General features: G+C 40.8%; 2 non-coding genes across 2 annotated transcripts; both read right to left on the bottom strand.

The window, feature by feature from the left end:
• Positions 1–32,435: 32,435 nt before the first annotated feature.
• On the bottom strand, positions 32,436–32,539 carry LOC112746773 (small nucleolar RNA R71). Its single transcript, XR_003174637.1, has one exon. It is a non-coding gene; the product is annotated as a small nucleolar RNA R71 (small nucleolar RNA).
• Positions 32,540–43,610: 11,071 nt separating this feature from the next.
• LOC112746417 (small nucleolar RNA R71) lies at positions 43,611–43,714 on the bottom strand. The gene has a single exon (XR_003174303.1). It is a non-coding gene; the product is annotated as a small nucleolar RNA R71 (small nucleolar RNA).
• Between the last annotated feature and the right edge of the window lie 28,375 nt (positions 43,715–72,089).

The following is a 72,089-nucleotide window of genomic DNA, read 5'->3' as shown; positions in this document are numbered from 1 at the left end:
ATTAGAAATGCACCAGGGAGCATTTCCACGTTTAAGCTCCAGTTTAACCTTAAACTGGAGCTTAAACGTGTTCGACTATTTTTTCTCCTCCAGGGTTGTTTTCTCATTTCCACGTTTAAGCTTCAGTTTAACCTTAAACTGAAGCTTAAACGTGCTCGAACTTGTGCCTCCAGGGAGTGCCAGCGTTTAAGCTCCAGTTTAAGCTTAAACTGGAGCTTAAACGTGTTATATGGAACAGCTTGACCATGTCTTCTTCAAACATAAATAACTTGAGCTACAAAACTCCAAATGAGGTGATTTAAAATGCATTGGAAAGAAGACATCTAGAGCTTTCCAAGCATATATGGCATGCATGGTGGATACTAAAAATTGAGGGAGAAAACAGCCCCGTAATGTGCATAGAAGAGCATAGTACCAACATGCAATCAGGCCAGCTGACCTCTTCACCTTCCATGGAGTATAACTCGAGTTGTAGAACTCCAAATGATGCGCTTCCAGTTGCATTGGAAAGTAGACATCCAGAGCTTTCCAACGATGTATAGAAGTATGGGGTGGACAATGCAACTGAGCTCCCAAAATTGGCATTTTCGAGCACGTTTAAGTGACTTAAACGTTGGCTTAAACGCTGTCAAACCAACCAGCAACCTTGTCACCTTCAATCAAGCATAACTTGAGCTATAGAGATCCAATTGAGGTGCTTCCAGTTGCGTTAGAAAGCTGACATCCATAGCTTTCCAACGAGGTATAATAGTCTATATTTGGCATCAAATTGGCAAGGTTGACAAGAGAACAAAGTGACGACTCAAGAAAGGGGGGTGCAACGGTTGAGTGTAGTTTAATGGATCATTATCCTTTTTGGATCAATTATGTCACTCTACCCTTCAAGCAAGCAAGGCCCATCAACAACACCAAATCAAGGCCACAAGAATCATCTAGAATAGTTTATTTTCATTTGATTGTAATTTGCTTTGAATTTCATTTTCATTTTGTAATTTAGGGAGCCTATTTAAAGGCCTTAGTTTCTGCATTTGATAAACGGGGGATTGAAGGGGAATCCAGCCCCTGAGGGAGAAGTTTTTACACACGGAAACTTTGGATCATTTCTTTTAGTTTTGTAATTGAATTCAGAGCTATGACTCACTAAACCCCCTTTCATTGGGTTAGGGAGCTCTATTGTAATTCAATGAATCAATAATAGTTTTATCTTCTTCTTCAATCTTTTCTCTTGAATTTTGTTAGAAAGCTTCTCGATCTAATTCCATTGGGTAGTTGTCTTGGGAAAGAAACTACCCATAATTGGAATCCTTCGGAACCTTGGGAAAGGAATGGAGGATTCATGCTAGAGAAGCTTTCTCACAGTGAATTGGATTGGGGTTTGGATGGATATTGTGACATGTAATCCTACCAAATTGTGGTTCATGAAACTGTGTGGTATAATCAGTGATCGAGCATCATCTCTTCTTATGAACATTTAAGCCAAGGGATTGGAAATTTGTTTGTTTTTAGAGAGAATTGGTGAGCCAAGGGATTGGGATCCAATCATATAAGATTGCCAAGCAAAAATTCAATGAACGCATTGGTTGAGGAAGAGATAAAAATGTTTTGATTCGGAGATCTCAATATCTCCTAAAACCCAATGAATTCCCCATCTCCGATTTCCACTTTCTCTTTACATTCTACAATTCAATTCATGCAATCACCCCTATTCCCTTTTAATTTCAGCAATTTAGCTTCTCGCTCTTTAATTCATGCAATTTAAGATTCCGCAATTTCAATTTCTTGCCATTTACGTTTCCCGCCAATTTTACATTCCGCAACTCTCATCTAATTCTTGATTCCACTCAACTAGACACACTTCTAATACGAATTGCTCATTCAACCAATCCTTGTGGGATTCGACCTCACTCTATTGTGAGTTTTTACTTGACGATAACCGGTGCACTTGCCGGAAGGAATTTTGCCGACTGTGCAATTTCCTAAATCCTAGCATAACTAGTTTATGTGCATCAGTTACCTGAAACTGTAAGTCGATCTCGGACGAGATCTTCTGTGTTGATCGGAGATGACGTGTCCAGCTTTGAGTGGAGGCCAGAGCTATCGTATCTGACTTGTTGGGCTTGGCTGCACTGCTGATCCTTCGTCATCGGAGGGTGGGGGGTACCTGCAAGGGGCTCCGATGCTTAAGTTAGCAAGGGTATTAAGCAGGTTTTTAGTAGAATCAGAGTATGAGTTATACCTGGGTGCTCCATTATATTTATAGTAGTGTGGGCTAACCTTTCTGATAAGATAAGTTAGTTATCTTATCTTATCTTATCTTATTTTGGGTGAAGTCAGCTTATCTTCAAGGGAACCACCTTTATCTCTATAGGCTTGGATTGCCTTTTGATTTGGGTCGTGTTCCTCTATTTGGGCCCTTTATTGGGCTTTCCTGTTGATTTGGCCAATCTCTTTAAGAAGAGATCGGATAGTCGGACCTGAAGAGGTCGGTCGCCATGTCGCTAAACATCCCAGGTCGGACAGCTCGACCCAAGGTATGAACACCAACTTTACAAAGAGAAGCGACAGAGTTTGTCAACACATGTCCACCATGTCAGAAGCATGCTAACTTCCACATTGCTCCACCAGAAGAGCTCATCAGTGTAATATCACCTTGGCCATTTGCAAAGTGGGGGCTAGACCTCCTCGGACCCTTTTCCCAATGATTGGGACAAGTCAAGTTCCTCATTGTAGGGGTAGACTATTTCACAAAATGGATTGAGGCAGAACCCCTAGCTAATGACACCACTCAAAGAAGTCAGAAATTCCTATATAGGAACATTATTACAAGGTTTGGGGTCCCATATTCCATCACCACGGATAATGGCACTCAGTTTACTAATACAGGTTTCAGAAACTTGGTGACTGACATGAAAATAAAGTACCAATTCACATCCGTAGAACACCCACAAGCTAACGGATAGGCAGAAGCTGCCAACAAAGTCATACTAGCCAGGTTAAAACAGAGACTACATGGTACAAAGGGAGCCTGGGCTGAAGAGCTCCCCCAAGTCCTATCGGCATATCGGACAACTCCACACTCCACCACAGGAGAATCGCCCTTCCGACTTGCTTAGAGAATGGATGCAATGATCCCAGTAGAGATAGAGGAAGGATCCCCCAGAAGGATCCTCTACAATGAATAGGCCAATGCCCAAAATCAACAGATAGTACTTGACTTACTTCAGGAAGTCCGAGAAAGAGCTCGGATTAGAGAGGAAGCGTTAAAGCGTCAAATGACTTCAAGGTACAATCAAAGGGTAATCCAGCGAAGCTTCGCCAACAACGATCTCATCCTAATTCGAAACGACATAGGAGCAGGTCGGTCAGGAGAAGGGAAGCTAGCAGCCAACTAGAAAGGTCCTTACCGAGTCGTAGAGGTACTGGAAAAAAGCTACTACAAGGTGTCCGACCTCGAGGGACAAGAGCTACCAAGGTCATGGCACGCTTGTAATCTAAGAAGGTACTATAGTTAGAAAATAATAAAGATATTAGGTCAAGGCGCACTCTTTTTCCTAAAAAGGTTTTTTAATGAGGCGCCAGCCAAGATCTATAGGATTGCCCGACTTAGAAGGGTAAACACTTATATGTATATATTTCTGTGTACATGCCTATTTTTCGACCTGAATAAATTTTTTCAGATTCTAAAATTCCCTATCAAGACGCATTAATCTGAGCACAAAAATTCACTAACTGATCACGACAAGGTCGGCGGGGTGAAAACTAAATTCACCGCCCGATCACGATAAAAGTCGGCAAAGAGTGAAAGCAGAATTCATCGGCCGATTTCGACAAAGTCGGCAAAGATGAAAGCGATAAAAACAGATTAATGCAAGAAGTTACAAAAAGTAATCCATAAAAAGTGGCCTGACGAGGCCTGACTAAAAATGGAATACTAAAATAACTTAGCTACAGCTCCGGCTGACAAGAGAAGTCGGATAACTAAAGCTATGGCTTGGACCGACAAGTAAAGTCGGACCCACAAAAAAAACGTGCACTAAAAAGGACATAGTTTAGCCTAGAAAGCTACGGCTCCACAAGGCTATCAAAATTGTCCAGACTAACTAAAAAAGGGTTCAACCAGAACACTAAAAAGTTATCAGACAAAGTTAGCCTCCAAAGGTCATCTCACCCCGAACAAAGGACGGACTAAACAAAGATCTAATCAAAAGAGATCGGACAACCAAGTACTAACGCTCCATAAAGATCTACAGAAGATATGGACAGTATAGAAATGTATGCTTCAAAATAAAAACATTTAAAAGACTCAAAAAGCCACCTGAAAGGCAAGCCTTAAGAGTTTAAAAGTGTTTTGTTAAAGTTGCACAGAAGCAACCAAAGGTTAAAGCTGTCTACCGTTACAAAAAACAGAGTTCAAAAAAGCCCACAAATCAGGCTGTACAAGATAAAAAACCAACAATGTCATAGAGGGTTCAAAGATTCTCCAGTCATAGCATTAGTAGCCGAAGGAGGAGGAATGATATTCACGGGGATAGCGTCCACGGTGCCATCCTCACGATTAAGAATCTCACAATCCGGATCAAGCTAAAAATGGTCGACCTCAGCAGAAAGATTTTAAGAAGTTGTGGCTGCAGAAGCCTTGGCTGGTGGTGTAGAAGGGGGAGGCTCATCATCCTCATCATCTGGGGTGGGCACCATTTTACCATCTTCTACTACATTGTCCAGACTAAAAAGCGTCAGGTCGAGTTCAGGAGCAAGAACTTGGACCTGAGCCTTTAAGTTCTCGTAAGTACCTGTCACAGTATCCACAAGATGACCCTGGAGATCGGCGTAACTCGCAAGAGCCGATTCAAGCCTCTCCCTCAGCTCCAACACCTCGGCATAAGTACGAGTATAGCTCTCTTTGTAGTTTTTCGCCGATTCCCCAGCCAAGTTGGCAGCAGCCTCAGCAGCCGTAGCCCGCGACTTCTCCTTCTCCAAGTCCAGCTCTAATTTAATGACCCTAGCATCCAACTCGTCCTTCAAACCTTTGATCCTGCTGAACTCCGACTTGGTATCCTTGATAAACCACTATTTTATGGTTTATATTGTGTTTATTTATGTGGTTTTATCATGATCTTTACCTACTTATTCGTTAAATAAGCATGCATTCATAATTCCTTCCTAAAGTTATTGCATGATTGAAAACTTGCTTCCTAGAGACTTTTAATTATGTATTTTATTTCTCCTTTATTCCATTCGATGCCGTGATCTGTGTGTTAAGTGTTTCAGGCTTTATAGGGCATGAATGAGTTGGACATTAGAGAGGAAGCTTGCAAAAATGAAAGGAACACAAGGAATTGAGGAGATGACCAGCGAGAAGTGACGCGGCCGCATGGATGACGCGACCGCACGAAAGAAAGGAAATCGCAGTGACGCGGCCGCATAGATGACACGACCGCGTGGCATGGAATAGCATGAGTGACGCGGCCGCATGGATGACGCGACCGCGTGGCAAAGCAGAAAGCCGAATGACGTGGCCGCATGGATGACGCGAGAGCGTGACATGCGCGATCTGCATAATATGCAGAATCGCTGGGGGCGATTTCGGGCCCTATTTTGACCCAGTTTTCGGCCCAGAAAAGAAGACTAGAGCCAGAGAACATGCAGAAACCAAAAACAACATTCATTCCGCATAGTTTTAGTTTTTAGATCTAGTTTTCCTCTCCTCTAGGTTTTTCTCTCTACACATTCATAGTTTTTAGGATTTGTTATGTTTATTGTTTTGCATTGGGATATTGAGAAGAGTTATTGCCTCATCAAGACTTCGACATTCTAGTTCGTTCTCTTTACTTGTCTCTTACTCTTCCATATTCCTTAATTTACTTAATTTTACCATTGGATTATTTTAGCATTTATCAATACAAGAAATACTTTTATTTTTAATTAATCTTTTGATCATTATTTATCATGTCTTTCTTTAATTCCCTTTCTTATGTTATGAATTCTTCATTTACAATGAGCGAGTAGTTCCCTAACTTGATGGGGAGTTGATTGAAAGAAACCCTTGAGTTGGGATGCTCAAGAGAAAGATTGTAATTGGGTTTATTGTTGGATTGCTCTCTAGTCACTAACACCAATCCTCCCAAGAGCGGAATGGAACTTGTGGATAGAGATAGCATTCCAGCTTGTTTAACTTTCCCTTACTTAGTGAGGGACAACTAAATAGAATAATCCCCAATTATCAATTAGTCTTGAGAGTACTGCAACAAGAATAGGGCTTCCAACTAATCAACTCCCAGTCAAGGCTTTTATTTAAATTTATATAAATTCTCTAATTTAATTTTCTGCCATTCAACTCAAACCTGTTTGAAAACATCTGATTAATAAAATAGCACACTTTTCTACAACTCGTTGGGAGACGACCTGGGATTTATACTCCCAGTATTTTCATTTTAATTTCTGTGACACCCTTCTAAATTGATGAGCGAATTTCTGGTTGGTTGAGAACTATACTTGCAACGCATATTTTATAATCATTCTTAACTTGCCAATTTCCGCTTGCATCAATTTTTGGTGCCGTTGCCGGGGAGTTGCAATAGAGTGCTAAAGTTATTAATTTGAATTTATTTATTTGCATTTTATTTTATTTTGCTACTATGAGCTGCTTTTTTCTTTCGTTAGATGACACGTTCGCTTCCTGATCCAAGCTTGCTAATATTCGATCCTGAGATTGAAAGAACTATTTCACGAATAAGGCAAGCTCGGCGTTGGTTAGTCCTCTCTGAGGGCGGATCTGAAACATCATTCGAGAAAGAAACCATCTCCCGTTCTATTGATTTGGTTGTTTTACGTACAGGTAACATGGCAGCAGCCAGGAGAGTTACTATCCAGGAGGCTGGAGCCCCAGATTTTACAATGCAACCATTTCAAGTGCATCACCCAGCGGTGGCTACAGAGTTTGAAATAAGGACCGCACTGCTCAATTTGATGCCCAAGTTTCACGGCTTACCTGCTCAAGAGCCTATCAAGCACTTGAGAGATTTTCAGGCAGTCTGTTCTACTGTCAAGCGTGAGGGTGCAGATGAAACTTCAATTTTGCTGAAAGCTTTCCCGTTTTCTCTTGAGGGAAAGGCAAAAGAGTGGTACTACACTCAACCAGCAGCAATTGTATCCAACTGGGATACACTGAGAAGAGAATTCTTGGAAAAGTTCTTTCCAGCTGAAGTTACTGATAAACTGAGGAAAGACATTTCCATGATTGTTCAGGATGACTCTGAAACTCTTTATGAGTACTGGGAGCGCTTCAATAATCTTCTGGAAGCTTACCCCCACCATATGATTGACAAGATAGTGTTACTCGGTTATGTCACACAGGGAATGAGGCCCCAAGATAAGACCACATTGGAAAGAGCTAGCAATGGGTCTATGAAAAAGTACAAGACCACTGATGAGGCATGGCAATTGATCAGTGACTTAGCGGAATCTACTAGGAATCACAAGTAGAAACAAGGCCATGCAAAAGCTGTTGCAGAAGTATCCTCTAGCAGAGAGACTACTGCTTTAACTCAGAGTATCTGTGAAATGACCAACTTGCTGAAGCAAATGCAATTGAATCAACAACAAGTTCAGCATGCTCAACCTTCTCCAGCACAGCAAAACCAACACTTAGTCCCACAGAGAGTTTGCAGAATCTGTACTGATTATAGCCATTATACTGATGAATGTCCGCAGCTCCAGCAGGAAGACAACACCGTGGTAGCCACACATAACTTCTATGACCGCCCCAACCAAGGGTACAATCAAGGTGGCAATTACAACCACGGATGGCAAGACAATTCTAACCAGAATTGGAGGGACAACAATAACAGAGGAGGTAGAGATAATCAAGGAAATCAGAGGTGGAATAACAACAATAACAGGCAGTAGAATCAGAATCAGCCTTACAGAGCACCTCACCTAAGGCAATCCCAAGGACCACAAAATACCCAACAGCAGACCTCTCAATTTACCCATTCTTCTTCATCTGCCAATGATGACTTACTACAATCTATTGATCGGAGATAGCAGACCATGAAAAATAACATTAATGCCACTCTGAATAGTCTGAATGCCACTTTGCAAGCTCTTGTCTTCCAGATAGAATCAATGAATAACTCCAATAATCAACCTTTGAGCTCCAGTGGTATTCCCTCTCAACCATTACCCAATCCCAAGGGTGGTATTAATGCCATCACCCTGAGGTCCGGAACCACATTGCAGGAGAGGAACCAGAAGGAGCCAAAACCACCAGAACACGCCTCAGCTGAAGAGGTAGTAGAAATAGAAGATGTTGAAGAGGAAGAGGACATATACAGGACATGGCTGAAGAAGAAGAAGTGCAACCACGAGAGGAAGCACTAAAAGGCGCAGACACTGCAGAAGACACCATTCCCATCCCATTTCCACAACTTGCAAGGAAGCCCAGGAAGCAGCTGGAACTTGATCCAAAAATGGTAGAGTTATTCAAAAAGGTTGAGGTAACTGTTCCCCTTTTTGATGTTATTCAACAGGTACCTAAATATGCAAAGTTTCTAAAAGATTTTTGTATACATAAAGACAAAATTAATGAATTAGAAACTATTCCTTTAGGAAGTTCCATATCTGTTTTAATGGGAGGTTTACCTGAAAAGTGTAGTGACCCAGGTCCTTGTATAGTTAATTGTACTATTGGTGGTGTAATAATTTTTGAATGCATGTGTGATTTAGGAGCATGTGTAAGTATAATGCCTTTGTCTATATATGATGTTTTGAGGCTCCCTCCCTTAAAAAGGTCGGCAGCTCATTTTGTGTTAGTAGATAAAAGCATTATTACAGTGGTTGGAGTTGCTGAAGATGTACTAGTAGGCATTAAGGGACTCACATTCCCCACTGATTTTTATATCCTGGAAATGCCCCAAAATGACTCAGACAAGCCATCATCAATCCTACTCGGAAGACCGTTCCTGAAGACCTCAAAGTTTAAATTATATGCTTTTTCAGGAACATACTCTTTTGAAATAGATGGCCGAGTAGTGATCTTCAATCTGAATGGAGTTATGAAGCATCCTCCAGAGGATCACTCTATCCTCAAGTGTGACATTATAGATGAAACCGTGGTTGAAGTTCACCGGGAGGAATTTAAAGAGAAGCACACAGGACAAGGTCCAAGTGTGGGGACACTCTCAGAGGACAATGACAATGCCTTACCACTGTTACCAGCTCCAGACAACCCAGAGCCTAAACATGATCAGAAGTTAGAATTAAAATCCCTTCCTCCACACCTCAAATATGCTTACCTTGAAGACGGGCAGAGGTTTCCGGTTATCATTGCAAGGGAACTCACTTCTCAACAGGAAGAGCAGCTACTTGGTGTGCTGAGGAGGCACAAGAGGGCAATTGGTTGGAGTTTGGCAGACATAGCAGGCATAAACCCTCAAGTCTGTGAGCATAGAATATTTTTAGAAGAGGGAACAAGACCTGTCCGTCAACCCCCAGAGAAGACTGAACCCCACTATCCTAGAGGTTGTCAAAAAGGAAGTGACCAGACTACTAGAGGCAGATATCATCTATCCCATCTCAGGTAGTGAATGGGTAAGCCCAGTACAAGTGGTGCCAAAGAAGTCTGGAGTCACTGCAGTGAAGAATGAGCATGGAGAGCTCCTCAACCAAGCAACCCGTAAGGATCACTATCCTCTTCCATTCATTGATCAAATGCTGGATCGCCTGTCAGGTAAATCGTATTATTGTTTTCTAGATGGTTACACAGGTTATTTCCAGATTCATATAGCTCCTGAGGATCAGGAAAAGACTTTTACATGTCCTTTTAGGACTTATGCTTACAAGATAATGCCCTTTGGCTTGTGCAATGCCCTAGCTACTTCCCAGAGGTGCATGATGAGTCTTTTCTCTGATCTATTGAGGACTGTATGGAAGTTTTTATGGATGATTCTAGTGTTTATGGCAATTCATTTAGCCTTTGCTTAGATGGATTATCTAGAGTATTAGATAGATGTGTCAGTACAAACCTGGTATTAAATTTTGAAAAATGTCACTTTATGGTTAAACAAGGGATTGTACTAGGACATGTTGTGTCTAATACTGGCATTTCTGTAGATCCAACAAAGGTGGATGTTATTTCTAGTTTACCTTACCCCTCTTCTGTGAGAGAGGTCCATTCTTTCCTTGGCCATGCAGGTTTTTACAGGAGGTTCATTAAGGACTTCAGTAAGGTAGCACTTCCCTTATCTAGATTACTGCAGAAAGATATTAAGTTCGAGTTCAGTGAAAATTGCAAACAAGCATTTGATAAGCTGAAGGCCGCACTGACTCAAGCCCCAATTGTAAGAGGACCAGATTGGAGCCAACCATTTTAGATAATGTGTGATGCTTCCATCCATGCAGTAGGAGCAGCACTGGCTCAGCGTGAAGGTAAGGATCCTTTTGTTATTGCTTACGCGTCTAAAACTTTAGATGTCGCTTAGTCGAATTACACTACTACTGAGAAAGAGCTTCTTGCTATTGTTTTTGCTCTGGATAAATTCCGAGCCTATTTACTTGGTACTAAAGTAGTAGTGTATTCAAACCACGCAGCTCTAAAGTATTTATTATCTAAAAAGGAGTCCAAACCAAGGCTTATACGTTGGATACTGCTATTACAAGAATTTGATTTAGAAATTAAGGATAGGAGTGGTAACTAGAATTTAGTGGCAGACCACTTGAGTCGTCTTGAACATATTACAGATGATTCCACTCCTATATCTGATAATTTCCCATTTGATAACCTGCAAGCAGTATCTGAGATAGTCCCTTGGTATGCACCTGTAGCTAATTATCTAGTTAGTCGCACCTTTCCTCCAAACTTTTCTAAGCATCAAAGAGACAAGCTGAAAAGTGAGTCTAAATATTATATATGGGATGACCCATATTTATGGAGATGTGGCGCTGACCAGGTAATTAGACGGTGTGTGCCTCAATCAGAATTCCAGTCCATCTTAGAGGCTTGTCACTCATCTGAGAGTGGAGGACATTTTGGCCCTCAAAGAACTGCTAGAAAAATCTTAGACTGTGGATTCTGGTGGCCTACTCTTTTTAGGGACGCCGCTGAATTTTGTAAATCTTGTTTCCCATGCCAGAAATTCGGTAATATATCCAGGAGGGATGAGATGCCTCAACAGATTATGCTTTTTTGTGAAATTTTTGATGTTTGGGGCATTGACTTCATGGGTCCATTTCCAAATTCTAATGGTTATTTTTATATTTTGTTAGCTGTGGATTACGTTTCCAAATGGGTGGAAGAAATTCCTACCCGCAATGATGATGCTAACACTGTTGTTTCCTTTATGAGAAACCATATTATTTGTCGCTTTGGATCACCACGAGCAATCGTGAGTGATCAAGGCACCCATTTTTGTAACAGGAGACTAACAGGATTAATGAAGAAGCATGGGATAATTCATAAAGTTGCAACAGCCTACCATCCTCAGACTAATGGGCAAGCCGAGGTGTCAAATAGAGAGATAAAGCGTATCTTTCAAAAGATAGTCAAACCTCATAGAAGAGACTAGAGCACCAGGTTACAAGATGTACTCTGGGCATACAGAACAGCATACAAAACACCCATTGGGATGAGTCCTTTCCGCTTAGTTTATGGAAAATCTTGTCATCTCCCTGTTGAAATAAAGCATAAAGCCTTTTGGGCAGTAAAGAAATGCAACATGGGAATTGGAAAAGCCGAAGCTGAAAGAAAGTTGCAACTACAGAAACTGGAAAGCCTTCGCCTAGAAGCTTATGAGAACTCAAGACTATACAAGGAGAAGATGAAGGCTGTACATGATCAGCACATCAAGAGGAAAGAGTTCCAACCTGGGGACTTAGTCCTCCTTTACAAATCTCGATTGAGGCTCATGCCAGGCAAGTTGAGATCAAGATGGGAAGGTCCATACAGAGTAGAAAAGGCCGAACCGTACGGAGTCTATCACCTAAGCGATCCTTCAAGCTCTGAACCTATCAAAGTTAATGGACATCGTTTAAAGCTGTACCATGGCAAGAAGCTGAAGAAGAACAAGGAGCTCGAGATCTTCCTCTTGGAAGATCCCCACATAGCCGAAGACTGAGCTAGTGGAGCGTCCAACTTACGGACGTTAAAGCAAAGTGCTAGGTGGGAGACAACCCACCATGGTATGATCGTTATTCTCTTTATTTTTAGTTTTCTTTTTCAATAACTCTTCTCTTCATTAGTACATTTCGTGCATCTGCATTTGCATACTTTTATTTAAAAAAAATCACACGACGCGATCGCCTCATTGATGCGTCCGTGTCGCAGGGAGCTGGGAGACAATAATAATATGAACAGAGAGTTACGCAGGAGTAGGGATGGAGGTGTGCCAATCGCACAAATCGTCCCACGCGACCGCGTCGCTGATGCGACCGTGTCATATAGAAATAATGGCCTCCCACGCGACCGCGTGCCCCACGCGGCCGCGTGACCTGGATTTCGACGTAACAAGGGTGCACAGCCAAAAGTTGTGCTAGAATGGTGCTGGACTGGCGCTAGACGCGCAGTCCCTCTCACGCGATCGCGTGCCCCACGCGACCACGTCATATCCTTCTGAAAGCCCACTCACGCGATCGCATGCCCCATGCGATCGCGTCACCCAAAATTTGGCATTAATATAATTTTGAACAGAGAGTTGTGCGAGTGCTAGGCTACCCTCGCGCCATTAGCCTAAATCGGGTCACGCGACCGCGTGCCCCACGCGACCGCGTCGCTTGCGCCGCACAGTTTTCCCTAATTTGCCAATTATCATATCTTTTTCTCCCCAAAACCTATTTTCTCTTTTCCCTCCTTATTTCTTCTCCCTCCCTTCCTCCCTTCTTCCTTATTTCTCACTTTTAACTCTCTCTCTCACCTCCATTAACAAGGTTTTTCTTTTTCTTCTCTCCTTACTTTTCTATTTTTCTTCTTATTTTTATATGTTATTCTCTTTTCTTTTCTTTTTCCCTTCATTATTCATATTTTCTTTTTCCTTCTTTTTCCTTTTTACTTTGTGTTATCAATTTATCTGAGTCACTATTTATTATTATATGCTTGTGGAGTGTTGTAAATTTGTTTGACAATTATATATTACTTTTTAAGGGATTACTTGCATGTTCAAATCCTTATTTTCAAAAGCTTTTTCTACATGCATGCTATGTGTTTGTGAAAAAGCCCATATGGCATTATGAACTTCTTTACATTTTTCTACTCTAATATTCAATGCTTGCTTTTCACAAATTTCCTTTACTATTTTATTCATTGAAATTAATTGTCAATACAAACGTGATGGTTTGTTATGAGTGAAGCTTGATCTATGCTACTCATGCCCTTTGCCGGCATGCCAATAAACACCTTGCATTCACTTGTCATTATATGCATTAGTTATTTTCCATTAATGAGTTTTCACATGTACTCATGAGCGTGTGTTCATATCATTTACCTTTTTATGTGCATTTATAACCATCCTTTCCGTTCTCTTCCTTGCTCTATCTCTGTAAACTTAATTTACTTTCTCTTCCCTTTTTCAGGATGGCCACCAAGAAAGGAAAAGAGAAAGCCATTCCCAAGTCAACAGCAAGGAGAGGAACGAAGAGAGCATTAGTGGTAGAGACTTCTTCCACCACAGTCAAGCCCTCAACAAAGAAAATTAAGAGGATTATAAAGGTTGATAATAAAGAAAGAGCCTTCACAGCAAAGGACACTGCGCGATTCTCTAATCGCTACTGTGAGCAGATGTTCCCCATCCGGGCTGAAAGGAGTTACAACAACGAATACCTTCTTCTCCTCCCAAACCACATTGCTATATTTGTTGAGCCGCAGATTGCATGAAGACAATGGGGTTTCCTACAAAGACAGCCAAGGCAGGTCAATCTTTCTTGGGTAGTTGATGAGCGGATAATTTATACGCTTTTTGGCATTGTTTTTCGTATGTTTTTAGTATGATTTAGTTAGTTTTTATTATATTTTTATTAGTTCTTAAATAAAAATCATATTTCTAGACTTTACTATGAGTTTGTGTGTTTTTCTGTAATTTCAGGTATTTTCTGGCTGAAATTGAGGGAGCTGAGCAAAAATCTGATTCAGGCTGAAAAAGGACTGAAGATGCTATTGGATTCTGACCTCCCTGCACTCAAAATTAATTTTCTGGAGCTACAGAAGTCCAAATAGCATGCTCTCAATTGGTTTGAAACGTAGACATCCAGGGCTTTCTAGCAATATATAATAGTCCATATTTTGCTCAAGGATAAATAACGTAAACCGGCGTTCAACGCCAGTTCCATGTTGCAGTCTGGCGTCAAATGCCAGAAACAGGTTACAAATTGGAGTTGAATGCCAGAAACAGGTTACAACCTGGCGTTCAACTCCAGAAATAGCCTAGGCACGTGAGAAGCTTAAGTCTCAGCCCCAGCACACACCAAGTGGGCCCCAGAAGTGGATTTCTGTCCCAATTATCTTAGTTTATTCATTTTCTGTAAACCTAGGTTACTAGTTTAGTATTTAAACAACTTTTAGAGATTTATTTTGCACCTCATGACATTTTAGATCTGAACTTTGTACTCTTTGACGGCATGAGTCTCTATACTCCATTGTTGGGGTGAGGAGCTCTGCTGTGTTTTGATGAATTAATGCAACTATTTCTGTTTTCTATTCAAACACGCTTGTTTCTATCTAAGATGTTTATTCGCACTTCAATATGATGGATGTGATGATCCGTGACACTCATCATCATCCTCAACCTATGAACGCGTGCCTGACAACCACCTCCATTCTACCTTCGATTGAATGAACATCTCTTCGATTCCTTAATCATAATCTTTGTGGTATAAGCTAGAATCCATTGGCAGCATTCATGAGAATCCGGAAAGTCTAAACCTTGTCTGTGGTATTCCGAGTAGGATTCAGGGATTGAATGACTGTGACGAGCTTCAAACTCACAAGGGCTGGGCGTAGTGACAGACGCAAAAGGATCAATGGATCCTATTCCAGCATGAGTGGGAACCGACAGATGATTAGCCGTGCGGTGACAGCGCACCTGGACCTTTTTCACTGAGAGGACGGATGGTAGCCATTGACAACGGTGATCCACCAACACACAGCTTGCCATAGGAGGAACCTTGCGTGCGTGAAGAAGAAGACAAGGAGAAAGCAGAGATTCAGAAGACAATGCACCTCCAAAACTCCAACATATTCTCCATTACTGCAGAACAAGTATTTAATCCATGCTCTTTTATTCTTCGAAATTCATACTGATAATTATAATTGATTTCCTGACTAAGATTTACAAGATAACCACAGATTGCTTCAAACCAACAATCTCCATGGGATCGACCCTTACTCACGTAAGGTATTACTTGGACGACCCAGTGCACTTGCTGGTTAGTGATACGAGTTGTGAAAAGTGTGATTCACAATTTGTGCACCAGTAGTCGAGTTCTACTCCAACTTCCACCTGCCGACCCTGCAGTCTGTCTATGTCCGTCAAAAGCAAGTCCTTATTACAGAAGAGGCCATTCAAAAAGTTCTAAGTCTTCCCCCTATTCCAGAAGGATTGGACGCCTTTCAAGAAGCCGCACTCAAGCGCCAGCTGTACCAATTTGACTGGGACACCGTTCTCAGAGTTATCGCACTACCTGGCAGTCGATGGATCTACGGATACCATCGTACCCGCCCTAAGGGAATCTCGGCTTCAGCACTTACCTTGGAGGCTTGCGTATGGGCACAGATTATGTCCCATTACGTCTTTCCGAGCACTCACGAGTCCTCCTTCACTGCGGACATGGCCGTTCTACTGTGGTGCATCCTTACAAACCAACTTCTGAATCTACCAAGACATATCCGGAATGCCATTGGACACGTATAAATTACGGGCAACTTACCTTTTCCCGCCCTGGTCTCAGATCTTGTCTCAACAGCCGGAGTCTCCTACAGAGCTGGGGACACCAAAGCCATGCTTCCACGGGATGATCAGTTTGTCCCCAACGGGAAATACTTTAGACTTCCAGCAGCCACTATCAGCCAGCCTACTGAACCAGTTGAAGATATTCCTTCTTCAACACCACAAGCACCCACTACTGATCAGCTGCTCCAGCAGATACTTGAAAAGTTGGATCGGCAGGAACAGAAAGCTAGGATGAGAGAGCACCGTAACAAGCGCCGATTCACATACCTCAAGGAGCTGATCATGGGAAAATTCAAGGACTCCGACACCCCGGACTCTACGTCTTTTACCAGCACAGGGAGCCATGATGGTCCCGACTGTGGAGATACTGCTACCAGCCCACCTTTATTCCTGACAGATGGCACCGAGGATGGTGCAAAGCCTTAAGTGTGGGGAGGTCGGTCAGTACCTGACTTCCGGAGGTAATTTCTCTTCCCTAGCACCAATAAATTAGGATATTTAGTTAGATTTTTCTTTTATAGAATAGGATAAATTGCATAGTAATAGATTAGTTGCACGCATGTTCTGCTTGATTAAAAAAGACAATAAGTTTCTTCTAAGACCCTAACTTTGGAACAAAATTTCACTAATTTTAATTAAAACTTTTATGTTAAATTTGCTTGAAGTTGTATTTGGAACATGATTTTTGAGCTAAAGAACACACAACCTGTGAGATTTGAGCCTTTATGAATGGTTACATTATTTAACCACAATTATTTTATTCTTGTGTGTTTACTTCTCTATGATTGTAATCTATATTTTGTTTCATCCTATATGTCCAATATTTATTATATTTATATGTTTGCATATGATTGAGGCCATTATTTGTTTAGCTCACTTATCCAAATTAAGCCTACCCTTCCAATTACCTTTGTTAGCCACTTTGAGCCTTTAAATCCCATTTGTTCTATATTTTACCACATTACTAGCCTTAAGCGGAAAAAATAATTATATATCCCAAATTGAATCTTTAGTTAGCTTAAGATAGAATTGTGTGTGTCATTTAAGTATGGGAAATTGTGGGAACAAAGGATAATAAGGGAATGAGTCATGATAATATTATGGGAATTTGGATACCTACTCATGTGAAACTATAAGAATTAAAACTCTATGTGCATTGATAAGCTATGTTATTTTTATGTTTCTATGTTTATAAAAAAAAATCCAAAAATACTCAACAAATAAATAAGGGGACAAAATTACCCCAATGCTAAGTCAAGCATTCAAAGATCAATGCATGTATGATAAAATCAAAATAAAAGGTTGATACATGAGTATGGATGTGAAAGAGATTTCTGGGTAGCTAGGTATGAATTTTAAAAGTTATATAGAATATATATAGGTTATGTTAAAGCTTGGGTTAATTAAAGATTCAATTTATAAGCTTACTTAGCCATATGTATATCCTTACCCTTACCTTGGCCCCATTACAACCTTAAAAAGACCTCATTATGTTTGCATTGGTATATTAAATGTTGTTGATTGGTTAGGAGAAGAACAAAAATTAGAGAGCATGATTAGAGAAGGATAGAGTGATGACCCTATACACTAGAGAGACTAGAGTGTACATACATCATCAGTGAGGGTTCCATGCTTGAATTTCCATGTTCCATGCTTTCATGAGCTATCTTGCATTTTTATCTGTTCATACTGTATAAGAATTGAGTTAGTGGAATTTGATTTGTAATTATTTTGAAGAGCTTACTTACTTTTGATCAAGTGGAAAAAAAAAGTCATATAGGTTGCATTGCATTTCATAGGTTTTACATGTTCTTACTCATTCATTTTATCTCCTTCAACTAAGCATGAGGACATGCTAATGTTTAAGTGTGAGGACGTTGATAAACCACTATTTAATGGTTTATATTGTGTTTATTTATGTGGTTTTATAACTCCGCCTATGTTACACTTGCGGTACATAGCCGGTCCCAAGCCCGGATAAAGGAGGAGGGTTGTGTTAGGTCTTAGGCAACCAACATAAAAATATAGCCGAACCCCCATGACATGAATCAAAGACATTATTGCGCTAAAGCTAGGTCGTTGCCCAAAAGCAACGCGACGTATGGCTCGAGTACGGTGTCAAAGCAAGAGCCGCTGCATCGGTGCCCGGATGTAGTGTTAAATGAGCAAGGGTTCTCGTGTTTTCGTGAACGGACGAGGGTAAATAAGCTAGTTCACAAAGTAAAAGGTAAAGGTCGAAGCGACAGAAGGTTGAGATTTGGGACATGGAACATAGGCACTCTAACAGGAAAGTCCATGGAGGTGGTAGACACCATGACAAGGAGGAAGATTAACATTATGTGCCTACAAGAAACGAAATGGGTTGGTGCAAAGGCTAAGGAGTTGGATACTTCTGGTTTCAAACTTTGGTATACAGGAAAGGTGAAGAATAGGAATGAGGTTGGAATAATTGTGGATAAGCAGTGGAAGAAGGACGTAGTGGATGTCAAGAGGGTGGAAGATCGGATCATCTCTATCAAACTTGTGATGGAGGGAGGTGCTTTCCATGTGATTAGCGCCTATGCACCGCAAGTGGGTTCGGACGAACAACACAAGATAAGGTTTTGGGAGGATCTAGAGAGTTTGGTTCAAGGCATACCTTTGGGAGATAAGATTTTCTTAGGAGGAGATTTAAATTTCCATGTTGAGAGAGAAGTGACTGGATATGGGAGTATTCACGGAGGCCATGGTTTCGGGGTGATCAATGCCGAGGGTAAAACTATTTTGGACTTTTCCTCAACCTTTGATCTTCTCATCGCAAATACATGTTTTAAAAAGAGAGACGAGCATCTTATAACCTATAAGAGTGACATGACAAGCTCTCAAATCGACTTCTTCTTGTTGAGGAGAGTCGACCGGAAATTTTGCATTAACTGTAAAATTATCCCGGGAGAGAGTTTGACAACACAACATAGGGTGCTCATCATGGATTTTTGCGTCGAGCAAAAGTTGAGGAAAAGACATCATACGAAGAACCCAAGGACGAGGTGGTGGCGGATGAAAGGTGAGGAACAAAGAAGCTTCCTAAGACGGGTAGGAGAAGAGGCAAAGTGGGATGGAAATGGAAGCGCGGAAGAGATGTGGAGAGAGATGGCAGAAGTTATTAGAAGAACAGCAAAAGAAAGTTTTGGTGAATCTAAAGGAATAGGACCAAGAGACAAGGAGTCCTGGTGGTGGAATGCGAGCATACAAGAAAAGATAAAGATAAAAAGGGAATGCTTTAAAGAGTGGTCTTTATGCCGCAATGCAGATAACTGGGAAAAATATAAGGCGGCTAAGAAAGAGACAAAAGTGGCTGTAAGTGAAGCAAGAACAAGAGCATATGAGGGTCTCTACCAGTCTTTGGGCATGAAAGAAGGAGAAAAAGTTATATATAGAATCGCAAAGAGCCAGGAAAGAAGAACGAGAGATTTGGATCAGGTTAAGTGCATAAAGGATAAGGATGGAGAGGTGTTGACTCAAGAGGAGAAGATTAATAAAAGGTGGAAGAGTTACTTCTACGAGTTATTTAATGAGGGACAGAAGACTCTTCCGAGCCTTGGTCGATTATGCACAAGGGAAGAAGATCAAAACTTTGACTACTATCGAAGGATTCGAGACTTCGAGGTAAAAGAGGCTCTAAAGCAGATGAAAAATGGCAGGGCAGTAGGACCTGATAATATCCCGATTGAGGTTTGGAAGGGTCTTGGAGAAAAAGGCATCAACTGGTTAACCATGCTTTTTAATGAGATTTTAAGGTCAAAGAAGATGCCTGATGAGTGGAGAAAGAGCACCTTGGTACCTATCTACAAGAATAAAGGGGATATACAAAGTTGCGGAAACTATAGAGGGATTAAGCTTATGAGTCATACTATGAAGTTGTGGGAAAGGGTGATAGAACGGAGGTTGAGAAAACAGACACAAGTAACAGAAAACCAATTTGGATTTATGCCAGGCAGATCTACCACTGAAGCGATATACCTATTAAGAAGGATGATGGAGAGGTATCGTAGTAATAAAAGGGATCTACATATGGTGTTTATTGATTTGGAAAAAGCATATGATAGAGTACCAAGGGAGGTCTTATGGAAGGTTTTAGAAAAGAGGAGAGTAAGGATCACATATATTCGGGCAATTAAAGACATGTATGATGGGGCCACAGCTAGTGTGAAGACCCAAGGTGGTGTGACAGAGGAATTCCCTATTAGTATAGGATTACACCAGGGATCATCCTTAAGTCCATACCTTTTCACATTAGTCTTGGAAGTACTCACAGAGCATATCCAAGAGCCTGTGCCATGGTGCATGCTTTTTGCCGATGATATCGTCCTTATGGGAGAGTCAAGGGAAGACCTAAATAAGAAGTTGGAGTTATGGAGAGAAGCTCTAGAAGTGTATGGTCTGCGCATAAGCCGTAGCAAGACGGAATATATGGAATGTAAGTTCAGTCTGAGAAGGGAAAACCCCAATATAGAGGTGAAGATTGGAGAAAACACCCTACGAAAAGTTAAAAGTTTTAAGTATCATGGGTGCATCATACAGGACAATGGAGAGATTGAACAGGATGTAAATCATAGGATCCAAGCAGGTTGGTGATGCGCGGAAAACTTGTCTCTCAACAAATCTCCCTTCAGCAAGTGTACCAAATTGTCGTCAAGTAATAACTCACTATAGAGTGAGGTCGAATCCCACAGAGATTAACGGATTAAGCAATCAATGGTTAATTGATTATCCTAGTTAGACGAATCATAATGGAGTGATAAGTAACGAGGAAATGTAAATTGACAGAAAAGTAAAGAAAGCAATAAAGTGCAGAAAAGTAAAATGGCAAGAAAAGTAAATGTAAGAATTAAAAAATAAAATGAACATTGGGATCAAGAGATATTGCAATCCTCCGGATCAAGTTCATTCTCATCTCTTCCTCAATCAATGCACTCATTGATCTCCTTGGCAATCTTAAGTGATCGAATTACAATTCCTTGTAATTCGATCTCTCAAATCTTGATCAATAGCCAATTCCTTGGTCAATTGCTCATGAGAAGAGATGAAGTATGGTCACTGATTATACCACATGCATTTCCCAAATCAAGTGTTGGAAGGATTATAGTCACATATCCATCCACACCCAATTTGGTCCAGCATGAGAAAGCATTTCTAGCATGATCTCTTCATTCCTCTTCCAAGGTTCAGAAGAGATCCAAGTATGAATAGTTTCTTTTCCAAGATAACTATCCAATTGGATGAAGATCGAAAGCTCTCTAGTAAAATCAAGAGGAAAGAAAGAAGAAGAAGAATAAGAACTACAATTGATCCATTGAATCACAATAGAGCTCTCTAACCCAATGTAAAGAGTTAGTTGATCATTGCTCTACCAAAATAGAAAAGAAAGAAAGTGCAGAAAAGTAAAGATGAAGATTGAAACTGAAATTGAAACTTCAAAATTCATAAATGAAAATTACAACTAAAATGAAACTACTCCTAAGGAAGAAAAGAAGAGAAAAGGAAGAAGAGTGGTTGAAGGGAGGGGTCCGAAGACCCACTCCCCTTGGAGTGTGCCAATTCACAAAAGTTCGAATTGGTCTTCACTCTCTCCCCCTTCCTTCAATTCTCTAGAATTCCAGAATCGTCTAGCCTAAGATCCTTTCAATGTAAAAACTAAGGCCTTTATATAGGCTCTCCTAAATTACAAAATGAAATTAAAAGCAAATTACAATTAAATGAAAATTCCTATTCTAGATGCTTCTTGTGGCCTTGATTGGTTGACAATTGTGGGCTTGCTTGCTTGAGCTTTGAAGTGGGCTTGAGAGAGAAGTGAGTCAAGTTGAGGTCTAGGTGCTAAAGTTAGTGCCAAAGTTAGCCAAACTAACGCTACAAGTGTGGCGTTAGTGCGAAAGTTATTGTGGCTAACGTTGCACTTGCTGCCCAGTTGGTGTTTTTGGGGCTTAGAAGATGCCTCTTGTTTGTGCTCCAATTTCATGCCCACTATAGAGTATTATATATCGTTGGAAAGCTCTGAATGTCAGCTTTCTAACGCAACTGGAATCACCTCAATTGGACCTCTGTAACTCAAGTTATGCGTGTTTGAAGAAGGCATGGTCAGGCTGCCAGGTGGGACTTTTGCCCACGTTAACTTCCACGTTAACTAAGTTAACGTGTGAGTTAACGTGGCTCTTTGTGGCTTGTGTTGGCTTCCAACGATAGTGACAATGTTTGGTGTCACTAACATTGTCGACAACCTCTCTTCTTCACGTTAACTTCCACGTTAACTAGGTTAACGTGGGAGTTAACGTGGCTTCTTGGGGATTTGTGGTTGCTTCCAACGTTAGTGACAATGTTGGGTGTCACTAACATTGTCGACCACCCTTGCCTCTTCATGTTAGCTCCCACGTTAACCAAGTTAACGTGGCATTGTGTGCTTTGGCCAACGTTAGTGACAATGTTGAGTGTCACTAACGTTGGCTTCCCCCCTTTCTTCTTAACGTTAGAGGCCACGTTAACTAGGTTAACGTGGACTCTAACGTGGCCACTCATGAGCTTGGTCCAACGTTAGTGATAATGTTAAGTGTCACTAACGTTGGCTCCATTTCCTTTCTTCAAAGTTAATGCCACTAACTTTTCTCACTAACGTTGTGGCTTTCCTTCCTTCCACGTTAGTTCCCACGTTAGTGTAACTAACGTAGCCACTAACGTGGCTCTTCTCTTCTTCTTTTGGCCTGAAATCAATCAAACAAAGTGCATCAAAGTCTTGCTCTTAATCATGGAATCATGCATCATCCAATTTATCATATAATTCATGCAAAATTCTCATGAAATCATGTAAAGTGCACAACGTTTGCTTAAATCAAGATGTAAGTGAATATCCACCCAAAACTAGCTTATTTCCTAAGAAAAAGCATGAAACTACCTTAAAAACAGCAAAGAAAAGGTCAGTGAAACTGGCCAAAATGCCCTGGCATTAGTTGGTCAAAATGGCGGAGTGCATCTGGTTTTATATGCGACAAAAAAGTGCCTTTAAAACTTAAAGCTAAATTCTATCGCACCGCTATAAGACCGACTATGCTGTATGGTACGCAGTGTTGGGCGGCTAAAGGGGAGCACGAACATAAGCTGAGTGTAGCAGAGATGAAGATGTTGAGATGGATGAGTGGTCATACGCGATTGGATAAAATAAGGAATGAAGATATAATGGAGAGAGTTGGAGTAGCACCCATTGTGGAAAAGATGGTTGAATCGCGTCTCAGGTGGTTTGGACATGTGAGAAGAAGACCGATAGAACATCCAGTCAGGAGGGTGGATGAGATGGAAGATGGACAAAGGGTGAAAGGCAGAGGAAGACCTAAGAAGACTATCCATGAGGTGGTCAAACGAGACCTACATGTAAACGGTCTCTCTATAGACATGATACATGACAGAGCACAATGGCGTCGTTTGATTCATGTAGCCGACCCCACTTAGTGGGACAATGCTTTGTTGTTGTTGTTGTTGTTGTTATTTTTGTGGTTTTATCATGATCTTTACCTACTTATTCGTTAAATAAGCATGCATTTATAATTCCTTCCTAAAGTTATTGCATGATTGAAAACCTGCTTCCTAGAGACTTTTAATTATATATTTTATTTCTCCTTTATTCCATTCGATGCCGTGATCTGTGTGTTAAGTATTTCAGGCTTTATAGGGCATGAATGAGTTGGAGATTAGAGAGGAAGCTTGCAAAAATGGAAGGAACACAAGGAATTGAGGAGATGACCAGCGAGAAGTGACGCGGCCGCATGGATGACGCAACCGTGCGAAAGAAAGGAAATCGCAGTGACGCGGCCGCATGGATGACGCGACCGCGCGGCATGGAATAGCACGAGTGACGTGGCCGCATGGATGACGCGACCGCGTGGCAAAGCAGAAAGCCGAATGACGTGGCCGCATGGATGACGCGACCGCGTGACATGCGCTATCTGCATAATCTGCCGAATCGCTGGGGGCAATTTCGGGCCCTATTTTGACCCAGTTTTCGGCCCAGAAAAGCAAACTAGAGCCAGAGAACATGCAGAAACCAAAAACAACATTCATTCCGCATAGTTTTAGTTTTTAGATCTAGTTTTCCTCTCCTCTAGGTTTTTCTCTCTACACATTCATAGTTTTTAGGATTTGTTATGTTCATTATTTTGCATTGGGATATTGAGAAGAGTTATTGCCTCATCAAGACTTCGACATTCTAGTTCGTTCTCTTTACTTGTCTCTTACTCTTCCATATTCCTTAATTTACTTAATTTTACCATTGGATTATTTTAGCATTTATCAATACAAGAATTACTTTTATTTTTAATTAATCTTTTGATCATTATTTATCATGTCTTTCTTTAATTCCCTTTCTTATGTTATGAATTCTTCATTTACAATGAGCGAGTAGTTCCCTAACTTGATGGGGAGTTGGTTGAAAGAAACCTTTGAGTTGGGATGCTCAAGAGAAAGATTGTAATTGAGTTTATTGTTGGATTGCTCTCTAGTCACTAACACCAATCCTCCCAAGAGCGGAATGGAACTTGTGGATAGAGATATCATTCCAACTTGTTTAACTTTCCCTTACTTAGTGAGGGACAACTAAACAGAATAATCCCCAATTATTAATTAGTCTTGAGAGTACTGCAACAAGAATAGGGCTTCCAACTAATCAACTTCCAGTCAAGGCTTTTATTTAAATTTATATAAATTCTCTAATTTAATTTTCTCCCATTCAACTCAAACTTTTTTGAAAACATCTGATTAATAAAATAGCACACTTTTCTGTAACTCGTTGGGAGACGACCTGGGATTTATACTCCCAGTATTTTCATTTTAATTTCTATGACACCCTTCTAAATTGATGAGCGGATTTCTGGTTGGTTGAGAACTATACTTGCAACGCATATTTTATAATCATTCTTAACTCGCCAATTTTTGCTCGCATCAATCCTTAAGAAAAGCTTTCGTTGCATGGACAGGAGAACCCTAGACAGTGCGATATAAGGCCGCACCTATAGTGATAAAATTCAAGTGTTGAAGGAGGGACACATCATCCATCTAAAGTCGACCAAAAGAGCAATTTGATTGTCAACAAATCCCACAGCATCAAAATCAAGGGCATCCAAGTCAAAAGAATCCAGCATTGGGAGGAGGAAGCAGCACAAGAAGTCGAATAGGGAGGATTAGAGGGAACCAAGCGAACCTGGGGAGCCAGGATGACTTTCCTCAACTCCGCAGTGTCCGAGGTCGACTTCCTCTGAGAAGCCTGAGACGATCCTTCCCCAGAAGTCTTGGCCGAGGTGTTTTGAGCGGCCATTGGCTTCTTGGCCCTGCGAAAATGCCTCATAGAATCAGCAGACTTCACCATCTCTAAAAAGACAAAAATGAAAACCGGACACAAGAGAGAATGATACAGATCAGCAAAACACACAAATGCAGAAAAGTCAACATACCCAGTTCAGCCTTAAGAAGGGAAGGATCCCTTAAAAGTTATTTCGTATCTAGATGGGGAGGCTCTCCCCAATTTTCCTCTAACACCTTCATAAAGGCCTGCTCGACTTCATCCAAGCTTTTCCAAGAATACCTAGATACTACCACATTCTTTTGCCAGCATAAGGGAAGGGCGGGCTCGTTGTTCTCATCCAAGAAAAAAGGATAAACTTAAAATAATAGTTCTTAAAATCCCTAAAGGATTCGTCATACATAGAGAAAACTTTCTTTCCTTGAGCAGCTCGGAAAGAAACCCAGGAGGCTTTCTTCTTCACTACCTAGGCTTTGTCAAGATGAAAAGGTAAAGAAAAAGAGTTTGGGTAGGTCGGATATCAAATTCTTGACACAGCAATTGGAAAATTTTAATAAATCCCCAAGAGTTCGGGTGGAGCTGAGACGGAGCTACATTACAAGATCACAACAACTCGGTCTTAAAGGGGGTAAAAGGAATAGTAATATTTAATTGACTAAAGAAATAGTCATAAGCGTAGAAAAAGGGACGTTCTTCTGGAATCAAAGAGGGAAAACTAACCCTCTTCTGAGGGTCAGGTGACACTAGCTCATAATTTTTCTCTTGATCCCTATCACTACAAATCCTATGGTGCCTCCTAAGCCGCACACAATACTAAGAATTAACAACGATAATACACATCAACACAATGGAGTCCAGCCAGTCAGACATGCCATCCGGGATCTTAGTAAACATCTCAACAATATTTTTGCGAGAAGTCATAGGCCAACTATTCCTACAGGAAGAAACAGAGAAAAGATGGGTTACTACCAAACAACTCGGACAAATCAGAAAACAATTCGGACAATAATATATGAACGACAAGAATCAGACACGGCAGCAAAAGGGAAACCCCAGGATTCACACTGAAATCCAGGTACACCCTTTGGAGGCAGTAACAAGGTAGGAACCAGAAAAGAAGGAAACCAACGGTCTATGCCCTAACCATCTCACAAACAATACTCTTCTAGTAACATAACAAATTAGCAAGAAATTTCATCATCATCAACAAGGACCATCAAGACTATAATCTTTCTTCACCAAAACGGTTCAAACAAAGTAGTAGACCCAGAAACGAAGAATATATGAAATGAAGGATGCAGGAATACCCCTAATAAAACCCTAGGAAAGCAGAAAACACCAGAAGACACACATTCCTCTCAAAAGATGAGCGACAAGGAAAAATCATAAAATCATGGATCAAGACACAAAAAGGCGTAATCTTTTCACAGAGAAATCAAAGTTTTTCAAAGACAAAGTCAAAACCTCATAAAAGCATGCATAGTCATCAAAAAAGAAGAAAGAAAGAAAAACACTAACCTGTAGAGGAGAAGATAATGATAACTCAAAGAGAAGAATGACACAGTCCACACCAAACAGCCACTTCAAGGCAAGTAAAATTGAAGGCTCGAAGGCACGTAGGTGCGAAGACAAGGTGCTACAGCAAACAATAAGTCAGGGGCATGCATTACCAAAACAAAATATAAAAACAAAAGTATGGAGGAAGAGAAACCAACCTGAAACGAGAAAGGAAACCAAGGAAGAAAGAGGGCAACAACCAAACTCCCTTGAGTCGAAGTAGACAGAGGAGATAAAGCACTTCAAGCGAAAAGACAGAACACAAAGGGCTGAGAGAAACAAAGTGTAGCCGTAAAGCAAAGAGCGAAAAGAAAGGAAGAAATAAACTAAAAGAGGAGACTTCAATATTCAAAGTGAAAGAAAAAGAGGGAAGGAATGGAAACGACAAAAGGGGAGTTAATAAGCATTTAAAACGTCGCATGTTCCCAAGAAAGCACAATGCGCGCAGTAATTAAACCAGGAAAAAGGAAAAATGCTCTACATTCAAAGGAGACAAGCAGGAGTTATACGAAGATTGACAAAAGGGTAAATGCTTGAGCTCGACTTCTCCAAAAGATCGAAGTCTGAAGATGCGACCTTAAGGGTAAAATCGAGCTCAAGCAGGGGCACTGTTCATACCCTGGATCGAGCTATTTCACCCGGACTGATTGAAGACAAAGCGACCGACCTCTTCAGGTCAGGATCCTCGACCTCTTCTTTAAAAGAGGTCGGCCAAGTCGACATAAGAAGCCAAAGCAGGCCCAAACAAAGGGACATAGCCCAGTCTAAAGGTAGCTAAGGCCTAGAAAGTCAAGGGCAGTTACCTTCGAAGATAAAGATGACTTCACTTAAAGATAAGATAAGATAACTAACTTATCTTATCTAGAAAGGTCAGCCCACACAACTATAAATACACTGGAGCACCCAGGTATAACTCATACTCTGATTCTTCCAAATACCTCCTTAAAACCCATGTTGACTTAGGCATTGGAGTCTTGGTACACAGAATTGTGATCACAACACTTTTATTCACAACTCTGTGCAGCTGACCAGCAAGTGCACTGGGTCGTCCAAGTAATACCTTACGTGAGTAAGGGTCGATCCCACGGAGATTGTCGGCTTGAAGCAAGCTATGGTCATCTTGTAAATCTCAGTCAGGCAGATTAAATTGGTTATGAGGTTTTGATAATTAAAATATAAATACAACATAAAGTAAGATAGAAGTACTTATGTAATTCATTGGTGAAAATTTTAGATAAGCGTCTGGAGATGCTTTGTTGCTCCCGGACATCTGCTTTCCTACTGCCTTCTTCCAATCATGCGTTACCTCCTTCCATGGCAAGCTGTATGATCCTCTCGAATGAAAACAAATCCATCTGCACTGTCACTGCAGGGCTAATCATCTATCGGTTTCCGCTAGCGTCAGAATAGGACCATTGTCCTTTTGCGCACTGTCACTTGCGCCCCACATTCGTAGGTTTGAAGCTCATCACAATCATCCCTTCCCAGATCCTACTCAGAATATCACAGACAAGGTTTAGACTTTCCGGATCCCAGATCCTACTCGAAATACCACAGACAAGGTTTAGACTTTCCAGATCCCAGGAATGTTGCCTTTATTCTAGCCTATACCACGAAGATACTAATCTCACGGACTCGGTCCTCTGTATTAGATATCCAAGAGAGTATACTCCAACTGGCATCCAATGACTACGTTGAACATCATGTAGACCACTTTGCGGTTGTCAGGCACGCGAATCTTGGCTAAGCGAGTAACGAGGATTGGGTGATTGTCACGGGTCACCCCTTCATTCTGACTTAACTGAATTAAGAACAAGAGTATATCTTGGAGAAGAAGTAGGCGTGAATTGAATAGAAAAACAGTAGTAATTGTATTAATTCATGAGGAACAGCAGAGCTCCACACCTTAATCTATGGGGTGTAGAAACTCCACCATTGAAAATACATAAGTGAAAAGAGTCTAGACATGGCCGAATGGACAGCCTCTCCAAACGTGTACAATAGTCTCTAGGTCTAAGGACTCAATGTCCAAAGATGTCAAATAAGTCTCTAAAAGTAGTTTTTATAGTAAACTAGTAACTAGGGTTTACAGAAAATGAGTAAGTAAGTGTAGATAGTGCAGAAATCCACATCAGGGGCCCACTTGGTGTGTGCTTGGGCTGAGCATTGAAGCTTTTTCATGCTTGGGCTATTCCTGGAGTTAAACGCCAATTCTGGTGCCAGTTTGGGCGTTTAACTCCAATTCTGGTGCCAGTTTGGGCGTTTAAACGCCGGAATTCCTTGAGCTGACTTTGAACGCCGGTTTGGGCTGTCAAATCTCGGGCAAAGTATGGACTATTATATATTACTCGAAAGCCTAGGATGTCTACTTTCCAACGCAATTTAGAGCGCGCCAATTGGGTTTCTGTAGCTCTAGAAAATCCACTTTGAGTGTAGGGAGATCAGAATCCAACAGCATCTGTAGTCCTTTTTCAGCCTCTAAATCAGATTTTTGCTCAGGTCCCTCAATTTCAGTGATGCCAGGGCATTTTGGCTAGTTTCACTGACCTTTTCTTTATTGTTTTTAGGATAGTTTCATGCATTTCTTTAGGAAATAAGCTAGTTTTGGGTAAATATTCACTTATGCCTTGACTCAAGCATACATTGTGCATTTTACATGATTTCTTGAGGATTTTGCATAAGTTTAGTGACAAATATTATGTTGCATTACTCATGACTTGGACTAGAGCTTTGATGCACTTTGTTGCTTGATTTCAGGACCAAAAAGAAGCGAGAAAAGGAGAGGTAACTTGCAAAGATTAATGAGAAAAGTGATTGCCAATAACACTCTCAAAAAGCCATCAATACCCACGTTAGAGAGTCACGTTAACCAAGTTAACGTGAACTCTAACGTGGAGAAAAGAAGTTGAGCCAACTTTAGTGACACTCAACATTGTCACTAACGTTGGCACTTACTCATAAGTGGCCACGTTAGAAGCCACGTTAACCTAGTTAACGTGACCTCTAACGTTAAGGGGGAGGGAGAGAAGCCAACGTTAGTGACACTCAACATTGTCACTAACGTTGGCCTATGGTGCTAAGTACCACGTTAACTCCCACGTTAACTTGGTTAACGTGGGAACTAACGTAGAGAATGAAGAGTTGTCGACAACGTTAGTGACACTCAACATTGTCACTAACGTTGAAGCAACCACACAACCCCCAAGAGTCACGTTAACTTCCACATTAACTAGGTTAACGTGGAAGCTAACGATGAGAAATGAAGGATGAGCCAACGTTAGTGACACTCAACATTGTCACTAACGTTGGGATGGCTAAAAGATGGCCACGTTAACCTAGTTAACGTGGACTCTAACGTGAGACCTAGGGGCACATTGGAACGTTAATGACAATGTTGAATGTCACTAACGTTCTCGAAGGATGGCAAAGGCCACGTTAGAAGCCACGTTAACCTAGTTAACGTGAGCTTTAACGTGAATCAAGAAGGGGCACACTGGAACGTTAGTGAGAATGTTGAGTGTCACTAACATTCTCGAAGGTTGACAAGGCAACGTTAAAAGCCACGTTAACTTAGTTAACGTGGGTTTTAACGAAAGGCAAAAGGGGTGCATTGCAACGTTAGTGACAATGTTAAGTGTCACTAACGTTCCCGAACTTGGACTTTCATTAAATGATTAACACTCCTTATGCCCTTAGCTTAAGTCTCTGCCCACTCCGCACTTTCTCTCTGCAAGTAAAGCCAAGCCCAAATAAAGAAAGGAACTGCTTCAAACTCAAGATCCAAAGGCCCAAGACTTGAAGAGTGAACTAGAAGCTGAGAAGAGTAGTATATATAGGAGTAGCTTTGAATTGTAAAATAGTTCTGGAGGCTGAAGAACCACTCTCTGTATTTACTTTCTTTGCAATTTCTAGTTTTATGATGTATTCTCTATCTTTGTTTTCATTTTCAAGAGCTATGAACAACTAAACCCCTTTCATTGGGTTAGGGAGCTCTGTTGTAATTTGATGGATCAATACTAATTTTCATTGTTCTTCTTCTATCTTTCCTCTTGATTTTACTTGAAAGCTTTCGATCTTCATCTAATTGAGTAGTTAACTTGGAAGAGAAGCTATTCAAACTTGGATCTCTTTTGAACCTTAGAAGAGGAATGAAGAGATCAAGCTAGAAATGCTTTCTCATGCTGGACCAAATTGGGTTTGGATGGGTATGTGACTGTAACCCTCTCAATACTTGGTTTGGGAAATGCATGTGGTATAATCAGTGACCATACTTCATCTCTTCTCATGAGCAATTGACCAAGGAATTGGCTATTGATCAAGATTTGAGAGATTGAATTGCAAGGAATTGTAATTCAATCACTTAAGATTGCCAAGGAGATCAATGAGTGCATTGATTGAGGAAGAGATGAAAATGAACTTGATCCGGAGAATTGCAACATCTCCTAAGCCCAATGAACTCCCCATCTCTAATCTTACCCATTCTCTTTAATTTCTGCCATTTATTTTTATGAGCAAATCCCCCATTCCCATTTATCATTCTGCAATTTATTTTCAGTCATTTACTTCCATCCCTTTAATTCTAGTTCCGCCATTTTATTTTCTGCAACTCTTAACCCAATTTCTGGATTCGCTCAACTAGAACATTCTTCTAATTAAAGTTGCTTGATCAATCAATCCCTGTGGGATTCGACCTCACTCTATTGTGAGTTTTTACTTGACGACAACTTCGGTACACTTGCCGAAGGAAGATTTGTTGAGAGACAAGTTTTCTCTGCATCAAATTTATGGCGCCGTTGCCAGGGATTGATTGTGCATCAACAATGATTAGATTGGAAGATCACTAGATTGAGCATTTTATTTTGTGTATTTCATTTTCTATTTGAGTGATTTACTTTTTGTTTTTCTTTGTTATTTTCAATTCTGTTTGCTAACCCACTAACTGTTTGATATATTGCATCACCCACAACTAACATCAATTCTGACACAAATACTGTCTGCACCTATATTCTCTGCTTGTACTTGTTGGTTGTATGACAGGGAGAAGAAGCGGGGCTTCAACTTCCTTTGATTCTGAACCAGAGAGAACCTTCCTTAGACTAAGGAGGGAGGCAAAAGGAAAAAGAGTAGTTGGTGCTGAAGAAGAAGAGGAACAGTTTGAGGAATACTTTGAACCAAACATGGAAGAAAATATGGAAAATCATCATGAAGAAGAGATTCACAACCATGGCAGAGGAGGTGGAGCAAATCATGCTGAGGAGGATAGAAGAGTTTTGGGCTCTTACATTAATCCAAACCCAGGCAATTGTGGAAGTAGCATCCAAAAACCAACAATCCATGCCAACAACTTTGAACTTAAACCACAGCTCATCACCTTTGTTCAGAACAACTGTTCGTTTGGAGGAGGTGTTCAAGAAGATCCCAACCAACATTTGACCACCTTCCTGAGAATATGTGACACAGTGAAATCTAATGGTGTTCATCCTGATGCTTATAGATTGCTCTTATTTCCCTTCTCACCCAGAGACAAGGCAGCCAAGTGGCTGGAATCCTTCCCAAGGGAGAGGTTGACAACTTGGGAGGATGTGGAGAACAAATTCTTAGCAAGATTCTACCCTCCTCAACGAATCAATAGGCTGAGAGCTGAGGTTCAAACTTTCAGGAAACAAGATGGTGAGACTCTGTATGAAGCATGGGAGAGGTTCAAAGACTTAACAAGGAGGTGTCCACCTGACATGTTCAACGAATGGGTCCAGCTGCACATTTTCTATGAAGGGCTCTCTTATGAGTCAAAGAAGGTAGTAGACCATTCATCTGGAGGGTCCTTGAACAAGAAGAAGACCATTGAGGAAGCCATAGATGTTATTGAAATAGTAGCAGAAAACGACTACTTCTATGCTTTCGAAAGAGGGAACACAAGAGGAGTGATGGAGCTAAACAATGTAGATGCTCTGTTGGCCCAAAACAAGCTCATTACTCAGCAGCTGGATGACCTCACCAAGAAGATGGAGATGAACCAAGTAGCAGCAATCTCCACTTCATCAACAACACAAGAAGGAGTAAACCAAGAAGCAGAAGGAAGTCAGGAGCAAGCCAATTACATTTGGGAATTCACCAAGGAAAAACTATGATCCATACTCCAAGACTTACAACCCTGGATGGAGAAATCACCCGAACTTTGGGTGGGGAAGTGAGCAAGATCAAAACCAAGACCAGAGACGTTACAACTCCAACAACAATGCAGCTCACCAACAATTCACCCAGAGGACATCTCAACACCCCCACAACAACAACTCTCCACATACTTATCAAAACCAAAATAGCACATCTGCTCCAAACCACTCATCAATTGATGACAGGCTCTCTAAGATTGAAGCCTTACTGGAAGGAATAAGCCAAGAGATTCAAGAAAATAAGGTGTTCAAGGAGGAGGTGCGAGCCAATATCAAGAACCAGGGAGAGACCATTAGGAAGCTGGAATTCCAGGTGGGATATTTAGCTGAGAAGATTCCCAAACCTACTGATAGCTTCCCAAGTGACACTGAGAAAAACCCCAAGGGAGAAGCAAAGAAAGTAAGATGGGAAGATTGCAAAATGGTCACTACAAGTGATCAAGAGATTGAAGACAAGCAAGGCAGAATGTGCAAACAACCTGAAGACAACTCAACTAAGGAGGAGGATAGAGATCACAAAGAACCAGAAATCTCACAACAAGAGCTGCTGAAGCTTTATGCACCATTCCCTCAACTGCTCAATGGTGTTGTGGGAAAAAGAATATACTCAAGGTTCCTAGACTTGTTTGCATCTCTGCATGTGAACATACCATTCATCAAGGCAATTCAACAAATGTCTGCATTCATCAAGTATATGAAGGAACTTCTTCCCAGGAAAAGCTCACTCAAGGGAGGGCAGACTATAGTGATGAACAAGGAATGTAGTGCCCTTATTCAACCTGAGTTGCCTACAAAAAGAAGAGACCCAGGAAGTTTTCATATCCCTTGTGCCATAGGTGAAAATATGTTCGACAGAGCACTATGCGATTTAGGGGCCAGCATCAACTTACTGCCCTTATCCCTGGTGAAAAGGCTGCAGATCAATGAGATAATGCCCACAGATGTCATTATCAGACTGGCTGACAAAACTCAAAAGCAAGCAATAGGAGTGGTGGAAAATGTGTTGCTAAAGGTTGGGAAGTACTTTCTCCCAACAGACTTTGTCATTCTAGACATGGAAGAAAGTCACACTCACCCAATCATATTGGGAAGACCATTTCTAGCTACGGCCAGAGCACTTATCGATGTAGAGAAAGGGGAGCTAATATTGAGAATCCATGATGAACAACTCAGCTTCAATATTTTCAAACTCTCACAAGAAACAGATCAAGAGGACAAAGAACTAAGCACAAATGATAATGAGACACTGAAGGAGGAAACAAGCACTGAAGCACAGCCAGTTCGTTCTGAGACCCCCTTAACTGACAAACAAGGAAAACAGCAATTGCCACAGCTCAAGGAAAAGTTGGAGGAACCCAAACCTCTAGAGGCAGGTGAAGACAGCATCACAACTCCTTGGAGAAAAGAGGTCACCAAGGGGAAGGTAACCTCAAAAGAAACAAAGAAGAAGGTACCAAGGAGATGGAGGAACAAGAAGATCCCTATGGAAGACTTCTCTCCAGGGGATAGAGTTGTCTCAGCCTACTTCCCAGATATTCCCCCTAATCTCCATACTGTGCCATCTCAATTACCCAAGGTCTTCACGATCAACAGAGTTCTTTCCCTGGAACATGTGGAAATCATTGATCCAACCAATGGATACAAGTCCACAACAAGAGGGGAGGACTTTAAGCACTACCAACCACCGTGATGAAAGAAAAACGTCAAGCTAGTGACGCTAAAGAAGCGCTTCATGGGAGGCAACCCATGTTTTATATGCTTTCAGATGATAATGAATAAGTCAATCTTTATGAGCTTCAATCCAAACTTAACAAACAATTGGTGAAAATCTTCTTATGCAGAATATAGTGAGGAACAAGTTTGGTGTTCAAAGCAAACCAAGTTGCATGCTAGTCTTGGGAGCTTTGAACACAAAACTTTCATCACAGTGCTTCAAACTAAGTTTGGTGTCACCCCATGGTGCCACCATAATGCATATAAGGAACCACCAATAGTTAGTTAGTTAGTTGAAATTCATAAACAAACAATCAAATCCTTTCTTTCAATTTATTCGAGCCGTAGAGTTTTAATTTTCTTATATATTAATTCCCTTATTTCAAATCTTTATAGGAAAGGAAAAGAAGCATGAAAAGGAAATGATTGGACAATTAAATGGGGGAGATCTCGCCACTTAATGAAGAGCACTACACACATGTCTCAAGAGGGAACGCATGGGGAAACGCTGCCATGCAACATTGGAAGAAAGAAGACCCTTGAAGACCGAACCAATCACTCTCATTAAAGTGATGATCCTTGTCTTCCCTTCATACACAACCCCATCCATTCATCTAGTAAACATTCATGCAATCCACACCCTTCATCCACTCATGATTTTCTTATATAAGTGAACCGTAGTGCATGCTCACTCCTCACATTCAAATCCCCACTCTCCACACTTCTATTGGCACACTAAACCCTTCATCACAAATTGCTTTAACCAACCCTCTCTTCATCTATCCAAAGCCTCAAACCCCCTCAAACAACAATTCAAGCCATGGCAAAGAGGCAAAAGAGGAAAGGGCCTATGGAGAGTGCTCCTTTTGATGACAAGAGATTCAAGACTGCCTTTCATGAGCATGAATTTGAGCGGATAAGTGCCAGAAGGATATTGCCACAATTAATCTTCCAAATCAATGGCAATGAATCACCACAGATTTGGAGAAAAATCGAATAGAGGGGGTGGCAATTGCTCACCAGTCCAGAAGGGAAAATCAATGGAAACCTCATCAAAGAATTCTATGCAAATGCAGTTAGAGAGGATAAGACCAAAGCCCCAACCTTCAAAAGCTATGTGAGAGGAAGGGAAGTGGACTTCAGCCCAAGTGCCATAATAAGAGCTCTTCAATTAAAATCACCTCATTCTGATGAGGAGAGTTATCAGGCAAGGATGAGTAGAAACCCCGATAAGGATGAGCTCTCAGATATAGCATCAGATATCTGTGTCATAGCCGCTGACTGGGAGAGGTACTCAGATGGGAGACCAAAATTCATAAAAAAGGGGGTGCAGGAAATAAACCAAAGTTCATTAAGAGAACAGATCTCACTTCTGAAGCTAAGGGGTGGTTCGAGCTAGTGAGGAGGTCTATTCTTCCAACTGCAAACAACTCGGAGGTGAATCTCAAGAGAGCAACAATGTTGCATTGTATACTCAAGGGAGGAGAAATCAAAGTTCATGAGATCATAGCTCAAGGAATTAGAAAGATGGCAGAGAAAAGTGACTCAAGAGGAACATTAGGTTACCCCACCACTATTTACCGAATATGCAAGAAAGCTAGGGTGGTTTTTGAAGATGAGGACCCCGTTTGGATAAAGGAAGGCATTCCAATAACGGTCCGAAGGATGAATGCTGTAGCACTTCCCCTGCCTCAACGGAAGCAAAGAAAGAGGACAGCCCCTCCAGTAGTTGAAGGACAGGTCTTAGAGGGACAAGCACCACAGACCTTGGACATGCACCAATTACAGGAAGCCATTGATGGCTTATCTAGACAATATTTGGAAAGCCAAGGAGCACAGAAAGAGCTTCAACTACAGATGATGGGGCAGCAAGATGAGTGGCAAAGGCAAATGATGGAACAGCAACTAAGCCAAGGACAACAATGGGGAGAAGCATTCAACAGGATGGAACAAAGGCAAAACCAGCAACAAGAATCCACCCAGAGGCTAATCAACATCCAAGCACATCAAGGGGCACACATACATGAGATGCATCGAAGACAAATAGAACAGGCAGAACTATTGGACGAGCAAAGGGCATTTGCAGAAGGAGTTTACATGAGTCAAACAGGACATCAGATAAATACTCAAGCCAGGCTCGGCTACTTAGTGGGACAGCTGCCAATATTGCATCCAGGAATAGCCAAGTATGATGAAATGAAGGATGAATTAGTACGAAAGGAAAGACAAAGGGTGGAAGAGAGTCATGAGTCAGTGAGGAAGGCACTCGAGGATTGGAAGCAAGCAAGATTGGCACGGATGTGAGGAAATGCAAGAGGAAACAAGGAGGACAAGCAAGGAAAAGAGCGTGGACACCCACAACAGTAAAAGGTGGTGGAGTTCCTTCTTTGTTCCATCTTTCTCTGTGTTTTAAATAAGGAAGATCTTGTATGAAATAGAACTTGCTTCCATGTTATGTTTAAACCTTTTTCAAATCATGTTAATTTTTAGTTTTTGGTATTGAAGAGAGTCTATGTGCACTGGTATTTATGTCACTGCATCATTCCCTTATTTACTTGTAAGCTTGTCCCTTTTTATCAAATGAAGAAGAGAATGTTTATGTTTTTAAAAAGACCAGGGTAGAGTTCATATTGTGGAAGTGCATTCATGAATCTTTGGGGTAGTCATAAGTTAGCTAAGTTGGTTCAACCACAAGGCTAGGAAGACAACTATCTATCCTGAATACTTTGCTTTGGATACACTCATGAGACTAAGTTAATAACAAGATCCTAATAAGAGAAAAGGGAAAGAACAATGGAAGTGAAAAACAAAAGAAAAAGAGTAAGCAACAAGGCTAGGCATCAATGGTTTTAAGCTTGAGGCAAGTGTCTGTGGTGCTCCTGTGTGAGGGATCTACTTGGATGAATAAGCTCTTAGGGGTGCCTTATCACTTGGTAACTTGGGTTAACTAACTCGGGATTATCAGCTGAAAGTCCACTATCAAGAGTAACCTTCACTACAGAACACTTAGTAACCCAAAGAGGTGCTGGACACCAAGGTCTCAAGAAAAGAAAATAAATAAACTAAATGCCTGTAGTGTGTATGTATGGGGGATAGGCTTGAGGGAGTAAGTCCTTAGGGGTGTCTCAACACCTAATACCTTGAACCAACTGGTTCGGGAGTGTTGGTTGAAAGCTTATCTTAAAGAGTTGCCCCCTTACAGAGCACTTAGCCTAAATAACACAAACAACCCTTGTAATAACAATAAAAGGATCAATGAATAAAAGTCTCATGGGATATGAACAAAGTGGGTGTTTTGGGACAGGATAAAGGTCTGAAAGCCAGTAATGGAATGAACCTAAGTTGCTATGCATGAAACCACCATAAAATCAGTAATATGACTTCCACAAGGATGACTCATTCCTCTGGATATTCATTTCATCATTCTCTTGTTCCAGTACTTGCTTAGGGACAAACAAGCTTTAAGTTTGGTGTTGTGATGCCTGGGCATTTTGGCCAGTTTCACTGACCTTTTCTTTACTGTTTTTAGGATAGTTTCATGCATTTCTTTAGGAAATAAGCTAGTTTTGGATAAATATTCACTTATGCCTTGACTCAAGCATACATTGTGCATTTTACATGATTTCATGAGGATTTTGCATAAGTTTAGTGACAAATATTATGTTGCATTACTCATGACTTAGACTAGAGCTTTGATGCACTTTGTTGCTTGATTTCAGGACCAAAAAGAAGCGAGAAAAGGAGAGGTAACTTGCAAAGATTAATGAGAAAAGTGATTGCCAATAACACTCTCAAAAAGCCATCAATACCCACGTTAGAGAGTCACGTTAACCAAGTTAACATGAACTCTAACGTAGAGAAAAGAAGTTGAGCCAACGTTAGTGACACTCAACATTGTCACTAACGTTGGCACTTACTCATAAGTGGCCACGTTAGAAGCCACGTTAACCTAGTTAACGTGACCTCTAACGTTAAGGGGGAGGGAGAGAAGCCAACGTTAGTGACACTCAACATTGTCACTAACGTTGGCCTATGGTGCTAAGTACCACGTTAACTCCCACGTTAACTTGGTTAACGTGGGAACTAACGTAGAGAATGAAGAGTTGTCGACAACGTTAGTGACACTCAACATTGTCACTAACGTTGAAGCAACCACACAACCCCCAAGAGTCACGTTAGCTTCCACGTTAACCAAGTTAACGTGGAAGCTAACGATGAGAAATGAAGGATGAGCCAATATAGTGACATTCAACATTGTCACTAATGTTGGGATGGCTAAAAGAGGGCCACGTTTGAAGCCACGTTAACCTAGTTAACGTGGACTCTAACGTGAGACCTAGGGGCACATTGGAATGTTAATGACAATGTTGAATGTCACTAACGTTCTCGAAGGATGGCAAAGGCCACGTTAGAAGCCACGTTAACCTAGTTAACGTGAGCTTTAACGTGAATCAAGAAGGGGCACACTGGAACGTTAGTGACAATGTTGAGTGTCACTAACATTCTCGAAGGTTGACAAGATAACGTTAAAAGCCACGTTAACTTAGTTAACGTGGGTTTTAACGAAAGGCAAAAGGGGTGCATTGGAACGTTAGTGACAATGTTAAGTGTCACTAACATTCCCGAACTTGGACTTTCATTAAATGATTAACACTCCTTACGCCCTGAGCTTAAGTCTCTGCCCACTCCGCACTTTCTCTCTGCAAGTAAAGCCAAGCCCAAATAAAGAAAGGAACTGCTTCAAACTCAAGATCCAAAGGCCCAAGACTTGAAGAGTGAACTAGAAGCTGAGAAGAGTAGTATATATAGGAGTAGCTTTGAATTGTAAAATAGTTCTGGAGGCTGAAGAACCACTCTCTGTATTTACTTTCTTTGCAATTTCTAGTTTTATGATGTATTCTCCATCTTTGTTTTCATTTTCAAGAGCTATGAACAACTAAACCCCTTTCATTGGGTTAGGGAGCTCTGTTGTAATTTGATGGATCAATACTAATTTTCATTGTTCTTCTTCTATCTTTCCTCTTGATTTTACTTGAAAGCTTTCGATCTTCATGTAATTGAGTAGTTATCTTGGAAGAGAAGCTATTCAAACTTGGATCTCTTTTGAACCTTGGAAGAGGAATGAAGAGATCAAGCTAGAAATGCTTTCTCATGCTGGACCAAATTGGGTTTGGATGGGTATGTGACTGTAACCCTCTCAATACTTGGTTTGGGAAATGCATGTGGTATAATCAGTGACCATACTTTATCTCTTCTCATGAGCAATTGACCAAGGAATTGGCTATTGATCAAGATTTGAGAGATTGAATTGCAAGGAATTGTAATTCAATAATTTAAGATTGCCAAGGAGATCAATGAGTGCATTGGTTGAGGAAGAGATGAAAATGAACTTGATCCGGAGAATTGTAACATCTCCTAAGCCCAATGAACTCCCAATCTCTAATCTTACCCATTCTCTTTAATTTCTGCCATTTATTTTTATGAGCAAATCCCCCATTCCCATTTATCATTCTGCAATTTATTTTCAGTCATTTACTTCCATCCCTTTAATTCTAGCATTTACTTTTCTGTTATTTACATTTCCGCCATTTTATTTTCTGCAACTCTCAACCCAATTTCTGGATTCGCTCAACTAGAACATTCTTCTAATTAAAGTTGCTTGATCAATCAATCCCTGTGGGATTCGACCTCACTCTATTGTAAGTTTTTACTTGACGACAACCTCGGTACATGATGCCAAGGCATCATAGGCTAGTTTCACTAGCATTTTTCTGTTAGTTTTAGTTGTTTTATGCATTTTCTTGAGCTTAAAGTAACCAAAAATGGTTAAATGAAGAACAAAGTAATGAACCATCCAAACAATATGATTTCGATGCAAATTCCATGAGTTTTAGTTATATTACTTAAATGCTATGAATGAAAGATTTCTCATGAAATTTTGCAAGACTTTGATGCAATTGTTTGGATGATTTCAGGGAAGAAGAGGCTAAGCAAGGAAGCAACAAAATCAATAAAGGAAGCTTGAATATCACATGTGGAGTTTAAGTTCCAGTTTAAGCCTAAACTGGAGCTTAAACGCCAAAATCATGAAGGATAAGAAATGCTGGGATTGAAGTTTAACCTCCAGTTTGACCTCAAACTGGAGGTTAAACGCCAGAATGAAAAGCCTCACTTAAGGAGCATTCCACGTTTAACCTCCAGTTTGACCTCAAACTGGAGGTTAAACACCAGAATGAGTATGCCACCCAGGGAGGAGTTCCACGTTTAACCTCCAGTTTGACCTCAAACTGGAGGTTAAACGCCAGAACCAGGAAGAGTACCAGGGGCCATTCCACGTTTAAGCTCCAGTTTGACTCAAACTGGAGCTTAAACGTGTTCGATAGTTTTTTCACTCCAGGGTTGCTCTCTCCATCTCCACGTTTAACCTCCAGTTTGACCCCAAACTGGAGGTTAAACGTGTTCGACACCTCCAGGGCCACCATTCCAAGCTTCCACGTTTAACCTCCAGTTTGACCTCAAACTGGAGGTTAAACGTGTTCGACCTCCAGGGCTGCCCTTCCTATCTCCACGTTTAAGCTTCAGTTTAACCTTAAACTGAAGCTTAAACGTGTTCGACTACATGACTCTCCAGGGCTACCTTCTTCCATTTCCACGTTTAAGCTTCAGTTTAACCTTAACTGAAGCTTAAACGTGCTTCTACAAATGGCATCACTGGAAGTGTCTGGCGTTTAAGTTGCAGTTTAAGCTTAAACTACAACTTAAACGCCACTCTTGAAAAAAGGTTTCTGGGCCAAAAATATTGTGATTTAAGTTAGTCTTTGAGCACAATTATTAACTTAAACTTACTTTGGTATGAAACCCAATTGAATATCATGGTTTATGGGATTGGGCCTGAGGGATTGATGAGTTTGAAATCTCATTTATTGAGTCATGTGCCATTATTTGATTATCACTAAGTTGGCTCAATAAATGTTACAGGATTTGGATCAACAACCTCATCAAGATTATGGATCATAAACCCAAGACAAAAGGAAAGCAAGGAGAGGCCTCAAAGCCCAAGAAGCACAACTGAAGCTCAATATAGAAAGTGTATAAATAGGATAGAAGTTAAGTTAGAAGGGACTTTTACATTCATTTTTAGCTAGTTTCTTTTTCTTTGTAATTGAATTCAGAGCTATGATTCACTAAACCCACTTTCATTGGGTTAGGGAGCTCTATTGTAATTCAATGAATCAATAATAGTTTATCTTCTTCTTCAATCTTTTCTCTTGAATTTTGTTAGAAAGCTTCTCGATTTAATTCCATTGAGTAGTTGTCTTGGGAAAGAGACTACTCATACTTGGAATCCTTCGGAGCCTTGGGAAAGGAATGGAGGATTCATGCTAGAGAAGCTTTCTCACAGTGGATTGGATTGGGGTTTGGATGGATATTGTGACATGTAATCCTACCAAATTGTGGTTCATGAAATTGTGTGGTATAATCAGTGATCAAGCATCATCTCTTCTTATGAACATTTAAACCAAGGGATTGGGAATTTGTTTGTTTTTAGAGAGCATTGGTGAGCCAAGGAATTGGGATCCAATCATATAAGATTGCCAAGCAAAATTCAATGAATGCATTGGTTGAGGAAGAGATTTACATGTTTTGATTCGGAGATTTCAATATCTCCTAAACCCAATGAATTCCCCATTTCTGATTTCCACTTTCTCTTTACATTCTGCAATTCAATTCTTGCAATCATCCCCATTCCCTTTTAATTTCAGCAATTTACATTTTGCTCTTTAATTCATGCAATTTAAGATTCAGCCATTTAATTTTCTTGTCATTTACTTTTCCTGCCAATTTTACATTCCGCAATTCTCATCTCAAATCTTGATTCCGCTCAACTAGAACACACTTCTAATCCGAATTGCTCACTCAACCAATCCTTGTGGGATTCGACCTCACTCTATTGTGAGTTTTTACTTGACGACGATAACCGGTGCACTTGCCGGAAGGAATTTTGCCGATCGTGCAATTTCCTAAATCGTAGCATAACACGTTTATGCGCATCAAGTTTATGGCGCCGTTGCCGGGGATTGGTTTTCGATTGACAATTCTCAAATTGGAAGCTAACTAGATTGAGCAATTTTCTCTTGCTTTGTTAATTCTGTTCTAAATACTTGTTGAATTTTAATTTCTGCACTTGGTTACATGCTTTCCTTCTTTATGCCTTTAAATTCATGCAACTAACTCACTGACTCACTAACTGTTTGAATTAATTCCTCAATTGAGCTGACCATACTCTTCCATTAACCAAGAGTATTTTACCTGTTTGTGTTTGAGCTGTGTTCTTGTATGACAGGTAGGAGAGGAGAGACATCAACTCCTCCATATACCGAACCGGAAAGGACCCTTCATAGACTTAGAAGGGAAGCAAGAGGGAAGAGAGTAGTGGGAGAAGAGGAATCTGAAGGAGAATCTGAGGACAATTTTGAGGAAGCTCTAGATCTCAACATGGATAGAGAAGTTCACAACCATGAGAGAGCTGATGGAAACAATGCCATTCCTGAGAGGAGGGTTCTTAGTTCATACATAAACCCAACCTCTGGGAATTGTGGTAGTAGCATCCAGAAACCACCCATTCAGGCCAACAATTTTGAGCTCAAGCCACAGCTAATATCATTGGTGGAAAATCATTGTTCCTTTGGAGGAAGTGCTAATGAAGACCCAAACCAACATCTCACAAAATTCCTGAGAATTTGTGACACTGTGAAGTCCAATGGAGTCCAGGAAGATGCCTATAAACTGCTCTTGTTCCCATTTTCACTTAGGGACAAGGCAGCTAAGTGGCTGGAATCATTCCCAAGGGGGAGTCTAACCACATGGGATGAGGTGGAAGGCAAGTTTCTGGCACGTTTCTACCCTCCACAAAAGGCCAATAGGCTTCGATCTGAGGTCCAGACTTTTAGACAACAAGATGGTGAAACTCTCTACGAGGCATGGGAGAGATTCAAGGACTTGACAAGGAAATGCCCACCAAACATGTTCCATGATTGGGTGCAATTGCACATCTTCTATGATGGGCTCTCTTATGAATCAAGGAAGGCTGTAGACCATTCATCAGGAGGTTCATTGAACAAGAAAAAGACCGTGGAAGAAGCCATTGAAGTGATCGAGACAGTGGCTGAGAATGAGTACTACTATGCATCAGAAAGGCACAACACTAAGGGAGTCATGGAGCTGAACCATGTCGATACAATTCTAGCCCAAAACAAGGTGTTTGCCAAGCAACTAGCAGAGCTTACCAGGCAATTAGAAACAAAGCAAGTGGCTACAATACACACACAAGATCAAGAGGAAGTAGGCATTGAAGGAGGTGATTGGGATGAGGTTAACTATGTGGGAAACCAACAAAGGCAATCATATGATCCACACTCCAACACTTACAACCCAGGCTGGAGAAACCACCCAAACTTTGGGTGGGGAAACCAACAAACCCAACCACAAAACCACAAACCTTACAACCACAACCAACAAAACAATTCCACATACCAAAACTCCAACCAAAGATCATACCAAGCCACACAAAACACTTACCCCCAATCATCATATCATGGCCAAAATAATCAACATACCCAACCTAATCCGAACCAACAATTTCAAGATCAATTAAACTGGATGGAAGGAATGATGGCAACCATGAGCCAAGACATAATTGAATTGAAGAGCTTCAGGGATGATGTGAGAACTACCTTAAGAAACCATGGTGAAAAACTCAAAAGGTTGGAATCTCAAGTAGGAGAGCTATCTCAACAGGCACCCAAATCAACTGCAGTGTTCCCTAGTGACACAGAAAAGAATCCTAAGGGGGAACAAAAGAGAGTAAGATGGGAAGAGTGCAAGGCCATCACCATATTGAAGGAAGTCTCAGAAGAAGAAGGAATCAGGTCCTCACAGCAGGAACCAGAAATCTTGAAAGAAGATGTGGAAGAAGTTAAGCAGGAAAGTGGAACTGAGCAAGCCAAGGATCTGCAAAAAGGCATGATGGAAGTATACCAACCAAAAGCACCATTTCCTGAGAGGTTAGGAGGAGGTGAAAAAAGGAAAACCTATTCAAGGTTTCTAGAGACATTTAATTCTCTGCATGTCAATATTCCCTTTCTTGAGATTCTTCATCAAATGCCCACACACATCAAGTATTTAAAGGAATTGTTAAGCAAGAAAAGAGTTTTGAAGGGAGGACAAACGGTAACAATGAACAAAGAATGTAGTGCTCTCATCAAGAAGGACACACTCTCTAAGAAAACGGACCCAGGAAGTTTTCATATCCCTTGCATCATAGGGGAAACAAAAATTGACAGAGGATTCTGTGATCTAGGAGCTAGCATAAATGTGATGCCTCTAACTCTTATGAAGAGGCTACAACTGAACGAGGTGAGATCCACTGATGTAATCATACAACTGGCTGACAAAACTCAGAAGCAAGCTGAAGGGGTAGTTGAAAATGTGCTGGTGAAAGTAGGAGATTATTATTTCCCCACAGACTTTGTCATTGTGGACATGGAGGAAAGCTATTTACACCCTATCATTCTGGGCAGACCATTTCTAGCCACTACTAGAGCGCTCATAGATGTAGAACAAGGAGAACTAATTCTGAGAATACATGATGAACAGCTCATTTTCAAAGTCTTCAAACCTGCATCTGAGCCTGAACCAGAATCTGAAAAGCCTAAAGATGATAGTAGCCATCCGTGTTTGGGGGAAAGTAATCCAGCAGCTGAGACTCTAAAACAGTCATTGGAAGGCAAACAAGAGTTGCAAGAGTTAGAGCCACAAGAATCAGTGGAAACAGATCAGAAGGATCCTCCTGACATAAAGGTCAATGAAGAAATCCTCAAGAGAAAGGGAAGAGTGATAGGGAGATTGCCAAGAGGATGGAGAAACAAGAAAATTCCCACTGAAGGTTTTTCTCCGGGAGATAAAGTGATCTCAAGTCATTATCTGCCAATCCCACCTGGCCTCCAGACCATTCCTTCCCAGCTCCCTCAAGTGTTCACAATCAAGAAAGTTCTTTCTATGGAACATTTAGAGGTCATGAATGAATCAAGAGGGGACGTTTTCATAGTGAGAGGAGAGGACGTCAAGCACTACAATCCACCCTAACAAGGGACAACCGTCAAGCTAGTGACGTTAAAGAAGCGCTTCATGGGAGGCAACCCATTTTTTTTAGTATCCTTAATCTTTAGTGCTTTGCTTTACATCTAATAAAGCATGGTTTCTTATGCATGAACTTGAATCCTCAGGACAACTATTGATTAAGTGCACTAAACCGTGCATGTAAATTACAATTGGTCTCTAAGTTTGGTGTGCCTGATGGCACTCCCAAATCTTACTCAAATTGAATTCCATCTTTCATTCAAGGTGCACAACCAAACATTAAGTTTGGTGTTCTTTTTGAACACAGTTTATGAAAAGCAAGAAGTTCCTCTGGATTTCAAAATTCATGACAAGTATACCATTCACATGTTTTAATGCTTTAGTTTCAATTACTTAGGGTAGTCACTTTGTTTAGAATCAAGGAGCCAAGGTGACTATGATTTATTAGAAATATGCACACTCATTAAGGACAACCAATATGGATTTCATGTCATCAGGAGACTTAACCAAAAACTAAGTTTGGTGTCCAAATAATAAGTGTGCATACATGTAGAAGTCACGGCTATAAGCTCATAAAGACAAGCATTGATTTACATGTGCAAATACTATTCATAATTCACATGGACCGAAAAATGATAGCAAATTTGTTTGTTTGTGCAGGTACAAAAGAAAAAACAAAAATGGAGGAAAAAGACAAAGGGAGGTACGTGCTTGGTCAAAAAGAAAATTCATAAATCTTTGAAACTAACACATGGGAAAAGGAAGTTCTGCAAGAAAAGAAAGCCACATATGCCAACACCAAGATGCCAATGTCTTGGCAATCAAGGAAGCCACTACTTTACAGAATGCAAGATACTCAGTCCAAGCTGACTACAACATCAGTTCGCAAATCAAGCTTAACTACATAGGGGAACATCTACACAAGATGGACCCAGCATTCCCAGCTTATGATGAGTATTTCAAAGGGAGGAAAGAAGGAGAAATAAACAAGGCAATGATCCTTGAAAAAGGAGTGGAAGAAACGATGAAAAAGGCTGGATTCTGGAAAAAGCTCATAAGAAAAGACAAAGGAAGCACAAGTGGTCAAAAAGAGGCAGGAAGCAAGAAGAAGCAGGATCCCAAGAATTAAGAAGAACCAAGCAATAAATAAGAGGTGGTCTCATTCCTTAATAATCAAATGATAATTGGTGAATTGTCTTTATGAACGTGTTTTCATCATAAGTCATTTAAGTGTTAGGTGGAGTCTTTTTTTTTATGAGTCGTTTTTTTTAGTATGTGTGTTTGTTAATTGCTTTGAATAAAGTGAATGCTTAGATGTTTGGATATAACTTCACCTTCTTAAACAAGTGCCTGCCATGCTTGTTCTGTTTCCAAAAATAAAAGAAAAGCTTGAACAAAAGTAACTTGGCTAAATTAGTGACAAATCAAGTAGAATTAAGTGGTGGTATGCATGCTTGACTGTTTAGTCACATCACTAAAATTAGAGTGTAGAATTATCATTTTTTATGTAGAAGTAAAAATTGTCTATGGATCTTGATGAATAAATGTCTTTGGCCATGAAAAAGAAAGAAAAAGGAAAAGAAAAAGCCACGGAAAAAGGCAACCAAAAAGCAAAAAAATTGAGAAAATAAGCTAGGCACCAATGGTTTGAACTTCTGAGACAAATGCCTGTGGTGTTTATGTATTAAGGATATGCTTGGATGACTAGGTTCTGAGGAGTGTTTCAACACTTGGTAACTTGGGTTAACTAACCCGGGATTATCAACCAAAAGTCCATTATCAAGAGCAACCTCAATACAAAACATTTAGTCACACAAAGAGGTGCTGGGCACCAATGTCTCAAGAAGGAATGTGAACTAAAATGCCTAAAGTGGATATGTGTAGTGCACTGATAAGAAAAAGAAAAGGCCAAAGGCTTGTGCAACACATGACACTAAGCAAACAAGGAGCAAAAGAAGCTCTAAGAAAAAGAAAAGAAAAAAACAAAAGAAAAGTGCCAAAGACATAAGAATAACAGGAGGCCATAGCAATTTTTGATGGATGCAATGAAAAAGTGATAATCCTACCTGATAAGTATGAAAAAGTGATGCTGCAACTTTCTGCATAGAACCCTTCTGATGAACTTCAAATGCTTGCTAATATAGCCAATGTAATTACTTTCTGTTCATACTGTCTTCTCAAATAACTCAGGACTTGCTTAGGGACAAGCAAGTATTAAGTTTGGTGTTGTGATGCCAAGGCATCATAGGCTAGTTTCACTAGCATTTTTCTGTTAGTTTTAGTTGTTTTATGCATTTTCTTGAGCTTAAAGTAACCAAAAATGGTTAAATGAAGAACAAAGTAATGAACCATCCAAACAATATGATTTCGATGCAAATTCCATGAGTTTTAGTTATATTACTTAAATGCTATGAATGAAAGATTTCTCATGAAATTTTGCAAGACTTTGATGCAATTGTTTGGATGATTTCAGGGAAGAAGAGGCTAAGCAAGGAAGCAACAAAATCAATAAAGGAAGCTTGAATATCACATGTGGAGTTTAAGTTCCAGTTTAAGCCTAAACTGGAGCTTAAACGCCAAAATCATGAAGGATAAGAAATGCTGGGATTGAAGTTTAACCTCCAGTTTGACCTCAAACTGGAGGTTAAACGCCAGAATGAAAAGCCTCACTTAAGGAGCATTCCACGTTTAACCTCCAGTTTGACCTCAAACTGGAGGTTAAACACCAGAATGAGTATGCCACCCAGGGAGGAGTTCCACGTTTAACCTCCAGTTTGACCTCAAACTGGAGGTTAAACGCCAGAACCAGGAAGAGTACCAGGGGCCATTCCACGTTTAAGCTCCAGTTTGACTCAAACTGGAGCTTAAACGTGTTCGATAGTTTTTTCACTCCAGGGTTGCTCTCTCCATCTCCACGTTTAACCTCCAGTTTGACCCCAAACTGGAGGTTAAACGTGTTCGACACCTCCAGGGCCACCATTCCAAGCTTCTACGTTTAACCTCCAGTTTGACCTCAAACTGGAGGTTAAACGTGTTCGACCTCCAGGGCTGCCCTTCCTATCTCCACGTTTAAGCTTCAGTTTAACCTTAAACTGAAGCTTAAACGTGTTCGACTACATGACTCTCCAGGGCTACCTTCTTCCATTTCCACGTTTAAGCTTCAGTTTAACCTTAACTGAAGCTTAAACGTGCTTCTACAAATGGCATCACTGGAAGTGTCTGGCGTTTAAGTTGCAGTTTAAGCTTAAACTACAACTTAAACGCCACTCTTGAAAAAAGGTTTCTGGGCCAAAAATATTGTGATTTAAGTTAGTCTTTGAGCACAATTATTAACTTAAACTTACTTTGGTATGAAACCCAATTGAATATCATGGTTTATGGGATTGGGCCTGAGGGATTGATGAGTTTGAAATCTCATTTATTGAGTCATGTGCCATTATTTGATTATCACTAAGTTGGCTCAATAAATGTTACAGGATTTGGATCAACAACCTCATCAAGATTATGGATCATAAACCCAAGACAAAAGGAAAGCAAGGAGAGGCCTCAAAGCCCAAGAAGCACAACTGAAGCTCAATATAGAAAGTGTATAAATAGGATAGAAGTTAAGTTAGAAGGGACTTTTACATTCATTTTTAGCTAGTTTCTTTTTCTTTGTAATTGAATTCAGAGCTATGATTCACTAAACCCCCTTTCATTGGGTTAGGGAGCTCTATTGTAATTCAATGAATCAATAATAGTTTATCTTCTTCTTCAATCTTTTCTCTTGAATTTTGTTAGAAAGCTTCTCGATTTAATTCCATTGAGTAGTTGTCTTGGGAAAGAGACTACTCATACTTGGAATCCTTCGGAGCCTTGGGAAAGGAATGGAGGATTCATGCTAGAGAAGCTTTCTCACAGTGGATTGGATTGGGGTTTGGATGGATATTGTGACATGTAATCCTACCAAATTGTGGTTCATGAAATTGTGTGGTATAATCAGTGATCAAGCATCATCTCTTCTTATGAACATTTAAACCAAGGGATTGGGAATTTGTTTGTTTTTAGAGAGCATTGGTGAGCCAAGGAATTGGGATCCAATCATATAAGATTGCCAAGCAAAATTCAATGAATGCATTGGTTGAGGAAGAGATTTACATGTTTTGATTCGGAGATTTCAATATCTCCTAAACCCAATGAATTCCCCATTTCTGATTTCCACTTTCTCTTTACATTCTGCAATTCAATTCTTGCAATCATCCCCATTCCCTTTTAATTTCAGCAATTTACATTTTGCTCTTTAATTCATGCAATTTAAGATTCAGCCATTTAATTTTCTTGTCATTTACTTTTCCCGCCAATTTTACATTCCGCAATTCTCATCTCAAATCTTGATTCCGCTCAACTAGAACACACTTCTAATCCGAATTGCTCACTCAACCAATCCTTGTGGGATTCGACCTCACTCTATTGTGAGTTTTTACTTGACGACGATAACCGGTGCACTTGCCGGAAGGAATTTTGCCGATCGTGCAATTTCCTAAATCGTAGCATAACACGTTTATGCGCATCAGTACACTTGCCGAAGGAAGATTTCTTGAGAGACAAGTTTTCCCTGCATCATTCAGCCAGAAAATACCTAAAATCACAGAAAAATACATAAACTCATAGTAAAGTCCAGAAATGTGATTTTTGCATAAAACTAATAAAAATATAATAAAAACTAACTAAAATATACTAAAAACATACTAAAAATAATGTCAAAAAGGGTATAAATTATCCGCTCATCACAACACCAAACTTCAATTGTTGCTTGTCCCCAAGCAATCAAAAACAAAATAGAATAAAAAGAAGAGAATATACAATGAATTTCAAAAATATCAATGAAGATTAGTCTCAATTAGATGAGCGGGACTTATAGCTTTTTGCTTCTGAACAGTTTTGGCATATCACTTTTTCCATTGAAGTTCAAAATGATTGGCATCTATAGGAACTCAGAATTCAGATAGTGTTATTGATGACTTGCATACCAACACAAGGAGAATGCAAAATCCTACATGAGGAGGCTAGGATTTTGGAAGCCCAAGGATGCCAAAGCACAAGAAGGTTCCTCTAAGCCAGATGAAGGTGGCCCCTACCCTTCCAAGAAGAAGGACAAAGGGAAGGGGCTAATGAACTAAAGATGAAGCTGCTCAAGTTTGTTGAGTCCCATGGTTGACACTTTCTAATTTCTGAAATCTTGTTTTAAGCTTTTGTTTGATTTACTTTTTGAATAAATAATCATGCTAGGATAGTTTTTGTTTTATGCTTAGTTTTAATTCCTGTTTGAAGTCTTTATGAGTCTTTTAAGTTTACAAGAAAGAAAATGCCATGTATTTCAAGTCTTCATTTCAACATAAATAAAAGTAGAGCTTGTCTCCATAAGAGTTACTGTGAGTTGTGCAAAAACAATAAGAGAGACCAAGGCCAAGAGAGATCATCAAACAAACTAAGAAATAAGAAACTAAGTGTAGAACCTTGGATGAACTAAAAAGAAAATGAGTCATGGAAGAGCAACTAGTCCTAGAAGGTATAACAAGGGAAGGTTAAGGGGTGCTCCTTGAATATCCATAGAACCAAGAGGTAGTAAGAAATAAAGGCCCAAGGCTCTGAGCATCAACTACTGGGATGGAAAAAAGAAACATTAAAAAGCTCAAAAAGAATTAAAGATCTTAGTAGATGCTTGTGGTGAAGATGTGTCAAGAAGAGACTTGGGCAAGTAAATTCTTAGGGGTGTCTCAATACCTAGTACCCTAAAACCAACTAGTTTGGGAGTGCTGATTGAAAGCTTAATTAAAGGGTTGTCTTGAGACAAAACACTTAGAATCATGGTCAAGAAAGCAAAACAACCCTTGCTACTTCAAGGTGACAATCAATAGAAAGGACCCCTAAAGCCTATACCTGAAAGAATCCTCAAGGATCCAAGAGCTTTTCATGACATGAAAACATTCATACATGTTATAAAGGCTTACTCACATTGATTTGCCAAGGCCTCAAGTTATAAAGGCTTACTCACATTGATTTGCTTGGGACAAGCAAAGCTTAAGTTTGGTGTTGTGGTGACTTGCATCATCTACCCTTCTTTCTTGCATAAAGAAAACCATAAAAGAGCATAAATCTCATTTGATTAGTACAATTGGTGCACGAAATTGTGATCATCAATGGCGCCAACAACTTGGTACGCACAATTGTAATCTCAACTCTTTATCACAACTCCGCACAACTAACCAGCAAGTGCACTGGGTCGTCCAAGTAATAAACCTTACGCGAGTAAGGGTCGATCCCACAGAGATTGTCGGCTTGAAGCAAGCTATGGTCATCTTGTAAATCTCAGTCAGGTGGATTCAAATGGTTATGGAGGATTGATAATTAAAAGATGGATAAAACATAAAATAAAGATAGAGATACTTATGTGATTCATTGGTGAGAATTTCAGATAAGCGTATGAGGATGCTTTGTTCCTCCTGAACCTCTGCTTTCCCATTGCCTTCTTCCAATCATTCATACTCACTTCCATGGAAAGCTTTATGATGGGCATCACCGTTGTCAATGGCTACTTCCCGTCCTCTCAGTGAAAATGTTCTACGCACGCTGTCACCGCACGACTAATCATCTGTCGGTTCTTGATCATGTTGGAATAGGATCCATTGATCCTTTTGCGTCGTCACACGCCCAACACTCGCGAGTTTGAAGCTCGTCACAGTCATCCCTTCCCAGATCCTACTCAGAATACCATAAACAAGGTTTAGACGTTCTGGATCTCAGGAATGGCCGCCAATAATTCTAGCCTATACCACGAAGGTTCTAATCTTAGATTAGAAACCCAAGAGATACACATTCAAGCTTGTTTGCATGTAGAACGTAAGTGGTTGTCAGGCACGCGTTCATAGGTGAGAATGGTGATGAGTGTCACATAATCATCACATTCATCATGTTCTTGAGTGCGAATGAATATCTTAGAGAAGAAGTAGGCATGAATTGAATAGAAAAATAGTAGTACTTTGCATTAATTCATGAAGAACAGCAGAGCTCCACACCTTAATCTATGGTGTGTAGAAACTCCACCGTTGAGAATACAAAAGTGATAATGGTGGTCATTGGCTTTGGCCCCAGAGAGGGAACCTGAAGAACCAAGATGAAAATACAATAGTAAAAGGTCCTATTTATAGAGAACTAGTAGCCTAGGGTTTACAGAAATAAGTAATTAATGCAGAAATCTTCTTCCGGGCCCACTTGGTGTGTGCTTGGGCTGAGCATTGAAGCTTTCATATGTAGAGACTTTTCTTGGAGTTAAACGCCAGCTTTTGTGCCAGTTTGGGCGTTTAACTCCGGCTTTTGTGCCAGTTCTGGCGTTTTGACGCCAGAATTCTTAAGTTGACTTAGAACTCCTATTTGGGCCATCAAATCTTGGGAAAAGTATGAACTATTATATATTGCTGGAAAGCCCAGGATGTCTACTTTTAAACGAAATTCAGATCGATCCAATTGGGCTTCTGTAGCACCAGAAAATCCACTTCGAGTGCAGGGAGGTCAGAATCCAACAGCATCTGCAGTCCTTTTTCAGCCTCTGAATAAGATTTTTGCTCAGGTCCCTCAATTTCAACCAAAAAATACCTGAAATCACAGAAAAATACACAAACTCATAGTAAAGTCCAGAAATATGATTTTTAAATAAAAACTAATAAAAACATAATAAAAACTAACTAAAACATACTAAAAACAATGCCAAAAAGCGTATAAATTATCCGCTCATCACAACACCAAACTTAAATTGTTGCTTGTCCCCAAGCAACTGAAAATCATATAGGATAAAAAGAATAGAATGTACAATGAATTCCAAAAACATCTTTGAAGATCAGTATTAATTAGATGAGCGGGGCTTTTAGCTTTTTGCTTTTGAACAGTTTTGGCATCTCACTTTATCCCTTGAAGTTCAGAATGATTGGCATCTATAGGAACTCAGAATCCAGATAGTGTTATTGATTCTCCTAGTTAAGTTTGTTGATTCTTGAACACAGCTACTTTATGAGACTTGGCTGTGACCCTGAGCATTTTGTTTTCCAGTATTACCACCAGATACATAAATGCCACAGAGACATGACTGGGTGAACCTTTTCAGATTGTGACTCAGCTTTGCTAAAGTCCCCAGTGAGAGGTGTCCAGGGCTCTTAAGCACACTCTTTTTACTTTGGACCACGACTTTAACCGCTCAGTCTCAAGTTTTCACTTGACACCTTCACGCCACAAGCACATGGTTAGGGACAGCTTGGTTTAGCTGCTTAGGCCAGGATTTTATTCCTGTGGTCCCTCCTATCCATTGATGCTCAAAGCCTTGGATCCTTTTTATTTTACCCTTGCCTTTCGGTTTAAAGGGTTATTGGCTTTTTCTGCTTGCTCTTTCTTTTTCTCTTTTTATTTTTTTTGAATATATCCTTTTTTCTGCAAGCTTTTCACTGCTTTTTCTTGCTTCAAGAATAAATTTTATGATTTTTTCAGATTATCAAATAACATTTCTCCTTTTCCATCATTCTTTCAAGAGCCAACAATTTTAACATTCATGAATCAACAATATCAAAAATATGCACTGTTCAAGCATTCATTCAGAAAGACAAAAGTATTGCCACCACATCAAAATAATTAAACTGTTTTAAAATTTGAAATTCATGCACTTCTTTTTTCTTTTTCAATTAAAAACATTTTTCATTTAAGAAAGGTAATGGAGTCATTTTCATAGCTTTAAGGCATAGACACTTAGACACTAATGATCATGTAATAAAGACACAAATATAAATAAACATAAAGCATAATTTTTGAAAAACAAAAAATAAAGAATAAGGAAATTAAAGAACGGGTCCACCTTAGTGATGGCGACTTGTTCTTCCTCTTGAAGATCTTATGGAGTGCTTGAGCTCCTCAATGTCTCTTCCTTGCCTTTGTTGCTCCTCTCTCATGGTTCTTTGGTCTTCTCTAATTTCATGGAGGAGGATGGAATGCTCTTGGTGCTCCACCCTTAGTTGTCCCATGTTGGAACTTAATTCTCCTAGGGAGGTGTTGATTTGTGACACGGGCCCCAAGGGTGTATTGGTAAAGATTTTTTTCCAATAAGGTCGCGTTGCAAGTATAGCTCTACCAACAATAATCCTCGGGGGTCAAATTTAGAAGAGGGATCTGGTTGTCACAAGTTCAACCCCAATAGAAATAACCGAAGTATTCAAACCTCGGGTTGTCTCACAAGGAATGGGCAAACATGTGCTTCAACATTGGTTAGAAATCCGGGGTTGACTTATGAGCATGAAAATAAATGGGAATCTTAACAAGCAAGTAATCTTAAAATGCAACAACTAGTTCAATTAACTAAGCAAAATATGAGCAACTTCAATGAATAAGCAACATTCCACTTAATTCTATTATAACCCAAACAAGTAACTACAACTGAAGCAATTGGTTAAGGAAATTGATTTTCAAATATGAATAATAAAAGCAACTCTTGGCTAGGCTTGGGAATTGGGGCCACCGTCCTTGTCTAACACTATATCTTGACAATTATGAGGAACCAAGCTCATTAAGTCTACTCTCAAAGTCTTAAGTATGTGATATCTACTCCTAGACTTGAAGTACGTCAAATGGCTTTGATCACATCAACCCATAAGTCCCAACCTACTACTAATTAGATTAGTAGTGGGTTGGCGTCAATGAGTATCAAATTGACCACCTAGGGCTCCCAAATCATCAAATCCATTAGACCCAATGACTCAAGTTTACCTAATTCCCTTTTGACCTAGGCCAAGAGTAAAGAAGACTACTCCATAATCAAAGTAAACAATTCATCAAACACTTGGTAAGCATTAACAAAAGACATGTTCAAATAGCAATTAAATTGAGACCTACAAGTACCCACTAACAATTATCAACATATGATCATCCAAACAACAAAGCTAAACATAGAAATCATCAATGTAACATCAACAAGTCAAGATTCACAGCATTCATGAAATGGGTATAAAATAACAATTGACAAGAATTCATAAACTATCACAAGACATAAGCAAAATTGTAACAAAGAATTCAAATTGAACAATCAAAACTAGTAATTAACAAGATCCAAGTCACAAATCAACAAGGGAAGATCAAATTAAAACTAGATCTAGAGAGGAACAAGGGTTTCTCCCTCTAGAGTAATATAAGAGCCAAAAACTAACTAAAAATTATGTCCTAGTGTAAAATGAGTGATCCCCCCTTTCCCCCTGGCATCCTTGGGTCCTTTTCCATGCAGAAACAGCTTGAAATTGGGCCTAATGAGCCTCAGAAATCGCCAGGCACGATTTCCTTTAATAAGGTCACGTGCAGCTTTCCACGCGTGCGCGTTATACGTGCGTGCGCGTGTGCATCGATAGAGATTTTTTGATCCGCGCAGATGCGTCCATCCTTTCGCGCCGCTTCCAGCCAATCCCATCCACGCGTGCGCGTGGAGTGCGCGAGCGCGCCGATGCTGCTTTTCCTAAGATTTCAATTCTTCATGTTCTTCCCTTTTTGTACATGCTTTCTCCCTCTCTTCTAAGTCATTCCTACCCTATAATTCCTGAAATTACTCAACAAATACATCACGGCATCAAATGGCAATAGAAGAGAATTAAAATATGGCAATTTTAAGGGAAAATAAGCATGTTTTCCATCATGGAGCAATATTGGGAAGTGAACACAAAATCATGCATTTCTTGTGAATAAGTGTGAGAAATGTTGATAAAATCCCCCAGAATAAGCACAAGATAAACCACAAAATCGGGGTTATCAAATCTCCCCACACTTAAACCAAGCATGTCCTCATGCTTAAAATAAAAAGACCAAAGATCATGATGAGAAAATGTTTATGAAATTCAAACTACCTAAGTGGATGCATGCAACTAATGTAAAATAATCTACCTATTTGGTCAAGAGTAAATCTATCCTCCAAGAATACATGTGAGCATATAGGGTGAAAATAGTATGTAATTCATGAATCCCACCAAATTGAATACCACTAAAGAGTGCATATGACTTGCTAAACGAACGCTTGTGAAAGCCAGGAACAAGCATTGAGCATCGAACCCTCATCGGAAGTGTATCCGCTCTATTCGCTCAAGTGTATAGGGTTCGTCACTCAATCTTCTCCTATCATGCTTTCCAAGATTTGTCTTTCATCTAACAATCAACAGTTACTCGATGCATGCTTACAAGTATCATGAGGTCTTATTCATGGGTTGTAACGGGGCTAGGGTGAAGGTAAGGGTGTATATGGTCAAGTGGGCTTAAAATTTGAGTCCTTGATCAACCTAGGATCCACTAGACACATAGAACAACCTATAAAACTACAATACATTACCTAGCTAGCCTTGAGTTTTTTCTCTTTTTGCACACTCATGTATTCTTTTCAATTCACACCCATATGCATTGTTTTTATTACTTTATCTTGGGGCATTTTTATCCCCTTTCATTGCTTTCTTTCTTTTTTTTTCATATATCCCCTTTTCTTGAGGTTTCTTTGTGAACCAAAATTTCAATGCATACAGTTTAATTATTCAACATATGAGTATGTTCCCAAATCCTAGAATTTTCAATTACACTACAATTACACACCTATATATCTACCTGAATTTCCCAAGTATACCCTCCTATTTGAATGATACACGTCCTAACTTACCTAAGCTAATCAAGTATTTAAATTTAGGGACATTCATGGTCTTTCGCTTAGGGTTATTGATGTGCTCTTTTCAAGAACAAAGGGAGTTTATCATAGGCTCAAAATTGGTTAGCAATGGTAGATAAAAGGGTTAAAGCCATTTGGGAAAAGTGACTATTGAGATAATGGCCTCAATCATGTAAATGCATTCATACACAAAGCAATGGACATATAGAATCAGACAAAGCAAGGATCACAATCATAGAGAGAGAGATATGCACACAAGAATGGAAATAATGGTTAGAAGATGTAACCATGCAATAGGCTCAAAACTTTCATGCTTGTGTTCTTATCTCAATCACTATGTTCCAAAATACATTCTTAAAGCAAGTTTACTGCAAAAATTTTTCAGAATTTTGGTAGGTCACCCAAAACACAGTTTCGTGGAAAGGAAGTTATTGTTTTGACTAAGTAAATCTATAGAAACTAACTATCATGCAAAGGGGTATTTACAAGCAAAACTAACTACACATGCAATATATTAACTTCTAAGTAAAAGATAAATCCATGGGTATTGAGGGGTAGAGAGTGTTACCCATGGAGATCGGTCGAACGACCTCCCCACACTTTAGAAATTAGCACGGTCCTCCGTGCTACGAATAATATGCAAGGGACGGTCGGGACCGAAACTTTCACTATCCCCTTCATCAGAGTTCCCATCACTTGGGTTTGAGGTGGATGTGAACATTTCGGGTTCCTCCATGCTAGGGGTAATACAACGCAGAAGCTTCTTGATGTAAGTATATCGGCGGTGGTTGCGCTGCTCATATCTATCAAGCTTCCGGTAAAGATCTTCTATCCTTTGATGTGTGGATCTTAGTGGTAGTGATGATGAGCTAGAAGAAAAAAGAAGTGGCGGGGCCATGTCGAAGCTTGGTTTGTTCATGGGAAGGTGTAGGTATTTTTTGCTTGGGACCACATCACCCTTAGATGGAACTATAATCTTCTTATCCTTGGCTTCCCAAGAAACACCCGTAGCAGCAACTAAGTCAGATACCAATGCTGGAAATGGCAAATTACCCCGGTCGTGAACTTGACTCATCGCTTGCTTGACAAGAAGCAGAATGTTCACAGGCTTCTCTTTGAGAACACACCAAACAAGCAAGGCGAGGTCTGCCGTGAGGGACGACTTGTGGGTGCTAGGTAGCACATAATGAGATAGGATCTGGGCCTAAGCTCGAGCCTCCACAATGAGGAAGCGAGTGTCAATGGACTTTGGCCTCATCCGCAGTCGACCATGAATCCAAGATGCTTTTGGTTCAGCAATAACTTGAAGAATTGAGTCCCAATTGAATCCATACTTTTCTCGCTGACGTAAGACTTCTTGGTAGCCATCTATGTCACTTGGCACTGGTAGAATATTAAGCACTTGCTGAATAGCCTCTTCTAAAACTGAGACTTGCTTCCGGCGCATGTACACCGATTGAAGAGAGGGAAGATGGTAGTTGGTGTAGAATTCTTCCACCCAAGAGAGGTTGATTTCCCTTGGTTTCCTCAAAAGAAACTCCCATCCTCGTTATTCAATGCCGGGTAAAATATAAGGAGCAACCTTGTCCGGCGGAGCGAGTAGATGCTCAGGATGATAGTTCCTTACAGCTATGGAGGGAAACATAAGTTCACAGAAGCGGTTGGGGAACCTTGAAGAATCTTTCACCGGTTTTCCCTTGTCATTCTCATCAAGAGGAGCGGGTGTCTTCCCTTTCTTAGATAGGGGTTTGGCTCCTAATGAAGAGCGCGCCTTAGAGTTTGACTTTTGGGGTGCCCTCTTTACGGCTGTTTTCCTTGGAGCTATTTCCTTGCCTTTCTTAGTGGCCATCCTAAAAAGGAGGAGAAGGAAGGAAAACATTAAACCCAAGAATCAATTTAGCAAAAACATGCAAGTGACTTGTGGTGCCCATGATGAATGTAAAAGCAAGGGTCATAACACTTGGCATGGGATGCAAGAGGAAGTAAAGCATGCAATGGCATGAGAAGAGTAGTCTCAAGCATCCATAATAAAGAGCAAGTCATGTTCAATTAATACCTAATTGGCAAGTATCAACTTTAAGCACACAAATTAGACTCAATGCATTTAAGAGAAAGCATGTGAATGAGGAGGGAGCACCAATTGAAAAGTATATCGCTAAATGGAGCCAAAACGGTATATGTGCATTTCCTCGAACACTTAGCATGCAATAATCAAGCAATGAACAATTATGAGATACTAAACCAATTCAAAGCCCAAAATAGAACATCAATCATCACATAAACATCACACAATGGCAAAGGTTAGAGAAAGAATGACAAAAGATCTATTAATGAAAATTAAGCTCAAATTCAACATCCATGGAGAAATAAGGAAAAAGGAAAAATAAGCAAACAAAGAGTAAGAAACATCATCATGCAAGAAAAAGAGAAAATAAGTAAAGCAATAAGAAGCATCTAATTAAAAGAAACAATGCAAGGGAAAATGGAAGTAAAGGAATGGAAGAAGCAAAACCTTGATGAGTATGAAGGAACAAGGTTGAATCTTCTTTTGTGAAGATGAGAGAGAAAATAGGAGAAGTGTAGTGCTACCGAAAAAGAGTGGTTGTCACCGGTGAGTGGCCGGAGACAGTGGTGGTGGATTGTGGAAGAAGAAGAAGAGAAGGGAAATGATGGATGAAAAGAAAAACAAACTAAGGAAGAGAAAGGGTTGAGCGAAAGAAAAACAGGGCAGGGCGCGAAGGTATTAAACTGACTTGCACAACCGGCGCGCGCGCGCAAGGTGCGCTGGCGCGTCGGTGAGGGTGCTAGCAGATGGCGCGTGCACGTCAGTGGTGCGTGCGCGTCAGTGGCGCACGTGCGCAAGAGAGGTTGTGCCTCAGGCACAAAAGTGGCACAGAGTTGGCTCAACTCTCTGGTTCTTGTACCAGAGTGAATCAGTGAAGCAGGCGCGCGAACGCGCACCTTGCGCGGACGCGTGCTTGAGGTGTTTCACAACTGACGCGAACGCATATTACGCACGGATGCGTGGGTTTTGGCACAAGGTTGGCCCAATTGTGGCACAACTCTCTGGTTTTTGTACCAGAGAGTCCACATATCTCCATCGGCGCGCGCGCGCACCGTGCGCTGGCACGTCGATGGTTGAATTGCCAGGGTGCGCGCATGCGGCCTGTACGCGGACGCGTGGGTGCCTGGCGCGAGTTGGGCATGAAGTGGGCATAACTCTTGGGTTTTTGGTCCAAGAGTAGAATTTCGCTACCGGCGCGCGCGCGCACTGTGCGCTGGCGCGTCGGTGCTCTTCTTCAAAGAAAAATTTTTTGTTTTCTTTATCCTTTTCACATCCTATCTACATGAACATCCTATCTATCCAACAAAAGCAACAAAGCTAGCATTCCTATGCACTCTATCAATCATCAAAATATCACAAAATTCACAAGAAACTAATAATACAAATAAGATGGTATAAACAAGGAAGATCTTACCACGGTGGGGTGCCTCCCACCAAGCACTTTTCTTTAACGTCCTTAAGTTGGACGGTCCTTTTCTTACGCTTCCTCTCTCCTTGGTGCATCGTCCAATATGTACACCTCTAGCTCTCTTGGGGGCTTGCAACCATGATACTTCTTCACTCTATGTCCATTCACCTTGAAAGTTGCTTCACTCTTGGGATCAAATAATTCCACCACTCCGTAGGGCTTCATCTCCTTCACCTTGAAAGGTCCTTCCCATCTAGAGCGGAGCTTGCCAGGCATAAATCGGAGCCTTGAGTTGTAGAGGAGGACCTCATCACCTTCTTGAAAGTTCTTCTTCCAGTTGTGATGGTCATGGAATGCTTTAGTCTTTTCCTTCTAGATTCGGGCATTCTCATATGACTCGTTCCTCAAACATTCAAGCTCCTCTAGTTGTAGCTTCCTAGCTTCACCCGCCTTGGCTAGATCCATGTTGCACTGCTTTACCTCCCAATAGACTCGATGTTCAATCTCCACCGGAAGGTGGCATGCCTTACCATAGACGATCCGGAAAGGACTCATCCTTATCGGAGTCTTGTAGGCCGTTCTATATGCCCATAATGCATCTCCTAACCGGAGGCTCCAATCCTTTCTTTGCGGATTGATTACTTTCTCCAAGATTCTCTTGATTTTTCGGTTGGACACTTCCGCTTGTCCATTTGTTTGCGGATGATAAGCAGTGGCAACCTTATGCAACACTCCATAGCGCTTGAGCAATGCTTCTACCTTCCTGTTACAAAAGTGAGATCCTTGGTCGCTCACGATTGCTCGTGGCGACCCATAGCGGCATACAATGTGATTCCTTATGAAAGAAACAACGGCATTGGCATCATCAAGGCGGGTAGGTATGGCCTCTACCCACTTTGACACGTAGTCAACCGCTAACAGAATATACAGATACCTACTAGATTTGGGAAACGGTCCCATAAAGTTAATGCCCCATACATCAAATATCTCACAGAACAACATAGGTTGCTGAGGCATTTTATCCCTTTGGGATGCGTTTCCTGACTTCTGACACTGATGGCAAGACACACATAACCGGTTAGCATCCTTAAATAAGGTTGGCCACCAGAATCCACAATCCAACACTTTTTTAGCGGTCCTTTGTGGGCCAAAGTGGCCACCACATTCGAACGAATGACAAGCTTCAAGAATTGGTTGGAATTCAGATTCCGGGACGCATCTTCGAATTACTTAGTCAACGCCCCTCTTCCACAAGTGAGGGTCATCCCAAATATAGTATTTGGAATCACTCCTCAACTTGTCCCTTTGGTTTTTCGAAAAGTTGGGAGGGAAGATTCTTGCAACCAAGTAGTTCGCCATTGGGGAAAATCAAGGAAAGCTATCCGACACAGCATGCAAACTATCCAATGGGAATGAGTCATTGATCAGAAATGGATCAGTTTTTGAATTCTCAATGCGGCTTAAATGATCCGCAACCAGGTTTTGAGATCCACTCCGGTCCCTAATCTCAATGTCAAATTCTTGCAAAAGCAAGATCCAACGTATGAGTCTAGGTTTTGACTCATTCTTTGTCAATAAGTACTTTAAAGCTGTATGATCCATGTATACCACTATCTTTGAACCTAGCAAATAAGATCAAAACTTATCTAAAGCATGAACAATAGCTAGAAGTTCCTTTTCAGTAGTGGTATAGTTGGATTGTGCTGCATCTAGTATCTTAGAAGAGTAAGCAATGACATAAGGGAGTTTACCATCGCGCTGTGCAAGCGCGGCACCCACAGCATGGTTTGACGCATCGCACATTATCTCAAATGGCAACGTCCAGTTAGGGCCTCGCACAATTGGTGCCGTGGTAAGAACTCTCCTTAGCTCTTCAAAAGCTTTTACACATTCACTGTCAAACTCAAAATCCACATCTTTTTGGAGTAGGCGCGACAATGGCAAAGCAATCTTGCTGAAGTCCTTGATAAAGCGCCTATAGAATCTTGCATGTCCCAAAAACGAGCGGACCTCCCTCACGGATGAGGGTTGAGGCAAAGTAGTAATAACATCGACCTTAGCCGAGTCCACAGAAATGCCTTCATGAGATACTACATGTCCTAACACTATACCTTGTTGTACCATAAAGTGACATTTTTCAAAATTTAAGACAAGGTTAGTGTCAACAACTCTAGCCAAGACCTTGGCCATGCTCTCTAAACAAAAATCGAATGAAGTACCATAAACGTTGAAATTGTCCATAAAAACTTCCAGGCAATTCTCCATTAGATCGGAGAAGACACTCGTCATGCACCGCTGAAAAGTGGCGGGTGCGTTACATAGTCCAAATGGCATCCTTTTATAGGCAAAGGTGCCAAATGGACAAGTAAACGTGGTCTTCTCCTGATCTTCAGGAGCAATATGTATCTGGAAGTAGTCAGTAAATCCATCAAGAAAACAGTAGTGAGATTTACCTGCCAAGCGGTCTAGCATCTGATCGATGAAGGGTAAGGGGTAATGGTCTTTTCGTGTGGCGGCGTTCAATCTTCTGTAGTCAATACATACTCGCCACGCATTTTGGACTCTTTTAGTGACCAATTCACCGTCATCCTTCTTGACCGTTATGATGCCCGACTTCTTGGGAACAACTTGAACCGGGCTCACCCACTCACTGTCAGAAATTGGGTATATGATATCCGCATCCAGTAATCGGGTGATCTCTTTCTTCACTACATCAAGGATGGTTGGGTTGAGCCTCCTTTGCGGTTGCCTAACCGGGTTGGCTCCGTCTTGCAGAAATATCCTATGCATGCACTTGCGGGGGTCAATTCCCACAATATCCGCTAGGCTCCATCCTCTTGCTTTCTTGTTCTTTCTTAGAACATCTAGGAGCTTTCCCTCTTCTTTACTTGAGAGCTCACTAGCAATAATGACCGAAAACCTTTGGTTGTCCTCTAAGAAAGCATATTTCAAATGAGATGGAAGGGGCTTCAGTTCACTTTTTATCTCAAGATGAGGTTCCTTTTCATCAAGCTCATGGGATTCATTCTTGACAACTTCCTTATGTTCATCTTTTTGGTCATCCGTCTCCTCAACAATGGGGTAGCACAACTTATCATGGTCTTCTTCTTGCACTTCCGCTACCACTTCATCAATTACATCACATCGGAGCATGAAATGTTCTTCGGGAGGATGTTTCATGGCTTTCTCTAAATTGAACTTGTTAGTCTTGTCCCCAACCCCAAAGGAATATACACCAGTGAAGGCATCTAACTTGAATTTGGAGGTTTTAAGGAAGGGTCTACCAAGTAGAACGAAGGATGAGCTTCTATTTTCTGCTGGAGGCATTTCAAGGATGTAAAAGTCAACCGGAAAAACCAAGTCCTTAATTGCCACGAGTACATCTTCCGCTATCCCCATCACTGTGATCACACTTTTATCAACTAAGGCAAACCTCGCCGCTGACTTCTTCAATGGAGCTAAATTCAACCGCACATAAATAGAAAGCGGCATGATGCTGACACAGGCTCCCAAGTCACACATACAATCATGAAAGGTGTATCCGCCAATACAACAAGACACTAAGCACGGTCCAGGGTCACCACATTTTCTTGGAATAGGTTCCATCAAGGAAGAAATTGAACTACCCAAGGATAATGTCTCCAATTCTCCTATCCTATCCTTGTGTGTAGACAAGTCTTTCAAAAATTTTGCATACTTTAGAATTTGTTGAATAGCATCAAGGAGTGGTATGGTTACCTCAACCTTTTTGAACACTTGAAGCATGTTCAAATAAAACTCCGGTGTTTTCTTTGCCTTCTTCACCATGGAAGGAAATGGAATAGGAACAGACTCATCCACTATAGCTTTCCTCTTGGGTTCCTTGAGGTTTACTCCTTCTTCCTCATGCCTTTTGTCTACCACCTCTTCTTCATGTGGAGCTTCAACAACTACCTCTTCCTCATGAATTTCTCCCATGACCCTTGGAGGTATCTCTTCTAATGTAGTCCCCGACCGTAGAGTGATGGCATTGAGACCGCCTTTTGGATTTGGTTGGGGTTGGGATGGAAGGTTAGAAGAAATTGAGGGTTGGTCAGTGTTGTTATCGGGGTTTGGTGGTTGGTTTGACATGTTCATCTTTGAAAGCAAGTTGGTGAGGTTAGCCAATCGGGTACTCAAGGCATCAAATTGAGCCTTGTTGCTCTCATCTTGTTTTTTCATAGCGGCTCTAAGCTCTTCAACTTGATTGTTGAAAGATGGAGGAGTTTGGTTTTGGTTTTGTTGTCTATGGTGTGGTGCTTGGTACTTGGTGTAGTTATTTTGTTTTTGGTTGGAGTGGCTTTGGTTGGCTTGGTAGTTGGTATTGTTGTGGTGGTATTGGGATGAAGATTGGTTGTTGTTGTGATGAGAAGGAGAGTTGTTTCATCTTTGGTTTTGATTGCTTCCTTGCGCATTATCCCTCCACCCTTGATGTTGATTACCACCTTGATGGTAATTGTTTTGACCTTCAGAAGGGTAGGGTGGACGGTTGTTGTAATTCACATTGGCTACCACAAGGGCATGTTCCTCTTGAATTTGATGGCATTGGTCGATGTAATGTATGGTGCTAGAGCACAAACCACAAATTCTAGGAGGGCCTTCAAGTTGAGCAACCGGAGGTGGGGATTGGACGGCTTTGATGGAGTAGTATTCCTTTTGATCCCATTGGATTTGTGTAAGGATGGTGGTCATATCCCCAAGTGCTTTGGTTAGACTTGATTCGGAAGGGGATGGTTCTACTACACCCTTGAGAGGATTACTTCTCACTCTTGTGTGTTGTGTAGATTCGGCAACATCCTTTATCAAATTCCAAGCTTCTCCCTCCGTCTTGTTTTTCGAAAAGGAACCACCACTAGAAGTGGTGAGCAATCTTCTATCCTCCGTACAAAGACCTCCGGTAAAGTAGCTAATGAGCAAGTTAGTGGGCATTCCGTGGTGTAGACATGAATCCAATAGCCTCTTGAACCGAGACCAATACTCGTACAAACTCTCTTGGTCTCTTTGCATTATGCCCGAAATCTCTTTTCGGATATAGTCGGTCTTCTCCGATGGAAAGAATTTATCAAGAAACTCTTTTCTCAAGAAATCCTAATTAGTCACAATCTCATCCGGTAGTGAATAGAACCATGTTTTTGCTTGCGCTTCAAGAGAGAAGGGGAAGGCAAAAACCATGATAGCTACCTCATCGGCTCCATACCTTCGAGCCGTAGAATAAGCAACTTGAAAATCCTTCAAATGTCGGATGAGGTCTTGACCCGGCAACCCATGATACATAGGAAGTAGATGTATCAAGCTACTCTTCAACTCAAAGTTCGGATCAAGGTTAGGATACCTTGCTTGCAACGGTTGAAGTATGATATCCAAAGCTCCTTGCTCATGCAAAGTGATCCGGCGTGGCTCCGCCATGTGTGGCTCCCCTGTAGGATGCAAAGATGTATTAGTAGTGCCAACAGAAGAATAGGAAGTAACGGACTCCAAGTCACTCTCTGTAACGTCTAGTGATTCGGTATTTTCCTCAAGAGAGGCCGAAGTACTAGGCGTGTAATTCAACTGCCGTCTAGCTTGCCGAGTAACAAAGTTCTTTCGATCTCGGGATCAAAATTGGCTAAGCTAGAATTCGGTTGAGACCGAGTCATCAAACTTGAAAGTCATAGCACAAATGTAAAAGAAATCTAAACTATGGCTAAGTACTGAAAGAAGTAAACTATCTACAATATTCACATATTCACATAACCAATATCAAGGCATATGTTGCAACCATTTCCCGACAACGGCGCCAAAAATTTGACACGGGCACCAAAGGTGTATTGGTAAAGATTTTTTTCCAATAAGGTCGCGTTGCAAGTATAGCTCTACCAACAACAATCCTCGGGGCTCGAATTTAGAAGAGGGATCTGGTTGTCACAAGTTCAACCCCAATAGAAATAACCGAAGTATTCAAACCTCGGGTCGTCTCACAAGGATTGGGCAAACATGTACTTCAACATTGGTTAGAAATCCGGGGTTGTGAGTTATGAGCATGAAAATAAATGGGAATCTTAACAAGCAAGTAATCTTAAAATGCAACAACTAGTTCAATTAACTAAGCAAAACATGAGCAACTTCAATGAATAAGCAACATTCCACTTAATTCTATTATAACCCAAACAAGTAACTACAACTAAAGCAATTGGTTGAGGAAATTGATTTTCAAATATGAATAATAAAAGCAACTCTTGGCTAGGCTTGGGAATTGGGGCCACCATCCTTGTCTAACACTATATCTTGACAATTATGAGAAACCAAGCTCATTAAGTCTACTCTCAAAGTCTTAAGTATGTGATATCTACTCCTAGACTTGAAGTACGTCAAATGACTTTGATCACATCAACCCATAAGTCCCAACCTACCTACTAATTAGATTAGTAGTGGCTTGGCGTCAATGAGTATCAAATTGACCACCTAGGGCTCCCAAATCATCAAATCCATTAGACCCAATGACTCAAGTTTACCTAATTCCCTTGATCTAGGCCAAGAGTAAAGAAGACTACTCCATAATCAAAGTAAACAATTCATCAAACACTTGGTAAGCATTAACAAAAGACATGTTCAAAATAGCAATTAAATTGAGACCTACAAGTACCCACTAATAATTATCAACATATGATCATCCAAACAACAAAGCTAAACATAGAAATCATCAATGTAATATCAACAAGTCAAGATTCACAGCATTCATGAAATGGGTATAAAATAACAATTGACAAGAATTCATAAACTATCACAAGACATAAGCAAAATTGTAACAAAGAATTCAAATTGAACAATCAAAACTAGTAATTAACAAGATCCAAGTCACAAATCAACAAGGGAAGATCAAATTAAAACTAGATCTAGAGAGGAACAAGGGTTTCTCCCTCTAGAGTAATATAAGAGCCAAAAACTAACTAAAAATTATGTCCTAGTGTAAAATGAGTGATCCCCCCTTTCCCCCTGGCATCCTTGGGTCCTTTTCCATGCAGAAACAGCTTGAAATTGGGCCTAATGAGCCTCAGAAATCGCCAGGCACGATTTCCTTTAATAAGGTCACGTGCAGCTTTCCACGCGTGCGCATCATGCATGCGTGCGCGCCGATTGCTTTTGTGATCCATGCGTGCGCGCCAAGTGCGCGTGCGCGTCGATAGAGATTTTCTGATCCGCGCGGATGCGTCCATCCTTGCGCGCCGCTTCCACCCAATCCTGTCCACGCGTGCGCGTGGAGTGCGCGAGCGCGCCGATGCTGCTTTTTCCAAGATTTAAATTCTTCATGTTCCTCCCTTTTTGTACATGCTTTCTCCCTCTCTTCTAAGTCATTCCTACCCTATAATTCCTGAAATTACTCAACAAATACATCATGGCATCGAATGGCAATAGAAGAGAATTTGAATATGGCAATTTTAAGGCAAAATAAGCATGTTTTCCATCATGGAGCAATATTGGGAAGTGAACACAAAATCATGCATTTCTTGTGAATAAGTGTGAGAAATGTTGATAAAATCCCCCAGAATAAGCACAAGATAAGCCACAAAATCGGGGATTATCAATTTGCTCCCAATAGTTTTGTGGAGGAAAATGCATCCCTTGAGGCGTCTCAGGGATTTCATGATGAGAAATTTCCTCATGCTCATGGTGAGGTTCTCTTGTTTGCTCCATCATTTTCTTAGTGATGGGCTTATCCTCATCAATGAGGATGTCTTCCTCTATGTCAATTCCAGCTGAATTGTAGAGGTGTCAAATGAGGTGAGAGAAGGCTAACCTTGCCAAAGTAGAGGACTTGACCGCCACCTTGTAGAGTTCTTGGGATATAACTTCATGAACTTCTACTTCCTCCCTAATCATGATGCTATGGATCATGAGAGCCCGGTCTATTATAACTTCAGACCGGTTGCTAGTGGAAATGATTGAGCGTTGGATAAACTCCAACCATCCCCTAGCCACGGGCTTGAGGTCATGCCTTCTTAGTTGAACCGGTCTTAGGTGCCATAAATGGTTATGGAAAAACAAAAAGCAACACTTTTACCACACTAAACTTAGAAGGTTTGCTCATCCTCGAGCAAAAGAAGAAAGAAGAGAGTAGAAGAAGAAGAAATAGAGGAGATGGAGGGGGCTTGGTATTTCGGCCAAGGGGGAGAAGTAGTGTATATGTTGTGTGAAAATGAAGGAGTGAAGATGGGTTTATATAGGAGTGGAGAGGGGGGTATGGTTCGGCCATTATGGGTGGGTTTGGGTGGAAAAGTGGTTTGAATTTGAATGGTGAGGTAGGTGGGGTTTTATGAAGGATGGATGTGAGTGGTTAAGAGAATGGTGGGATTTGATAGGTGAGGGATTTTTGGGGAAGAGGTATTGAGGTGATTGGTGAATGGGTGAAGAAGAGAGAGAGAGGTGGGGTAGGTGGGGATCCTGTGGGGTCCACAGATCCTGAGGTGTCAAGGATTTCTCATCGAGGCACCAAGTGGCGTGCAAAATGCCCTTTTCTGCCAATCCTGGCGTTAAACGCCAGGTTGCTGCCCATTTCTGGCGTTTAATGCCAGCTTCTTGCCCTTTTCTGGCGTTAAACGCCAGTCTGGTGCCCATTTCTGGTGTTAAACGCCCAGAATGGTGCCAGACTGGGCGTCTAACGCCCATTCTGCTACCCTTACTGGCGTTTAAACGCCAGTAAGCTTCTCCTCCAGGGTGTTCTGTTTTTCATTCTGTTTTCAGTCTGTTTTTGCTTTTTCAATTGTTTTTGTGACTTCACATGATCATCAACCTGTAGAAACATAAAATAACAATGGAGAATAAATAAAATTTGGTTGCCTCCCAACAAGCGCTTCTTTAATGTCAGTAGCTTGACAGTGGGCTCTGATGGAGCCTCACAGATACTTAGAGCATGATGATGGCCTCTCAACACCAAACTTAGAGTTTGGTTTTGGCCACATCAAACTTAGAGTTTGAATGTGGAGATTTTGTTTGACTATGTATTGAGAGAAGCTTTTCATGCTTCCTCTCCATGGTTACAGAGGGAGATCCTTAAGCCTTAAACACAAGGGAGTCTTCATTCACTTGAAGGACTAATTCTCCTCTGTCTACATCAATCACAGCTTTTACTGTGGCTATGAAGGATCTACCAAGGATGATGGATTCATCTATACACTTCCCAGTGTCTAGGATTATGAAATCAACAGGAATGTAGTGGTCTTCAACCTTTACCAAGACATCCTCTACAAGTCCATAAGCCTGTTTCTTTGAATTGTCTGCCATCTCCAATGAGATTCTTACAGCTTGTACCTCAATGATCCCTAGCTTCTCCATTACAGAGAGAGGCAAGAGGTTTATGCTTGACCCTAGGTCACACAGAGCATTCTCAAAGGTCATGGTGCCTATGGTACAAGGTATTGAGAACTTTCCAGGATCTTGTCTATTCAGAGGTAATTTCTGCCTAGTCAAGTCATCCAGTTCTTTAGTGAGCAATGGAGGTTCATTCTCCCAAGTCTCATTACCAAATAACTTGGCGTTTAGCTTCATGATTGCTCCAAGGTACTTAGCAACTTGCTCTTCAATAACATCTTCATCCTCTTCCGAGGAAGAATACTCATCAGAGCTAATGAATGGCAGGAGTAAATTCAATGGAATCTCTATGGTCTCTGTGTGAGCCTCAGATTCCCGTGGTTCCTCATGAGGGAACTCCTTGGAGGCCAGTGGACATCCAGTGAGGTCTTCCTCAGTAGAGATCACTGCCTCTTCCTCCTCTCCAAGTTCGGCCATGTGGATCATGCTGATGGCCTTACACTCTCCTTTTGGATTCTCTTCTGTATTGCTTGGAAGAGTACTAGGAGGGAGTTCAGTAACTTTCTTACTCAGCTGACCTACTTGTGTCTCCAAATTTCTAATGGAGGACCTTGTTTCAGTCATGAAACTTTGAGTGGTTTTAATTAGATCAGAGACTACAGTTGCTAAGTTAGAGTGGCTCTGCTTAGAATTCTCTGTCTGTTGCTGAGAAGATGATGGAAAAGGCTTGCTATTGCTAAACCTGTTTCTTCCACCATTATTGTTGTTGAAACCTTGTTGAGGTCTCTGTTGATCCTTCCATGAGAGGTATGGATGATTTCTCCATGAAGGATTATAGGTGTTTCCATAGGGTTCTCCCATGTAATTCACCTCTTCCATTGCAGGGTTCTCAGGGTCATAAGCTTCTTCTTCAGAGGAAGCTTCATTAGTACTGACTGATGCAGCTTGTATTCCAGACAGACTCTGAGAAATCATATTGACTTGCTGAGTCAATATTTTGTTCTGGGCCAATATGGCATTCAAAGTATCAATCTCAAGAACTCATTTCTTCTGATTTGTCCCATTATTCACAGGATTCCTTTCAGAGGTGTACATGAATTGGTTATTTGCAACCATTTCAATGAGTTCCTGAGCTTCTGCAGGCGTCTTCTTCATATGAAGAGATCCTCTAGTAGAGCTGTCCAATGACATCTTTGATAGCTCAGATAAACCATCATAGAATATATCCAGGATGGTCCATTCTGAAAGCATGTCAGAAGGACACTTTTTGGTCAGCTGCTTGTATCTTTCCCAAGCTTCATAGAGGGATTCGCCTTCTTTCTGTCTGAAGGTTTGAACATCCACTCTAAGCTTGCTCAGCTTTTGAAGAGGAAAGAACTTGGCTAAGAAAGCCGTGACCAGCTTATCCCAAGAGTTCAGGCTATCTCTGAGTTGAGAGTCCAACCACACTCTAGCTCTGTCTCTTACAGCAAAAGGGAAAAGCATGAGCCTGTAGATCTACTCCATTGGTCTTAACAGTATCACATATCTGCAAGAATTCAGTTAAGAACTGAAAAGGATCTTCAGATGGAAGTCCATGAAACTTGCAGTTCTGCTGCATCAGAGAAACTAGTTGAGGTTTCAGCTCAAAATTCTTTGCTCCAATGGCAGGAATGGAGATGCTTCTTCCATGTAAATTGGAATTAGGTGTAGTAAAGTCACCAAGCATTCTCCTTGCATTATTGTTGTTGGGTTCGGCTGCCATCTCCTTTATTTGTTCGAAATTTTCAATAAGGTTGTCTCTGG

The sequence above is a fragment of the Arachis hypogaea genome, chromosome 14 (genome assembly GCF_003086295.3).
Source record: "Arachis hypogaea cultivar Tifrunner chromosome 14, arahy.Tifrunner.gnm2.J5K5, whole genome shotgun sequence".
Lineage (NCBI taxonomy): Eukaryota > Viridiplantae > Streptophyta > Magnoliopsida > Fabales > Fabaceae > Arachis > Arachis hypogaea.
Note: the sequence above shows the minus strand (reverse complement) of the source record. Positions and strands in the feature narration are given on the sequence as shown.